The 71,644-nt window shown below is 32.3% G+C and overlaps 9 protein-coding genes across 12 annotated transcripts in view; 5 read left to right on the top strand and 4 right to left on the bottom strand.

Annotated features, from left to right (window-relative positions):
- The window catches only part of LOC146940025 (UDP-galactose transporter 1-like), a 6,887-nt gene extending 3,885 nt beyond the window's left edge, over window positions 1-3,002 (bottom strand). The window contains exons 1-3 of the mRNA XM_085753604.1: window positions 2,785-3,002; window positions 643-892; window positions 351-558 (exon numbers count right to left, since the gene is read on the bottom strand). Of these exons, the coding sequence (XP_085609730.1) occupies window positions 351-558; window positions 643-892; window positions 2,785-2,898 (572 nt within the window). The 5' untranslated portion in view covers window positions 2,899-3,002. The remainder of the gene's footprint in view (window positions 1-350; window positions 559-642; window positions 893-2,784) is intronic.
- Window positions 3,003-24,446: 21,444 nt separating this feature from the next.
- On the bottom strand, window positions 24,447-25,427 carry LOC146940024 (uncharacterized). Its single transcript, XM_085753596.1, has one exon. The coding sequence runs from the start codon at window positions 25,184-25,186 to the stop codon at window positions 24,635-24,637; it is 552 nt and encodes a 183-aa protein (XP_085609722.1). The 5' UTR covers window positions 25,187-25,427; the 3' UTR covers window positions 24,447-24,634.
- An 8,257-nt stretch (window positions 25,428-33,684) lies between these two features.
- LOC146940023 (WEB family protein (DUF827)) lies at window positions 33,685-37,094 on the top strand. The gene is made up of 2 exons (XM_085753595.1): window positions 33,685-33,917; window positions 35,084-37,094. Exons 1-2 carry the CDS (start codon window positions 33,744-33,746, stop codon window positions 36,716-36,718), a joined length of 1,809 nt encoding a protein of 602 aa, XP_085609721.1. The 5' UTR covers window positions 33,685-33,743; the 3' UTR covers window positions 36,719-37,094.
- A 987-nt stretch (window positions 37,095-38,081) lies between these two features.
- LOC146940022 (uncharacterized) lies at window positions 38,082-41,431 on the bottom strand. Its single transcript, XM_085753593.1, has 2 exons — window positions 40,187-41,431; window positions 38,082-39,398 (listed from the first exon to the last, which is right to left on the bottom strand). The coding sequence occupies exons 1-2, from the start codon at window positions 41,343-41,345 to the stop codon at window positions 38,134-38,136; spliced, it is 2,424 nt and encodes an 807-aa protein (XP_085609719.1). The 5' UTR covers window positions 41,346-41,431; the 3' UTR covers window positions 38,082-38,133.
- A 1,585-nt stretch (window positions 41,432-43,016) lies between these two features.
- On the top strand, window positions 43,017-47,256 carry LOC146940021 (Haloacid dehalogenase-like hydrolase (HAD) superfamily protein). Its single transcript, XM_085753594.1, has 11 exons — window positions 43,017-43,240; window positions 43,321-43,440; window positions 43,562-43,630; window positions 43,725-43,829; window positions 44,695-44,749; window positions 44,950-45,023; window positions 45,172-45,255; window positions 45,345-45,485; window positions 45,928-45,993; window positions 46,634-46,743; window positions 46,966-47,256. Exons 1-11 carry the CDS (start codon window positions 43,142-43,144, stop codon window positions 47,132-47,134), a joined length of 1,092 nt encoding a protein of 363 aa, XP_085609720.1. The 5' UTR covers window positions 43,017-43,141; the 3' UTR covers window positions 47,135-47,256.
- Window positions 47,257-49,823: 2,567 nt separating this feature from the next.
- On the top strand, window positions 49,824-54,535 carry HEME2 (Uroporphyrinogen decarboxylase). The gene is made up of 6 exons (XM_085753602.1): window positions 49,824-50,052; window positions 50,233-50,354; window positions 50,919-51,029; window positions 51,159-51,347; window positions 53,198-53,323; window positions 53,942-54,535. Exons 1-6 carry the CDS (start codon window positions 49,947-49,949, stop codon window positions 54,455-54,457), a joined length of 1,170 nt encoding a protein of 389 aa, XP_085609728.1. The 5' UTR covers window positions 49,824-49,946; the 3' UTR covers window positions 54,458-54,535.
- Window positions 54,536-54,986: 451 nt separating this feature from the next.
- LOC146940019 (uncharacterized) lies at window positions 54,987-56,896 on the top strand. Its single transcript, XM_085753603.1, has one exon. The coding sequence runs from the start codon at window positions 55,378-55,380 to the stop codon at window positions 56,533-56,535; it is 1,158 nt and encodes a 385-aa protein (XP_085609729.1). The 5' UTR covers window positions 54,987-55,377; the 3' UTR covers window positions 56,536-56,896.
- Window positions 56,897-58,190: 1,294 nt separating this feature from the next.
- On the top strand, window positions 58,191-61,304 carry LOC146940018 (CBL-interacting protein kinase 2-like). Of its 4 annotated transcripts, none has more exons than XM_085753601.1 (4): window positions 58,191-58,263; window positions 58,753-58,835; window positions 59,153-60,565; window positions 61,091-61,304. In XM_085753601.1, the coding sequence occupies exon 3, from the start codon at window positions 59,201-59,203 to the stop codon at window positions 60,542-60,544; it is 1,344 nt and encodes a 447-aa protein (XP_085609727.1). In that variant the 5' UTR covers window positions 58,191-58,263; window positions 58,753-58,835; window positions 59,153-59,200; the 3' UTR covers window positions 60,545-60,565; window positions 61,091-61,304. The 4 variants fall into 4 exon arrangements, with proteins under 4 accessions (XP_085609727.1, XP_085609725.1, XP_085609726.1 ...); XM_085753599.1 differs by having other exon boundaries at window positions 58,749-58,835; XM_085753600.1 differs by lacking the exon at window positions 61,091-61,304 and having other exon boundaries at window positions 59,153-60,887.
- A 269-nt stretch (window positions 61,305-61,573) lies between these two features.
- LOC146940017 (Major facilitator superfamily protein) lies at window positions 61,574-66,796 on the bottom strand. The gene is made up of 4 exons (XM_085753597.1): window positions 66,595-66,796; window positions 66,249-66,466; window positions 65,052-65,608; window positions 61,574-62,725 (listed from the first exon to the last, which is right to left on the bottom strand). The coding sequence occupies exons 1-4, from the start codon at window positions 66,698-66,700 to the stop codon at window positions 61,837-61,839; spliced, it is 1,770 nt and encodes a 589-aa protein (XP_085609723.1). The 5' UTR covers window positions 66,701-66,796; the 3' UTR covers window positions 61,574-61,836.
- Window positions 66,797-71,644: the final 4,848 nt, after the last annotated feature.

The raw sequence follows: 71,644 nt of genomic DNA, 5'->3' as shown, positions 1-71,644 counted from the left end.
TGTTATGCCTGCAAGGTACTGATTTGCGATAACATTAGCTGGCTTGCTGCAATCAAAATTAGCAGCACCCATAGATGTGATTAGCTCCAATATAGAATACTTCCTAGTCTACATTGGAGGGAAGTTGATATAAAATGGACTAACAACATCAAAGCAGGAGTTAAAAGCCTGTTGTCCATTATAAGGAGTTGGTATTAGTTTTATTACTGAATACTGACACAAAAATAACAGGTATGTGGATAGTCTGTACAGGGGAGAATCCAGAATTCCAGACAAGTTAGAGAAAAGAAAAAAATAAAATCAAAATATGAAGTTACAAACAATAGAAATTGCTAGCATAAAGATGATACCTGTCAAATTTGTATCCATGCAAAAGAGATTCTGCAAGGATAGTCTTTGTAGATGTAGCCAAACAGCCAAGTAAGGCCGCACAAAATCCAAACATATTAAAGCTCATCTCAGTTACAGATGTGAGAAGAATCCCCCCAACAATGGGTATAAGAGAAGCCCAAATACGCCAGTCAAAATATTTCCTCCACACTAGCCATTGCAAAACAACTGTGCAAGTTCACCAAGATCAGATGAAAATATTCTAAAGTTTGAATATAAAGCCGGTGGCAGAAATCGATTATTGAACCTTACCGGTGGTTGCAGGTGTGAATGACTTTATTGTCTGCATAAAAGAAACTGGAATGTATCGTAAACTCACATTCCCCAGCACTATGTTAATGCAGAACACAAATGACATCGGAAAGATTCTTTTCCAGCGATCTTCAGGGTCAACAGTTATCAGTGGTTTAAGCTTCAGCACCTTAATTACTATATATGCTCCAATGGCTGAGCAGATAAAGTGGACACATGATACTGATAGGGGAAACTTGAAATCCAATTTCTGCAAATAGAAAACAAAACAAAATAAAATACTTGCTGTAATCCATAGAAGTCTTTACTATGATCAATGATGATTGGGAGATTAAGGTGACTTGAGGAATTTTAAATACCAATGTGGATTGTGGAAGTTATAAAGGTTGATAAACCTTTTCTTCGCTATAAAATGAACAAAAACATAGAAGATCTAAACAGTCTTGTGGTTATAATCATCTAGGTCCTCATAATTTTTTGTTTATAGACTGCAATACCATCATTAAAGAATCCTTTAAATATAATTCCCTTCTTTTCTCCAAAAATAAAATAAAATAATAACAACCCCCTTCCAGATGTAGATCTGATTTCTGGGAACCAAGGGTACAGCCTAAGAAACCACCAGACCTTTTTTGACCATCAAAACAAAGACCTTTTTAAGATACATTGGGAGAAAGCCAATCTCCATAAGAAAAATGATACATTTCGAGAAGCACTGAAAGGTTGATGCCACACTTGTTCAGAAATTAATAATACATACCACCTATCAAGACCATTTTTAATTCATTTTACAATCAAATTCACACTTGTGATTTACCGCAGTCTAGAACAGTTACCAGTGTTATCAATGGCGAATAGTGGACCATGGTGGAAAACCAAAAATCCGCCATATGGCGACACCGTCTTTCATAAATTGGCCATGGCGGTAGGCAAAAATCTGCCACCGTAATCCGCCATGGACGATATTTGACAACACTGACAGTTACATAAAGTTTTTTTCTTAGCATATTTTGGTTTCATAGTTCTGATTCATATGATGCAACCCAAGATTGATTTAAAATCAATCATCTGGATTTTCAGATCAAATATAGAACTCGCCTAGATTGATTTAAACCCGAACATCCGAGTTTTCAAATCCGAGAAAATCGATACTGGGTTTCACTTTCACATGTACTGAATAACTAAACAACTCAAGACTTCATGGAAATCTACGACAAGTAACATAAGAGTATGCAGATCAGTAACAGAACACAACTTTGGAACCATAACAGCTCCAGTTCATTGAGCAAGCTAGGAGGCTTGGTTATGATTTTGGGAGAAAAAACAACATTACTATTGTTTTTTTATATAATTACTAACTGCTTAAAAAAATAGAATAAATGGAGCCAAAAACAAAAGATTTTGTGCATGTTGGTTCCACTTCGAAGGGACGAGATTGATTCTAGACGTGTAGAATTGATTCAAACTTGTTTGGTTGCTTTTAAGTATAATTAATTTTGCCTCCAATTGATTCTACTTGAAAGCTAGGATTTATAGCTTTTGATTCTAAAATTGATTTTTACACACAAATTTATAATTCAACTCACTTTTACACGAATACATCCAAAGACAAATCACTTTATCTTCAACTAACTTTTAATAAGAATCATTGTACCAAAAAAAAAAAAAACTTTTAATAAGAATCAATTTTACATAACCAATTCACCTGAAATCATTTTTTTGTCACCGCATAACCAAACATACATAGTAGAAAAACTAAAATTCAATGAATTTAAAGGTAACACCAAAAATAGCAATTAACAAATACAAAAGTCCCTCCCCCTCTACCCAACTAGTGACTCAAAGTGGCATGATGTATTTTTTTCCTAAAACAATCGACATCATTAGTTCATTCAAATTCAAATTGCTAGAGTACATCAGATACAAACATAAATTCAACATCGCTCAAAAACAAAAAGCGATGAATCTTCGAACTAACTCATAACATCTAAGTTAATAACATAAACGAAAAAATGCCTAAGAATGCTTAAAGAATCGATAAATTAGAAAACTAATATTGAAAATCACAGAATTTCATAAAATTAAGTGTGCATAACATTTATAAAAGTAAATTTAGTAAAAAAGAATGGAATAAGAAGAAACCTGGAAGATCCACTTGTTAACGATGATAACGGTGACATTGAAAGTCCACCATTGAAGAATACACAAGAGAGATCTGATTACGCTCCATTGGAAAACAACAGAGTTTTCTTCCATTGAAGAAGAAATACGAAGGAATGAAGAAAGAGTAGTTTATAAAAGGGTTTTTCTTCTTCTTCTCATGCAATTTGCATTCTCTTCTACTCTTTCTTCACACTTTTCTCTTTCTTTCTTTCTTTCTAACCCTTTTTATTGTGGATTTTGGTTTTTCAAACGTTTCTATTTGTCACTTTCTCTCACACTTTGGAAAATTATGGCCTGCTTTTATTTTTTTTATTTAATTATTTTATTTCTTTTATTGTGTTAGGGGGTTTGTGTTATTGTGGGTCCATAAAGGATTTGAGTTACAAGGTTTAGGTCAGTTTGCTCCTAAAACGTTACCCTTTCTCCTAAATGTCTTTATGCTATGCTATGGTTGCTTATCAATTTGAATTTGAGATTGAGATGGTAGAAAGGGAATGTTAACTTATGCGGATTATTAGGGCACATAACATAATAAAAAGGGAATGACTAAATAATAGTATATTTATTAGGTGGGACAAGTGTGAAAGACTCAGAAAAGTCATTATAACGTAATGAATGGGCTAGAAAATGAATGATGCTTATTAAAATGACAAAGAAAAAAATGATAAATAAAAAAGTAAGGACTACTTTAATTCAATTGAAGAAGAAAATAGAGATACTATGACTCATTTTTGAGTTTGATAACGTATACAAAACTACTAATAAGTGATTTAAGTGATTTATGTGTTTGTTAACTTGTACTACTTTAGCTCCATGGTTTTGGAGGAAAAAAATTTGAATCCATTCATTAAAAATTGAAAACTTGTGCATTTTTGTCTACAAATATACTTATCAACTTCAGTTGGAGAAATTAAATCAACTCAGATCTAATAAAAGAAAACAATTTTATGCAATCATTTAAGGATACATAAATACTCAATGCTTCTATAATTTATAGAGAATAAAAGTTGTTCAAAAACTATATTAGAGATCTTTATAAACAATGTAAAACAATTCTTTGTGCAATCTTTTAAGATGTAAGAGAAGGACACAAGTAAACTGTGAACAAAAAAAATAGGATGCGTTTGTTTCAAGTTATCTTCGTAGATTCCTGGGAATAAAACGATAGGAATACACATGCCTATGTTTGTTACAAGTTTATTAAATTTTATTCCCAGGTATAAAACGTTCCTGGGAATAAAAAAAATTTCCCAAAGAAAAGGGTGGGAATAAAGTTCCCATGGAGATGGGAATAAATTCACGAGTAATTTCCTATTATAATTCCTATTTTTATGGTTCCCAGGAATATCATAATGTTAAACAAACATCTTTTTTCTAAATACCTTGGAATAATATTCCCATCGTTATGTTCCAAGGAATATTATTCCTAAGAATAAATTTGGTAAACTTGAAACAAACACACCCATAGTATTTACTCACTAATAGACATCCACTCGAAATGATATTCAATAATAATTCATATTACAAATTGTTTTCCAATATCAATAAATATTAATATTTCTATACCAATGAAGTATTTATTATTTTGACAAAAAAGTATTAATATTTATTATATCATCATTTACCAAATTAAATTTAAGGGTTGAATAGATTTTTTTTACCCTAAAAATATTTCAACTTTTTCATTTTATCGGCCCTAAAAACTTTTATGATACTCTTTTTCTAGAATATTTATAGAGATAAAAAACATATTTAAACTTAGAGTCTTGTTTTTTTTTTTTAAGAAAAACTTAGAGTCTTGTTAACGGGTGCCCTCAAAGCACTCTTTAAGCATTCTAATTTAAAAAATTATACACTAAAAAAGCTAATTTTTCAATTTCCAATTCATTAAATACAATAATTATCATAAAAATTTATCATTTAAAAGTCTTGAAGAATGCCCCATAAACATTTGTTAACCTTTTCCTTTAAACTCAAATTGAATACTCTTTCTTGTTTCAATTCTAGTATTAATTTCTCTTTCTATTAATATTAATAATTCTCATTAACAATTGCTCAAAAAAAATAATTCTCATTAACAAGTACTTTAATGTGCGATACGGATGTTTCAACCACAAACTTGCTTACTGATGGTACTCTCCAAAGAATCAAAGAATATTATGAACAAATCATGTAGTAATAAGTGTATTCCTAAGGGGAGGAAAATATTAGTATATACAGATACTATTAAAAAATATTCATATCTTAATTTTTAAGACAAATTTAAAGTGTTTGTTCATCGACATTTTTCTTTGAATGAAATGTTCTATCGACATAAAGAGTTCACTATTTTACCACTTCAATTATTTTTTAACAAATAGTATATCTTAAAATTAACCCTATAAAACTGTAACCAGTAGAATATTATCAACATAAAACTAGTATACACAAAATAATGTTGACCATCTCTGTAAGTGAGAGCGACATTCAGTGACGGATCTAGAAATTTTAATAAATGGGGTCAAGTTATATCATAAAAAATTTATAAACGCGTAAGCGTGCGAAAATTATACAAGTTATATTTATAATTGCCCTAAAATGTTGATTTTTTTAAAATATTTGTCCATTTCTAGCAGGGTATAAAAATATAACCATAATTAATTATTTTTTCACCACCAACGTAGCGTCAGTCACAATCTTTTTCAACAAATATAAGAATAGTTTATATTATAATAATAGTTGTATGGTCTTGCTAACGATATGCTCTGAGATAATTGGTTAAAGATTTCATAAAAGAAAATTTTATCTTAAAAATAAGCATTATTTGTATTGATATAATAATTATAACAACTTTTTATAAAAAAAACAACTTATTCTGATTTATTAACTAGTCATCTTAGAACACTCGTTAGGATCCTTCTTAGTTTTGTAATATTTTATATGTAATAAATAGAGTATATAAAGACAATAATATTATATAAAGAGGGGTCAAACTAGGTATATATTTAAATTTGGGTTAAAAATACAATACACGTGTGGAGGCAAGTGGGGTCGCTTGACCCCATTGCCCCCACACTAGATCTGTGCCTGGCGACATTGTCGTACGCATATTCCGAAATCCATAAGCATATAGGAGTATCATCTTGCAGTTGTGTGATATGATTGCACTTTTGAATGATATGAATTAATTGTGTTTTTGTAAAAAGGAAATAAACCAAACGCCTTTAAGTATGAGATTTGTGACAGATTGATCATTTAACTTATTTTGGTCACACAAAATAACTTAGAAATCAATCCATTGTAAACTTCAAACTTAAAGGACGGAATAAAAACTAGTGTACACCAATCATGCAAGTCCTTAAACCCATATTCTATGATTTTTTTTTTTTTTTTGGTCAAGCCATTCTATGATTTTAACTTGCTGAAATTCAGCTATTATTATCATATGCATGAATACGAGAATGTGCCGTAGCGTACGTAGTTCCACGACGTTTTTGTTGTATTAGTATTAGTAGTATTTTGTTAGGTGGAGTCTACTAAGTGCAACATTAACCGATGCCAACCCTCTTTGCCTTGGTTGCCGCTGGATCCAACTATGCTCCTGAAACGGACGGTTCAAAAAGTCCACGTCAACTACCTCACGTTTCCATCTAGTGTATTTTTTGGTAGAAAACCACTATAATAGTAAGCATGGCGTTTGACATATCCACATAGTATGCTTGTAACTTTTAGTCCTTTGAACCGACTATGATTTAATCCAATGTTTATGTATCATTTCAGATGACTTTAAGTGGTAATATCTTAGACGACTTTAAGTATTGTCGATTCAGCATGTTTTGTCTTAACTCGTACGTTTCTTAGGAAACTTTCCAAAAGGTTGCATATCTTAAAATTGCTTCAAGTCAAGCACGCTTAACGGTATGGTTCTTATGGAATGAGTTACCAAAAAGAAGATGTATCTTATTGATATAAGTAGTACTATCAAACAATTCTTATAAGTTTTCCTTCAACTGTACTACTCCCATACATGCATGATGTCCCTCTCATTCCGATGCCGCCCACTATCATGTCTTGTGCATCAACGACCACTCTTGTACTCATCAACCTCAGACGTTACAGTTTAGATCGCAACTTAAGTTCATTGTTACAAACTCAAAGTTTATTAACGCATATTGTTTTCATTTTGGTGCTTTCTAGGTATCTTAATTTCCACGGCTAGCTAACAAATTGAACCAGAAATGTGGTTGTCGCCGCAAGTTTGGCAAAGTAAAGTACATGCAATTGCTGGAATTGAACGATTAAATGGATGTGTACATTAACAATAGAGACTTCACTTCTTCAACAAAAAAAAAACAATAGAGACTTCATAATGTGAAAGTCTTCAATTTAATGTGATTTGTTTCTTCAACCTACAAGCTACATTGTTTACATTTTTGGGTTTGAAAAATAAGGTTGTGCCTTAATTGTTTCTACCATAATTATACCAACCCTTTTTCTTTTTTATCACTATACGAACCCATATATGATATGTGCCCTATTGTTTGGATATTTGCACTGTATGTACTTTAGAAAATCATTTTTAAAAAATTGAGGAAAGGAGAGATTAATTTTTATTAATTAAAATGATATTAATGATTATTTTGCAACCGTTTTAAGGAGATTCAGTATCTTTGAGATTATAAAATTAAACTCTTGACACTAAATAAAATTATGATATACTTGAATGATTTTTTTTTTTAGGGATATACTTAAATGATTAAAAAACTTACGTTATTAGTGCATGTAAATTAAAGCTTTTTTTTTAGCTTATAATCCAAACCTTGGTATAGTTTTTTTTCTTCAAAAAGTTTTATTTTATAGGTCATTTTGAATTTTGATACGGGTAAAGATCATCTCCATAAACTCAAATCATAAGAAAGATAGACACACAAATGAAATATTAATGTGACCTAATTTTAAAATATTTTAAGAAAAATAGATTGTATCAATATCATATTTGTGTTTATGTCTTTCATAAATTAAACTTTTTTATTTTATTTTTGAGAAATTGAGACGATCTCAGCCATGTTGATACACTAAACTAAATCATGTTAAAGTACAGTCTAATATAAAAAGATATAAGTTTTGTCACTTTTAGTCTCAACAAAGATAGTGATATTCTAGTTACAATGAATTCACTTGCAAGAAATGTACGCCCTCGATGTAACACGACGTATAAATAATTTGAACCATATATAAGAGGTGAGCATAGCCAATCACCTTTTTTTATAAGGGGTCTCTTTCTAAAATTTGCTATCGTATAATAGGTATATATTGGCGTGCTGGTTGCATGTGATTAAACCTTCTTGGGGTGGGCCACGGCCTACCCGGAAAAATTAAAAAATTAACGATTAGAGGTCTATTTTGTGAGATTTTATATAATTTTGTGTCGGTTTTAGGTTTCGGTTGATCCAAATTCCCGCAAAGTGGTACAGTGGTCCACCCGAAAAATTTAAATAATTCAATTATAGGTCTATTTTGTGAGATTTTATACAATTTTATGTCGGTTTTAGGTTTCGGTTGATCCAAATTCCCGCAAAATGGTATAGTGGTCCACCCAAAAAATTTAAATAATTCAATTATAGGTCTATTTTGCGAGACTTTAAACAATTTTTCAACCGTTAATTTTAGTGGCCCACCCCAACTGTTTTTCTGGCTCCGCCACTGGGGGGAATGTATTATCTACTTTATGAACAAGAACAGTATGTTAATATGGGTGTAGTTTCGATTTAAGATATGCAACCTTATTTCAAATAGATATGATTAGATGTCACCATTTGATTCACCAAAAAAACATTTCACTGTTTGATGAAGGCTTGTTCGAGAATAGGCATGACAATGAGCTCAATTTTGTTGGTATTCCACTATTCGTTTGGATCCACTATGAGTAATTTTGATAGGAAAATTCATACTTTAAATGGATTGATTTAGATTTTCTCATTTTCTTAAAGTTAGGAGTTAGAGACACATATACATGAATGTCCAACTATATCTCGAATAGAATTACCTCAAACAAAAAATATCTATGAAAAACAAAAGAAAATCAGAAATTTAAGATATATCTTTTGTTTTTTTAACTATACACTTATTATAATTTAGATGATTTGATTTTTTTATAACTGAGTATATTTATACTCTTGTAAACAATCAAAGACAAATATATGGGTATTTTATAATAAAAATTTAGGATGAAGGGATGATGCTCAAATCCAAGATAAAGAAGACATTACGGATCTAAAAGCATTTACAAAGTGTTGATGAAACAAGATTTTTTCCAAGGTTCGATTCGTGTCCTCAACTGTAATTCTTTCTTCAAGTGATTAAAGCTAAGGGATAAACTTTGTTCCTTAGTTGTGGATTCATTAACTGCTAAAGTAGAGCATTAATACGGTTATCTTTGGGTTTTGAGCTACTAGACTAAAAAAAAATGCATAAAAACGATAAAGAAAGACATTTAAAAAAAGATTTAAATAGTAAAATAAACTGTGTTTAATTGGACGTGTCTTTTTACAATGTATAAACTGAGTATTTATAAGCAAAAGTCATCCTTATTAGGCAAACAAAATGACCTATAGTGACCAACATTTATTCCGACAATTTCCTCCTTCAGAACATGATTCGTTAACACGATCGTTGATGCACAACTCCTCACGATTGTGCTCGTTCGCACATCGCTCATTATGGTTAGTGGCATTATAAACATGGAATGTGGGTTTTGAGCCTCATTGTTTGGTCCTACTAAGCTTTGACTGCGTCTAGGATTCCTCAAACCCACGTTCTTGGTCAGCATACTTGGGAAATAATCGATTCCTCCTTGCTCAGCTGTCCTAGACTTCGCCCAACCTTCCCTTGTCTAGGGGATATCATCTCCTAAATCAGAATCACCTATCAGTCGGTGTTGGTTAAGAAGATAATTATTTTTAGGTGTAAGGGAATGCCCCTTGCGTCTCACCATCGATCTATCCTCGAGTGATAAGACAATATGATGTAAAAAAGAGCATCGTGTGAACAATGTTATCATTGCATCGTAAAAATAGACACACATATCTATTTTATCATATCGACTGTCACATATCGATACATAATTTTGTTTCCTGCATATATATAAGCATATAAAATCCTCTACGACTGCGGTTTAAATATTTAACGGTGTTTTAAATATAATTAAATATAAAATAAAAATTTATTTAATATACACACTACATTAATGTTGAAATTTTGAAAATAGTCATGAGTTTTCAAAAATTTATTATATCGACTTTTCCATATACATATATAAAAATTTGTTTATGGAGATATAAGACATAAAATCTGCAACGAGTGTGGTGCAAACATTGAACAGTCTTTTGCATATAAAATAAAAAGTTATTTAATAGAAACATTGCATTGATTTTGAAAATAGTAATGAGTTTTCAAAATTTTATCATATTAACTTTCTCATATATCTACATAAAAAATTGATTTTGTATATATAAGAGAAAAATGTTTCGACTCTTTTGTGTTGACTTTTTCTCTTTACATAATTACCCTCAACTTTCAATACAGATAGCACATAAAACTGTTCACAAATATTAAAAATAAATACACTGTTATGAAACTATTAGAATAAGAACAAAAATAAAGACTATTAGAATAAGAACAATAATAAAGACTATTAGAATAAGAACAAGAATAAAGAGAAGCAGAGAGAATAGAGAGAGAGAGAGAGAAGAAAGAGGATTATATTATTCTCTTGTGATGTACAATTAGGTTACATATGAGCTCTATTTATAGGAATACAATGACTTGGGGAGCAAGCACCAATGACTTGGGGACCAAGCATAATATAGCCCAATAAACTAATAATATGACCCTATAACCCAATTGTTATATGGACATCCACTTGTAATATTCATAACATACATGATTTTTTTCCTCTTTTTCTTTGTTGATGTTGCTTTTTGCGTTACATTAAGATAGCGTTTTATGAAAATCTAATTAAGTTGATTTCCAAACCCATAAACCCGTGTTGAAGGGTTTTTCTTTTACTTTGATGATTTTTTTCCTTTTCTTTTGATTATTTTTTTATTTTTTTTTTGATGATATTGCTTTTTCTTTAGTGTTTTATAAAAATTTAATTAAATTGATAATCTCATAAAACCCTTGATTGAAGCAATTCTTTCACTTGAGCCTTTGTCTATAATGATAATTATTGAGTTAGACTGTAATCTTTTATGTAAACCTAATTATGTAAACCTTGATTGTAGTGTTAGATTGATTATGGTGGTTCTTAATTTCTTTTTTAAGTCGATTTAACGGTAAATAAATAAACATCTAAAATTTAGTTAAAGTATCTCTACAAAATTTACTATCAATGTTTGAATTTCCTAAAAGTAGTGTTGTTTGTCTCATCTACACAATATTTAGAAACTTATTTTTGAAACTTATTTTTGGAATAAAATATAATTTGATTTCAAAAAACTACAACACCGATAATGATGGACACTTTCAGACGAGTTCTTCCTTCAGCCACCCTTTTAGCATAAAAACTAATTCCTTTAACTGGAAGCATTGAATTGCATTAAGTATTACAATAATAATATTTTCTACTTCATGGAAACAATATTTAAAGTTCATATCATAGAAGAGGGTGGTTGTGATTTAGTTGGATCAAATATAATAAAATAAACCAATAAGAATTGCTAATGGGAAAACTCACAACTTTTGACAAGTTACCAATTGGAAGCACTTTTTTAGCCTTCTGGCGTATGTAGGTGAGTGGTGATTAGTTTGCCTCAGTATTTTTTTGGTATGGTAGTGTTATTTTGTTGTGTTCGCAGGTTTTGTTTCGTAAGTGTCCTATTATGTGTTGTTTGCTAGCAAGTTATGTTTTGTGCTGAGGATGTACATGTTTTTGGGTATTTTGGCATCAACTTTACTTATGCTTTTTTTTTCCGATGGTGTCGTTTTTTAATGCTGTTTTTTTTGTTCTCGTCAATGGTGTGCAATATTTTCTTTTTCTTTGTCACAATGCCTCTGTACTTCATTCTACTAGTGCAACATTCCTGTAACTTTTGAGCCCTATCCGGAAACAACTTGTTGAGAATGTTGAGATTACGTGTGGATAGGGATATTTCTCCTGTCAATGAATTGTGGGAACCAATTAAGCTTTGTAAACTTGTTTTTTTCCACCTCAACTCCACTGTCACGTCCCTTATCCATACATCTATTGTTTCACCTGCATATAACAAACACGACTTGAAATTAGCATCAACCTTGGCTCCAAATTAAATTGCAGTGACCATACATATATAACCACATGACTCTTAATACATAATTTGCAGATCGTCGCCCTTGTTTTATGCTCTAAAAATTCCAGCAATTTAATTATTCAGTGTGCACCGTTCCAATCCTTTACATGAGCTATGTAGTCAACACAGATTCAATTACTTCCATTTTCTTAAACAATATATGGTATCTATGTGTAAGTGTCGTGTTTGGTCTTGGAGTCTGTATCAATGCTTCAAAGTTGAAAGATAGATACTAATTATGCTTTTTGGCTTATTTTTCAATTTAGAATACCTACTAATTGATGAAGATTTGTGAAGACATTTACAAGATAGGGTTTCAGTTTTATTAGAGAATATTATTAGCTTTTGAAAAAAAATTAAATTTCTGTTCTAAGTGTCTATCAACATAACGGGGAATTCAATTCAGTTTTCAAAACTCATAATAAAAAGAAAAATAGAGAATCACATTTTTACCTTTTTTCTCTGTCATATTCCAAGCCTGATTTGTTTGGTATTCTATTAGTAGAAAGGTTGTTTATATTGTTTTCATGTCACATACTGCACAATGAAATATAAGGTCCAATTAGTACACAAATTTTTGAACTTTGTAGCCCTGAATTGTTGCGAATGTCTTTACAAAACTCAAAGTTAATTGTTGCCTCTAGCTCAAACTGTTGTCAAGAGAACAACAATCACTCCTCATATACCATAAACATATCTCAAGATTTGGATTTAAACAATCATCAATAGCAATAACAGTAGTACTGCAACAACTAGCACAACAACAATAAAAAACGAAAATAACATTCTCTTTGTTTCTGTTGAAATAGATTGATAATCCCATAAACCCTTTTGTTGGTGACTTAAACACTTCTTTCTTTATTAAGCAATTGTATGTGATGCTGGTTGCATTATATTTGTAACTTAATATAACCTATTATATTTGTTTTTGTTGCAATTCAATAAAATTGTTGAAACAATAGCTGATGATGAGCTTCAACAAACCCTGGACTCTTGGTGTAGAAATCTTCTTGGAATATTAGAAGTAAGTCAATCTTGGGATATGTTATTTTTGTTTCTTTTTTCATAAAATGGTTTGTTTATGAGTTATATGGTTTCTAAACCAAGTTGAAGCTGAATTTTTTGCTCTTGGCTCTGGTCTCCCAAAAGAAGCCTTCACCTCTCGTATGATATTGGTAATCAATATCTCTCGATTTTTTCTAGTCACACCCCGACAACATCAGGTTATACCCAAATATACTTTAGTCTCTTAAGGGTGTAACCAGCTATTTAAACGGTGTGAGAAGAAATTTTCATATCTTTCCTTCAATGTTCATCAGACTTATCAACCTTCATCTCCTATTTACAATTGTGTGGTGTAATTTTTACTTGTGTTTTCTTCTAGGGCCCGCATTTCTTGGCTCCCACCGGATGTGACCTACAAATCTTCGGTCAGGAGGGAAATGTTCTTAGTAAACATCACTATGACCCGAATTTCCTTACAATTCAGGATCCTAGTAGATTCCACAGTCACCATGTTTGGGTAAAGAATGGAAGATAAATCGAAGCAACAGTTCTTGAAGGTTGTTTTCTTATACAAGCTGGGAAACAGGTAAGAAACCATATATAACGATTCATTAGTAATTTCTGTTTTCAGATTCTTTTTAATATGTATGCATTGACCGCAAAACATTAGATTTATATTGTTTTGTCAAAAAGGCTCTTCTCAATGTCAACTTCATTTTGAATGATGTAGTAGCCTAAAGAACTATTGGTTACATATGAAATTGCTGGTTTTATTGGTTTTAGAAGACTTGCAGAACATAGGATATAGTTTTTTTTTTTTTGCTAAATAATTCTAGCATGTTACTTGGAAAAATGGTTACAACTCCTTTTATCTTACAATAGTTATGACTGATACTAATTTGTGTGACAGTAAATTTGTGATGACTGAAATGAGAGATTTTCATGATTTCTTGACAGTAAATTGTCTGCTTCGTGTTCAATGATTTCTTCAATATTCGAATTCATTTGAGGATCTTTATTTTCTTTTTCTTTTATGCATGCTTCTCCAGATGTGTATATATTGAAAGTTTTTTTTGAATTCATTTTGAATTCTGAGAGATTCTTAATTAGATTTTATTTAGAGTTATGATCAGATTCGATGTAAACCGATTTTACTGTTTTCCTAAGCGTTTTACAAGTGTTCTTTTTCTAAGAAGCTCTACGAATGCTCTGCCCCTATTTCTATATGTATCAATCGTTGTATATCATATCTTTTTTCTTCTTTTGTTTGTCTTTTGAATGTCGTCATTAATCCTGGTCAAGTGAAAACTCTAATGGCCTGCAGGAATATATGAATATAATATTCTTTTTGGGTTTTTGTAATCTCCATGTTTGAAATTCTTGTTCGATAGTTATGTTTTTCAAAGTTTATTTTCAAGCATTATGTCGTTGAGAATGTCTCTGAAAATGCATTCAGTTTTGGTTAAATAATTATGAGATTCACCATTGTATATTAACCACTTCATGCATTTTAAGTTCTTGTATTAATTCTTTTGTAGAAAAGAAAATATCACATTTGTTATAAATGGATTGCTATGAGTTGCAAAGGTTAATGGATTTGTGATTTGTTTTGGCTAAAGTCTTCATGCATTTTTTCTATGATGATATCTGGAAAAGCCAAAAACAGGCACATAGTCATATGTATGTTAGGATGTTGCCTGCTAAGTTTCGTTCATGTGTTGGCTGATTGGTGTTTTGGATAATATGGTTGCTGGCTATCTAACATTCTCGTGATCAATACATTGTTTCAATTTTGATGATATTTTTGTGCCTTGTATCATACTCACTTAAAATCCTAGGCAGTCTGATATGCAATTTCTGATTGCCCTAGCGCGCCACTGGAGGGAAATCTTAACCCTAATTTGCTTTAAAGCACATGCTAATTAAACTGACTTTTGATTTAGAGCACATGTTGATTAAGCTTACATAGAGCAGTGCACCTAATAGAGGGATTAGCATGCCTACCTAGAAAGAGGGATTAGCATGTCTATCTAAAATTATGCACGTGTTAAATTAGTCATCGGCAAGCTATTTCATCATTACACAAAGGCATGCTAACTGCTTCATGTTGCCCTATATTGATTAGTTGTAAACAATTAATATTGCCCTATATTGATTAGTTGTAAACAAACTCATTAGTTGTTGACTATAACTTTGTTATATGTTATGCAATTAATTGTTATCAGAATTTAGTTGCTCAAGGAAATCCTATACATAGGTCGTTTGCTCAATGTAACATACTTGATATAATGAATACAACTATTGACTTTATTTCTTGCAAAACTCTATGATAAGCATGCTGATACTGTGTGTATATGCATTTAATTGTAAGCATATGTTAGGTGCTCAAGGAAATCCAATTGATACGTACGATTACCTCCCCTACACGAAAAAACATTCTTTACTATAAGGTTTTATTCCCTAAAATTTTGTTCGCAATTCAAGCTAGCATTGAGGACACAAAAATTAAATGTTGTGTCAGACTTGAATGTTAGTGTTTAAGGTTTACATATTAGTGTTGTTTCTGCAAAAGTAAAGTTGTATTAGCTTATTACCGTCCATTTATAAATACAAGACCATTGCTTACCTTTAATATCAACATTTTCTGACGGTACATATATCACACTATATTGCATTGAGATCCTGCTGTTCAGACTTGCGAAAATGGCCAGCAAAGGTTAATCTGACAATCATTGTATATTATCATTCAATGACTTTCTTTCCTTCTTTTTTCTCTATTCATCTTTTTTGTTACTCGATATTTTTGGTTTATTTGTCGGAAAATATTCCAAGATAACTCAAATTTCATACATTGTTGGTGGAAAGATTGATTTTCAATTGAAGGTTCGTGTGATTAATATGTGGACTACACTATGATATTAGTTGATGAAAAGGTATGACTATTAGCCATTTAGAAATTTTCCTTGTTATGTTTTGCTGAAAAGGTATGACTGTTGTTAGTATCCTTTCATTTTGTATGATGCTTATTATTTTCTATGATGTTTATTATATTCATCTGTTTTATATGCTAATATACTCTTTTGTTTAGTATCCTTTCAGTTATCATTCATTTTAGTAGTTTTTTCAAATTTTCACATAGAATTTTATTCTTGCTAAATACCATTGTTATTCTTATGTTAAACTAGACAAAATAGTTCATTTGTTTGCCTATGTATACATGTGCATTTGCAGCAGAATTTTGTTTCTTCATTTGCTTTTTCTCTTTGTTTTACTATGAATATGGTGGCATAGTGTTGGTAAACAAAAGAAGATTAAATTTTGATCAAGAAAAAACCATAGCAATTCTCATATGAATTGGACAACAAGCTAAAAAGCTGTTTTGTAAAGAAAAAAATTGGTGGCAAGTATTACTCTTAAGTTTATACCATGCTTCTGTTTTAGCTTGATGTTATTTATATGATACTTTTCTTCTATTTTAGACTTTGCATTTTCAGCACAACCATGTCGCTTAGGGTTGTTTTAGGTTTTTTTTTGGGTTGTTTGTACAACAAGCTAAAGCAACTGTTTTGAAGGAAAAAAAATAAAAAATTGTAACAAGTGACACACTTGAGTATATAATTTAATTTTGTTTTAACATTTAGTTGGTTATAAGGATGTATCAAGCACTTAAATTATTAGTTGATGTCATTTTTACCATTATATGATTAGCTACCTGTGAATATCGAAATCAATTTTGCAACTTTGCTGCTTTTTAACTTTAAATCTCTTTTGGAACTTTGATTATATGTTGGAGTATATATGCTTCAATCAATTTTCTTTCATGGGAAATTATACATTGCTATGCTAGAGTTACTTCGAGGAAAGGAAAGGCTTGAAGATATTGGTTAGTGATGACAATGGCGATGATACATATGTAACATAAAATGTGGTTTATAAAGAAATATTTCAAAATGTATTTCAATTAATTCCTATATCTAGCAAACTTTCCATTAACTTATTGACGTTGGTGATAAATTTATAGTTTAGATAATGATTATTAGAGTATTGTCTTTTTTTTTTGCAAACTATTGTTAATATCTCACTTCATGAATACACAAAATATTTGAAAAAAGAAGGTAACTCACGGCAATGCAGAAGGAGGTTCAAGTTGTTGAGGGTTGACAACATGATTATTTTCTTCCATTGTAGAGGTTCAAGTTTTTGAGGTTCACTAACATTAGTTTATTTTCTGATAGAGTTTAGAGAGAGTAATGTTTTGGCTACTCACCTATTTGCCACTCAAAAGGTGTCATTGAAACTCACCTTTCCCCCTAGGGTGTACTAGGTTGACAATTTTTTATCTTATTATTCTAAAATATTGGTCCAAAGCTTGTTGTCCAAATCTGATTGATCCAATGCAAAAAGAATAAACCCTACCTCATGGGTGTCACTCCATGATTGGTCGAAATTGTTAAGAAAAGGACTACCTTTGGAGTTAGGGGCCCCACATGTTTTACTAGCAACTATTTTACTACCAATTGTTCTTCTACTTAAATACCTATTTCCAAATATTTTTAAAATAGTATTAGTTTAAATATTATTATTTTTTTCTATAAATACATACTCTCAATTCTCAATTGCTCACACACTAAACTTATTCAGTTTTCATTTTCAACATGTCACCACCGCCGCCTATTGCAATACGTTGCACCGTCAAATTTGAGCATATTGCTAAAGAGTTTGACTCTTGGTACTTCCCACCGATCGATACGCTATCGGAACTAACTGGCTATTTCAACGAGTATTTCACAAGATATCAAGAACCTACCCGTAAAGTGAAGAAAATTTCCGTTATAACACCATACTACTCGTTGGAAATTGTCCATAACGACTGGAAATTAAGCTATGAGTTTGAGAGTCTTGAAAGCGACTCTAATGTTCAAGACATGTTTCGATGGAGGACAAACACAGGAGACCTGTTGTACTTATTTGTTACAAGTCAAATATCCGACCAATAGCTTCTATTGATCCTTGTTATCTATCTTAATGTTTCGTATTTTTAATTAATGTTAGCATTTGTAATTTTAACTTCATGTAATCGTTCGATTAATGTTATATTATGCTATTTTCAATTTATCGTGTTTTGAAAAATTATGTGGTGTGTTCTGAACTATATTTAAATACATTGTGGTCATGAATTCAAATAAATATATTATGGTCGAATATTTATATTGACAAGAAATTCTTTTCTGTAAATTCCATTTAAATAATTTGTTGTCTATTTTTTAAAAATTTGTATAAAAGCAATAATCAGGCCATAACTTAATATTTAAACAAATGTGGTGCTAATATTTTCCAAAATGACATAAATAAATCATGACATTATAACATAAAAAAAAAATTATAAAAACGGTTTCATACCTATTTTTTCCACTATGGTAATGAGAATTTGACTTCTTGTATCCTCCCACCACTTATAAGAGTTCCATAGCCATCTTCGAATCCATTCTCTTCATGTACACTCCAACATTTGTAACCATTGTAAGATGATAGCTGGATTATAATGTGACATAAATTTTCTCTACAAAATTCCATCGAAAGCATGATTATAATGACATAAATTTCTTCTCTATACAAAACAATTTATCAAATAAATAGAAATCTACTCACTCAAATAAATATACTGATATAGTTTGTTGCACTTTTTAAATGATAAAGGAAACACACACACACACACACACACACACATATATATATATATATATATATATATATATATATATATATATATTCAAGTTTTTTCCCTTTATCATTTAAAAAGTGTAACAAACTAGAGGAATATGTTTATACTTACTTTGTCATTATCCCAATTATACCCTTAAACAATTTTTTATATAATCAAGATTGTTGTTGATGTCATTAAAAAAAAGAGTTTAGATTATATTTTTTCTTTGTTATATTGTTGGTGTCGTTGAAATAGATAATCATGGTTAGTTTGATTTGTTATAACTTGAAAGCAACAAACATTTATATATTTAGTGGGTGTCGTTTTCGTGAAGGAGTCTGTTTTAGGCGGTGACGTATATTTGGTGGGTGTTGTCCTCAAGGTGTTCTTAGGGTGTTTATTTTCAGGCGTTCCGCCTATATACGATGTCTTTTATTTGTATTCTCAGTTTCACCGGTCTCTGTTCGTGTTGAGCAGGGATCTGGTTGTTTTAATAAAATTTGCTGTTAAAAAAAAATCAAAATCAAAATTTCATAAAAAATACACCGCTCATAATTTTCAAACGTTAGTGAAATAAAAAAAAAAACGCAAGAACGGACACGTGAGTGCCCGTCTTTTCGCTAGTACGTGCCCGTTTTTCCGCTAGTATAGATAATTTATAGATATGCATACATGTACATGTATAATTTTTTTTTTTAAAACCAATTACTTTTTTTTTTGATAGAAAAAAAATCCAATGATCTTAATAACTACTACTACTACTAGATAGATAAGACAAATCTATTTTCATAAGATCGCTCCATAGATAAAATGTTCTGCATAGCAAACAAAATACCATTAGTGCCAATAGTGCATCAATTTTTTTTTTTTTTATATAATTGAATAGTGCATCAATTAACAACACAAATTTACTTGCTCCTTTGATATCTTCTTCTTCTTATATATAAAAGTTAACCCGGGTGAATATTTTAGCCCTAATTTTAACCTAAACCTATTGCATAGATTTACCGTTTTAACCCTAATGCTTATTTTCTTGTTTAACCTTATCTGCTTCCTACTCTTTCTCTTATTATTATTATTATTATTATTATTATTATTATTATTATTATTATTATTATTATTATTATTATTATTATTATTATTATTATCTTCTTATCTCTTATTTATTAAAGTTAACCCGGACGCTAACTGTTGCTCTAATTTTAACCAAAATTTTATGCTTACTTTTACTGTATTACCCCTGTTTAATTAAACCTATTTAATTTAGTTAATTTAATCAAATTCTTATTTTCAAACGGAGAGATCTCTTATATCTTATCTCTTATTTATTAAAGTTAACCTGGACGCTAACTATTGCCCTAATTTTAACCTAAATTCTACGCTTACTTTTACTGTATTACCCCTGTTTAATTAAACATATTTAATTTAATTAATTTAATCAATTTAATCATAATCTTATTTTCAAACGGAGAGATCTCTTATCTCTTATCTCTTATTTATTAAAGTTAACCCGGACGCTAAATGTTTCATCCTATAATCGTTGCTCCTATTTTCAACTCATCGTTGCTACTTTGTTTTTACTAAACGGAGTCCATCCTATAACAGTTTCCTCCTATTTTGTTTCCCTGCTCCTACTTTGTTTGCAAGATAAACAATAACAAATATATATACTACTAAATCTTGAGGTGTGGCGGTACTTGAAATTTTTAGAAATTGCAACTTTAGAATATAATTGTTCTTGAATGTATAATTTAGGGTGTCTCTATCACCCCTAATTTCCCAAATGTTGTTGGCTTCTACTTGGAAATAGGAATAAAACTTAATAGACTGATCAATTCAATATGCTATATTTATTATTATAAAATAATATGAGTGGATGGTAAGAAAAAAGAGAACATGAGTGGACCTTTAATTAAAAAAATAAAATTTAGTATAAGTGAACCAAGTGGATATGAAAGCATGGGTGGCGAACGGCTAATATGCACATGAGTCCTATAGGGGTCCTATATACTTCATGGGTGGCGGCTGCCCCTTTTCATTAGTACCTAGCTTCATCCCTGTACTTAACATATGATGTTACGTTACGGTATCAAGGACGATGTCATGGAAAATTATGTTATGGTACAGTACCAACGTCTATGATTCTTAATATTATGAAATACTATATGACAATCATGACATTCATATAAACTATTTTGTTACCTATTACGGTCAAATATTACCTTCCATATGACCCGTGCGTTAGCACGGGTCGATGGTCTAGTACTTCAAAATTCATAGCGCAAAAATAATGCTAACATGCACGACAACAATTGTCGTGCATATCACACGAATGGGTGCTAACCGATTGCTTTTCTCTTTTAAAGGTGCTGCTATATCTCGCGAAGAAAATCCTCGCGAATATATCATGATCCACAATTTCACATACATTTATGTGCTAAAAGCTATTAAAATTAGTTACACAACTACACAAGTAACCGCTTGCTACACCACTCTACATTTATGCACGTGCTTCTTTTTATTGGAACATATAATTGCCTGCACTAACCGACTATAGCACTTCTATCAAACAAACTTCTCTCCACATACTCATTTCATTTTTAAAACTAAATATAATTGCCTGTTTATTACATATGTGTATATAATGATATAGGTTTAACTAGTACATGATTATTTAAGATCAACATAAAAGGAAAAGTAACAACACCATAAGTTTAAGCTAGATGTTGTCGTGGACAAGATGTCTAACTTTGTTAATTGGAATGAGTCCCACTGTGATGGTTAGTGCGTGGAGAAATTTTGTTGTGCCAGATTGAACGGTGAAGTAGAGCAATAAAACAAGATTTTCCATATTCTTGGCTTTTTCGTGAAATTATCGTCGTTATATTAAGCATTATCCTTTCCAAAAATAATAGTTGGTATGGTCTTTCAAAAAATTCTATAAAATAGTAAGTGTGAATATCTTTTTAACATGTATTCAAACTTTGATTTTATTATCATATTGGGATAGTTTAGTTTCTTCTACTAAATTCAATCTCATGATAGCATGTTTTGATTTACGGTGACTTTGTCGGAACCACGTTAAGATACAATGTAAAAGATACATTTTAAAGTTTTAATTTCTACAAAATAATTAGGTCACCATGATTTTATCAAACCCACCGTTAATTCAGACATGCATTAAAAGAAATTCTAAAGATTAAATTCAAATAGAGTTTAATTTCTTAGACCGAAAAAATAGAATATACTTTGTCAGAAAATAGTATAACCCCTACACTTGTTTTAGCTTACTTTTTATTCTAATTATTAAAATAGTTAAAAAAAAAAAAACACAGCAACAAGGGAATTTTTGCGCCTTCATTGGATTCACGCGAAAATGTAATCGTGCCTTACAACACTGTCGAAATTCTTATTTTTTTAATGACACAAACAACAATATTTATTATAAAAAAAGTGTTTAAATGTATAATTGAGATAATGAAAAAGTAAGTATATATATTCTCGTTTAGTTTGTTACACTTTTTAAAGGATAAATGAAAAAAATAGACATATATATATATATATATATATACTTATATCGTGTTTATTACATTTTTATTTTAATATTTGAATTTTCTCTTATGGTTAAAAAAGTTCCACCAAAATCCTGTATGGAGTCCATATAATTTCGTATGACTCAATTCTAAGAAAGTGTGTTATAAGCTCTCCAAAATAAGTGTGTAATAAAAATGTATTAAAGAGTATATGTTACAAACATTTTTTGTATATAACTATGATAAACATTTCGTTTCTCCACCATTTCTACTAGCTTGATCTCAAGTAACGATTTCTTTCTGCCCACATTTTTATTGTTTTTCAACCAATTAAAATACCTCATTTTTTTCCCATTTTAATTGTGTATTTTCCTTTTCAATTCTATTCAGTCATAGACACCTTAAAATTGTAACAAAAACACCTTAAAATGAATTATTCTCTTCATCATACTAACTTAATCTGCCCAATCATAAATAAAAAAGAAACAAAAAATTAAGACAAACAGTAGGCAGCCAGCGTGCATGTATCTACATGCATGTAGCAAGGAAAACCACATTTTTATATATTATGTTTTTGTAGTACTCCCTCCGTCCCGGAATAACTGACCCATTTTCTAAAAAAAAATGTTCCAAAATAACTGACCCATTTCAATTTTCAATACAACTTTCATCATTCCCAATACAATATAACACTAAATAATACTACTTTTATCATTCCCAATACAATATATTCCACTTTCCCCTTTATTTATACACTTTTCTTAATCTGTGTGAAAAACCAAAGTAGGTCAATTATACCGGGACGGAGGTAGTATTTATTATCAAATGAAAACCACATCACAGATCTGATCCAAAGTTTCATAATTGCTCAGAATCACATTAATTTTTTTTATAACATTAGGGACTCAATTATTAGTTCCCGTAATTGATCTTTTTTGCTATGCTTACACCATCCAAAATAGTGTAACTCTTAATTGGATGCTTATTAGTGGACCTTACAAGTTACATGTATATTGCTCTTTCTTACTACTATTTTTATGCATTTTTTTTACTGGTTTTAAATGTTAGTACCTAATATTTATTCAAAATCTACCATACCAAAAATTACTAAAGGAATTCTACAAATAACTCCACATAATTACATTTGGTATGCGACATTACTTCAATTTCTGACATGTCAATTTTATCAGATAGTTGGGTGAATTCATTAACAGATTTCAACTTTATGTGATGGTACTTTATTTGAGTGAAATTCTAATCCTATACTTATTTTAGTTGCAGTACTTCATTTTTTGTCAATACAACGCATTAATCATGATCGAGGCAGGTCCAACTTTTGCAGTTTAGACAGTACTGGATTTCAAGCGAAAAATGCAGGGTGTATATATCTATCTATGAAGCAGCTACAAATAAATCTAACATCGATAATAATTTTAAAAAATTGAATGATTGCATATTAGACACTAATATAGAGACACAACATGTTGGTGTTATCTCTCTATTAAACATGACATATCTCAGACATTATACACGCTTTCAATATGAAGTGTCTGTGTGTTGTAGAGACTAAAAACAAAATAATCCAAAAATTAGTCAATACATGAAAGTTAGGTTATAGCAACAACAAATGATAAAAATTGACAATAGCTATTTAGAAAAGTAGGACAAAATGTGTTTCAAGAAGTCAATTTTATCCATAATTGATTGTTTACAAAATAGATTAATAATGTTTTTTCCAATGTAAATAAATCGGTTATTTGCAAGAAACTCGTTGCCCATTTAATATGTTTATGTCTTGATAAGTTTTATTGTTGAAAAAGTTTTCTCTATAGTTGTTATTAAGATTGGAAGTTCCAAACTAATACAAATGAATCTATCAATCATGTAGTAATTTTATAACTTTCTTATCTATGCTAATTTTCGACAACTGAACTTATTGATAGCTCAATGTTTATCATTTTCGGTAATTACTGAATATAAATACATAGCTACCAAATCAAGAATAACATTGTTTTTGGGTAGCCAAGGCTAGCTACCCCTTCCACATGAAGGGCTGCGCCCCTGGCTGTAGAGGTATCTATTGATCATAAATAAGTTTGAAACATAGACATATAATTTATCTTTATCATGAGAAATGACATCAATACTAGGCCTGCTTTGCACATCTAATTCCCAAACAAACATCATTCTTAACACATTAACAATTAAAATTTCAAATATTTTTTTTCTACAAGATGTAAACTATCTAAATAACAACCAAGGAATTCATTGAGATTAATTTAAAGTGCACCATGGCTTACAGTTGAATTCTTCATGCTCCCAAAAGGATAGCACCCTCTAAATCCATTTGAAAACTTATTTTTCAAAGAAGTTGAAGAGTGAGGAGATCTTGAGAGGCTTCCATCTCTCGTCGAAAACGATGACGACGATGATGACGACGACGACCAAGACGATGAAGAAGAAGAAGGTGACACATTATGAGATTTCCTTGAACCTACAAGCCTAGGCAAAATGGTAAAAAATATGTTGTTGACTTTAGAATTTCTTCTCTTACCATTGGACTTGTAATTAGTACTAGAATATGAAGGTGGAGGTGTGAGAGGAGGCAGAGAAGTTTCTGACAAAGGATGTTTAGGTGTTCCTGGTTGTGCCTCCCACATGAAAGGAACAGCAACAGATGTTTCACCATAATAGAACACTCTCCTTGAAGATGAATTGGCATTTGAGGTTTCCTTGGACATTAGCCTAGAAAAAAACCTACCATCTTGTGTTATTCTGAAGGACATTTCAGATGGATGATGATGATGATTGACACCATCATTCAAAACCATTTTAGATTGGAAACTATTTTTGAGTACTCTCTAGCTATCTTAAAAACTTAGATCTAAAAAAATGCCTCTAGATTAGAGTCAAAAAACATCTACATGTGTAGACTCTAGGGACATTATTATCTTATGGTTCTGACTCTTAGGCAATATAAATAGAAAGTTCACGTTCTTCAACATAAATAAAGAATGGAAAATGCTACTAATAGGGGAATAGAGTAATTTTGGAAGGTGGTTATTTTTTGACATTAAGGCATAGTTGTGAATCAAGAAAGTGGGGACTATGTTCAATTTTATAAATGGGTATTTTTCTTTTGGAACGGGACCAATTTAATTCTTATGAATTTAATGCCAGAAATTACTTCTTGCCCACTTAATTGATTGGGTCGCTGCACCATTATTTTTGGAAGCTTATGAGCCATTGATTTGGAGATTGATGCATACTTGTGGTGGAGCATGGAACACTTATTAATCAGTAAAGTCTAGTACATCATATCTACGGTTAATCATCAGTAACAATTGTATGAGTGAATGCATGGTACGCGTGTTACGTGCCTGGGCCCATTGTAGGATAGAGACTCTAATGTGAGGGTGCGTGCAAGTTATATTGCTCCCCAGCAATCAATTACCACATGATGAAAAATAGAGGGCCATGTGCCGATCACAGCGCAAATCCCTCGACGACAACGGACATTTTGCACTAGGAGAAAAGTACACATTTCATTTTGTTACATTCATCTTAATAAAAAATTGACTTGAACATCGGAATGCTTGTAGATACAATATTCCATCAAGCTGCAACACTAATGTCCTCCTCTGTGCTTCATCAACTCGGTTGTCATTTTTGGTTTATCTCGGATGAGTACTCAAATTCAAAAAGATATATTTAAGAGTCTCATTTTGGCTGATAGATATTTTGCTTATAGTACAAATTTTTCATTAATTAAACCATAACCACATATTTAATTGACTCAATTATTTGCCAACACTTACATGATAGATCATGTAAGTGTAACTATTGTTAGATGGGCGGTGGCACCCCCCAGCTAGCCTGGGCACTAGCCCGGGCTCAGCTGCTACTTTCTTTGTACCAAGCCCAGCCCAATAGCCCTTTTCTTACTTAATTTTTTTTTATTTTGGGCAAAATCTGAAAATTCTCACACGCAAAGAGATCTCGAAAAGAGAATTTATTTATCTCCTAATTTTATTTAGCACACTATTGGCAGATTCATCTATCTTATTTTGAATGGTTAATTGTTCAAATTGACCATGTAAAATAAAAAGGGAAATGCTAAAGAGTGTCCTTAGGGCATTGGTTAAGAAGATAAAAATAGAAACATTGTCTTGGGAAATGGTGAAAAGTGAAGAATTTAACTTTTTAAAAGTCAAAAAAAAGTCAAAACATTGTTGAATTCAATGTAAATATACTACTTTTGGTTTCCTTAACCATTGCCCTGAGGGTACTGGTTAGCAAGACCCAAATAAAAAACATATATTCTAGCATTGTAATTCGAGTTTTTTCTTATTTTTTTTATCCTATAATATACGTGTAGTATAAAAATGTGACATAGATGTTGAATTTTTTCATGATTTTTTCCATACATGTTTCACGTTAAAATATAGCTTTACACAAAAAATTAAATTAATTTGTATCTAGTTTAAAAACTACAAAATTTCATTGTGTAGGTTCTTATCATCTTCTAGTCATGCCTGCAAAATTAGGGAACTAAATTTGACCTGTGAGTATACGCATGCTCGGAACAAAATTTCAATTTTGCACGTTTTTGTTGAAAAATCAAAATAAATTGAAACGACTTCGAAATGTTATGTAACTTTACAGATCCTTTTTATGTATTTTTATAGATGTCTCTGCAAATAATGAACTCAAAATTTGATTTATAGGTCGAAATTTCCGTTGTTTTATTTTTTGAGTTTTTGACACTTTAAAAATTCATAATTAATTTGTCGTTTGTCGAAAATTTATAATATTTTGTGTAAAGCCATATTTTAACGTTCTTAACACGCCATATTTTACGATAAATTTTTTGCACAGGCTCTATAATTTTTCTGGCTCCGCCACTTAGATCTATCAAAAACAAAACCATTATTTGAATGTTAAACATGTATATATAGATGTCCACTCGCTCCACCTAATAAAAAATAACTGGTCACAAAAATATTGTTGAGTATAGAGATGGAGAATTTGTTGTTGTTAATTATGTTACGGATGAACACTAATAAATGAAAACATGTCATGGTCCCATGATCCCATGAATGAAAAACTTTGTTGGCAATTGGGCAGTGAAGGTTAGTAGTACACGTAAATGTACAGAGAGAAACAAAATCAATGTCTTGTCGAGTCCTAAGCAGAACTCGTACGTACCCTTCAAATGTCATCTGCCCCTCCCAATTTTCAAACCATTCACATATATTTTTTCATCGATCTGAAAAAGATATTTTCTATATTCAAATAAATTTAATGAAATTCCAACAAGAGTAAAAATAAACGAAAAAAGGCTGCACTGAAATTAAATCCATTAATTAATAAGATAACGAACTTTGATGCCAACAATTCCCCCTCATTACATTATTGAGGCAAGAAACAGATAGCATAATACCTTCTATTTAACCATTGAGGAGAAGGGTAATAGCAATTTAATGTCATAGTAATGAGATGAGCTGTATGATCAGCTAGTTCTGTGATTTTCTAATTAAGTGCTATTGTTATGCATGGTTTTGAGCTCTTGTATTTGATTATTTGAACCCACCCTACAACATCACACTTTAATGTGATAGTACCCGATTTTGGTGGATTTTCGCACATGTCCAATACATTTCTTGTACACTGATTGGATCTGTATAAACGTATAAACTAAGTGGACTCAAGTCGTCTATGCATATTATACACTTTAGCTTAGGCTGTAAATGTTTTTGTAAAAAAAAAAAAAAAAAAACTTAGGGTGTAAATGAGATCCCCTATTTCGTGAACTATTCGACTTGACTCGTTAAATATTTTGTCAAACTCATTTGTTTGAGTAAATAAACAAACTCAAGTTTTGTATTGTTCTCGAATAATTAAACAAGTCGTGTTTAAACTTTACATGATCGACGTTAACAACTCCTGAATATAGCTTGTGTATATGTCCAAAGTTGGACCGGACGACTCTAAGAATCGAACTCAATTATTATTATTTTTAAGGAGGGATGTATTTATTTATTCTTAATTTCTGTGAAAAAATTATAAACGACACTTATTATTATATGACCGAAGGAGTAACAAATAAATAATGATTTAGCATCAAGTCTTTTTTTTTTTTTGACAAAAACAAAGGATATTCATTCATTCATATTGATAGAATACATCAGAGCCAATAACATGATCAATATCGCTAAAAACGTAAAGGGTGAATCTGCGAACAAACTCACAGCACCCAAGTTAATAGCATTCAACGGCAAAATGCCTACAAATAATATGATAAAATCTAAATCACCAGAATACCCATGCTTCTGGATCTGCAACGTTGACGCCCAAATCATTGATTGAATTTGTGATTGTCTGAAGCTGATCTTTCAATACGAAGCAAACGAACACCGCACAACAAAAGATGCGAAATCAAACAACGCCGCACAAGACGACGAACAACACAACGGCGCACTAAGACGACGAAATCACGAAAAAAACATAAAAGAAAAATTTGATGTATGTGGAGATCACTTATTTAGATTGAAAGAAAGGGGAAAAGAGATGCAGAGGGGTGATTCTAGGTCAAAAATTGACCTAAAATCACCCCTCCTCGATGTGTGAAAGAGGAAGAAAACTTAGAGATAACACAGAGTTTCTCTCACTAAAATTGAGTATTTGATTTAGCATCAAGTCATCAACCACCTTATTGATTAATTTGATTCCGTCCAAAAAACAAATTTAATTTGATATGTTTGTTGTTTTTCCGTTGCATGTGAAAATTGTACAGGATGTGGCCCATTGAGATGTACTGGTAATATGTATAGGATTAGTGTGTGTATTATTAATATCATATCATTCTATTCACTCTTCAGAGATCAAACCGGCATCAACATTCAGAGCCAATGCATTATGAAGCTGTCCTACTCTGAAACACGAATTTAAGGCAGGCATTTTGTTCTTCTTTCTTCTCCGAGTAACACATAGAGTGTGAATTATAATATATATTAAATGATGTTAGAAATTGTGCTAACTTGTGAATTGTGCTTACTTTTTACTTGTTACAATGGTCAAAACTTCCATCCATTAAAAAAAAATTGGAAATATAAATATTAGGGAAAATTACACTCTCTAATTATCCTGACACCCCCTTCTAATTTTATAACTTATGTCAACCTCCCTTAAGCTCTTATCAAATAGTAAAACACATCATCTTATCACTTCACCTTCATATGCTGTTCTTCTTCAATTCCTCAATCTTTTGAGCGATTGCATACTACTACTATTGTTTTTCTTTGTATACTTCTATATATCAATGATTGTGTTGCTTTTGATATCATTACTTTCTTTTGGTTTGCAACAGGTTCCTCTTGATCTTCAATCATGCCCCGACGGACGAGCATAGTCCCTTGAGCCAATCCTCTTTGTTGAATGTTTTGTCCAAGAGAAATGATATTTTGACAACCACTTTTTGACAACTTTTGGACAACTTTCTCTCTCATACTCACATGATGTTGTTATTATCTCTCTTCCTTTTTCTCTCTCCATTGTTTTTGACCAATAAGAAGTGAGAAAAACAAGGTTGTCAACAAAGTTGTCATCAAATGGATGTCAAAATATCATTACTCTTTGTCCAATTACTCATTATTTTTTGGATTTGGTTGATGATATTAGTGAATTGACTATAAACGGTGGATTCAACAATGACGATTTGTCTTTTACAATTTCTTTTTGGTCATTTTATTAATAACTAGACCAATGACCCGTGCTACCGCACGGGTCCTACCACGTAGAAGTTAATCGATTCAATAAAAATAATGCAACCATACATTGACGATAGAAGTTTTATATCATACATAACAAAATGAAATGGTAACACACATAACAATAAGGTTTGAACATTAACCATCAAGATACGTTACGAATGACATCGTGATAAACAATATTTGAGGTCGTATTAGTGTTCTCTCCATCTCCATCAACGATTAGTATCTTCAAATATTGATTGGCGATAAATCAGTGCATACTGCATAAAAGCAATTAAAAGTAATTCTTATTCGAAGAAAGTTTTTCTACTAAAAGTAATTCTTATTAAAAATGCAATTATTGCAAATTGATATGTAATACCGTCGTATCTAAAATTTCGAGTAGCAATAATTAGCAATGAATTTCTATTATTACAATGCTAGAATAATGCATAATGATTGACACAGGTATGTCTCTATGAGGTAACTCTTATTCGAAGAAAGTTTTTCTATTAAAAGTAACTCTTATTAAAAGCAATTACTACCTATTTATTGCAGCCATAAAAGCAATTAGTGCAAATTAAATGTATTTTTAAAAGCAATTCTTATTCGAAGAAAGTTTTTCAACTAAAAGTAATTCTTATTAAAAGCAATTACTACATATGCAAAGAAAGACAATAACATAAACCGCATTACGTACTTTTTTTTGTCTTTTTTTACATATGCAAAGAAAAACTTAAACTATTACTAATAAAAAACAATAACTAAATTATTCCTTCTTTCAAAGAAAAACTTAAACTATTACTAATAAAAAACTCCAGTCATGTGTTTATCAACTCTTGGATACGATAACATATTTTTTGTCCATGACACACTTGCACTTGAAAAACAACACGTCTCCGGCCTCAATACCATTGGCAACACAAAAACTCGTCCAACCTTTTCCGAACATCACATTTGGTATGGGGTCGTCTGTATATTTGAGTCTCACAGGAATGATACTGTCATAAGTTCCGCACAACATTACGTAATCGTGATGTTTCCCTCTAAAGAATTTGCCAAAAGTATGAGGTAGTCCCTAAAAAAAAGAAAAAAACTGTTAATGACAGACAAAAATCCTTTATTATAGCATATATCTAATTGAATAGCAACAAAAAAACAATAAACAACCTTAGGTGATTTCGTCGATCGATATCCAACGATAGGAACCTCAAAGGTACAATAAAACGATGTTGCCGCACTCATTGAATGATAGGGTGGATAATCAGCTAGAGTAATGTTATGAGCAAAAACAAAGATTCGAAATCTACTTCCACCATGGTACTGGAAAGCGACAATCTTACTTCCACTAAACTCGTAGAACAATCGCAATGCACTCCAACCATCTGTCAACGACGTTATGAGTATTCCCATCACCATCTAGCAAGTGTCATTGCTCCGGTAGCTCGTAGAAATATTCAGCAACGAAGAATGGTTGCAGTTCTCCGACATCCTAGAAGTTAGGCAGAAAAAGTTTACGGAATCCGTTCATCTTATTTATATAGAAAAAGATTAAATCATCAAATGAAACAAACCTGATTTTGTACGTGCACTGTGAAGAACGAACATTTAACTTTAGTGGTAAAATTAGGGGGGAAACTTCACCTTAAAACGCATATCTTCCTATCACTCTATTTCGGATAGCATAAGAGTTAGGAGACGATAATGGTGGGAGATGATAATAGTAGGAGATGGTAATCATTAGGAGTTATGGTGATTTGATTAGCATTAACTACGTTGTCAATGGCCATTATGAGAGGAAATGAGTAGCTTAAACATATCGGATATCATTAAGAGTTAGGAGACGATAATGGTGGGAGATGATAATAGTATGAGACGGTAATCATTAGGAGTTATGGTGATTTGATTAGCATTAACTACATTTTCAATGGCCATTATGAGAGGAAATGAGTAGCTTAAACATAGCCTTTGACCCTACGGCTGAGATTAGAATAACAATGAATTTAAACCAACGACTGAGATTAGATAAAGGATTGGGAGGGACAAAAGGTAGTGATTAGGGCAAACATGCTAGCTAATCAACTCTAGCTTTTTTTTTTTTTGTTACAAAAAGTTTAGGTGGGTTCGGCTCCAGTCACCACCAGGGTCAGGGCACGCATCCGGGCCCAAAGGGCACTTATAGAGGTACTTACAGATCACCCACTAACACTGTCCTCACATCGGCAGAGGGAATCGAACACACAACCTTCTGCAAGGAAGTGGCCCGTTCCTTACCAACTGAGCCAACGTGTGTTGGTTAATCAACTCTAGCTTTTATAATAAATGATTCTAAAATTCCTATTAACAAATAATTCTCTAACAAAAAATTAACAGAATATTAAGAGAGGTTAGTGTAAATTTTAAAGTTACAGGGGTGTCGGCGTCATTAACAGACCTTGGAGGAGATGAGTGCAATTTTTCCTAAATATAATAAGTGACTTCTAAGCTAAGTCATTAAGTAAGTCTCTCACTATGAACCACGTAAAAAACGTGGATTCAAGAGTTTACTAGGGATTTTTATTTTTTGGTTGGTTTCATGAGTTTCCTTCTAGCTCATACACAGGATGTTGATGCATGTGTAGAATGTATAAAAAATGACGTGGAAATTGTCTCATTTTGAAGGACTGTAATGAAGATGAATGAGATGACAAAACATGATAAATTTATCAAATTCATATAACTTCATAACCACAATAATTAGAAAACGATGAAAAAAATGCACCGTACAAATCCTTCGTACTAGAAAATTGATTATCCTTTCTCCACTAAACGATCTCCCATACACTATCATGGCAATCTTCCTTTATTTGTGTGATTTTAAAATTTTATCATCTATTTTTTCTCTTTCAATCAAATCCCTTGTTGACATCTCACAATCGAGGAAAACATTAGCCCACTTAGAATATTTTACTCACTCATACAGTTACACCCATGTTACGGGATAGATGATCTTTTTTGAACAAAAAATTGAAAGCAAAAAACAATAACTTTTGGTACTTTTCAAAAGATAAATAACGTAAATGAAAAAAAAAATGATAAATGATTAAAGTATTGCATTTTAAATGTTATTAATTGTACAATCATCATCTTCACAAAACAATCCCTTGAAACACAAATCTAAATAAATTTTAAAAATAAAAATAAAAGAAGAGCAAGGATGAGATACCACAACAACAACGATCCTACTAGAAACAAATAGCAATTTGCTGATGCTTGATATCCAAGAAGGCAGGCATAAGTGGATTTGTGGGGGTGCACAAAACGCCGTCGTTTCCCCAAAAACTTTCCCCCGCCAAAAAACTCAATCATACCAATAGCAACGCAAATCACGCTCAAAATAAAACACTCTCTTTCCTACATGTCAATCCATAATTGGCCAACACTCAACAATCGTAACCACCAGAAAAGCACACACTCATACACCAAATGAAAGCTTTTCCCTTTTCTTTTTCTTTTCTTCACTGAGTTTTTTAACTCGGTCCCGCGACATCATCATCACGCTTGCATAAATTCCACCAATGGATCTTCCTCGAGACTCCAATCTTCATCACTCTTTTCGATGCTTCTCTGAAACACGCGTTTGCGTTCTCTTCTTTCCATGGAAATGGCCGAAACTCGCGATGCCGGCGCCGAGACGGGGAGCGGAATTAGGAAGGTGAATTTGCGAGCTGAGATTGATACATCGCCGCCGTTCGAATCGGTTAAGGAAGCTGTCACTCGTTTCGGTGGAAGTGGACCTTGGATTCCTCTTTACAGACTTGGAGAAGCTTTTGTAAGTTTTCTTTTTATCTTAATGTTTCAATTTTTTAAGCTTTGAATTTGATTTTTGAGTTCATTTTTTAAGATAACGATAACTTAATGTGAATTAGTGTTACTATTTTGATTCCAGACTATTGATAATTTTCACTATGGGTAGTAATAGAGTACTGAAATGGCTATAATCTAATGAGTATTGGGAAAGTTGTGAAATACTAAGCTTAAGTTGTTGGGTGAAAGCACATGAATGATTTTTATGTGATGATCTAGTTGGATTAGTTTCTAGCTTATGGAAGCCTCTCAACTCAACTGCCATAAGTATTTGGTTTTTAACTTGAGGAAAAGCCCTTGTAAGGTTATATCATATATGTATTTATAGAGAAGTTAGAAAAGGGGCCTTTAAAATGTTGAGGCATAGTGGTTTATCTGCATTTATATGAGAGGCCATAATTTAGAAGACTCGAAGTCATTGCAGATATGTAGGACCTTTTCAATTTTTCTTTTCATGGAAGTACTTGTTTAAAAGCTTATCTGAACTTTTTTTTTTGTGGACGTTTATCCTAACTAGAGTTCAGTATGACAGACTCACTTATGCAAGAGCCTTTTGAGCTTGTGGACAATACACATCACATGTCCATTTATTTTTGTGCTGAGATTTAACTTATTATTAGAGAAATGGGGACAGCAAAAATCGATCTCTAGTCCACCAAGGCGGATCTGATACCATATAACTTGACCATCTCTAAAAATCATTAATTGTTTGGTGAAGACACACAAGTGTCTTCTATCATATACCTCTAACATAAAGAAGGTAATTTCTTTTGATTGTGTGCAATATCTGCAATGATTTGGGATCTATGACTAGTAGAGAACATATAGAATTTTATATATAATTTCTTGCCATTATCGTATCTATCAGAGGAAATGTTCTTAACAACTTCTTTAAGATGCTAACGGCTATTTAGAGGGATTGGCAACATAATTCTCGTTGATATCCTTTCAGAATCAGAGGGATTGCACTCCATTCGCATTTGTCCTGGAAATCATTTATTCTCTTTCTATTTTCCACTTGTACTTCCCTGTATGATTGATCTATTTAAATATAGCATAGTTTTTTTATATTCTTGATGCCTTCCCTTTGTTAGTTTACTTGCTGATGTAGAAGAATATTGTCGTTAGCAGAACAACTTTGAAGATTTTGATATAAAAAAAGTGGAGGAACAAGCAGCTGAGTTGGAGAAGGATTTGATTGTCAAAGAACTTGAAACACTTGACGTGCTCGAAGAACTAGGTGCAACCAAAAGGATTGTGGAGGACTTAAAGCAGCAGCTACAAAAAGAAGCATTGAAATTATCCGCAACTCCAGATTTAAATTCTAATGAACAGGTTGGAACTCCTGTTATTAAGGAGATGAATAAAGAAACTAATGGGAATAATGTCAACAACAATCAAGAACAGACATTGCATATTCCAAGTTCATGCTCTATGTCATCACCTGATATGATTTTAATGGACTTGAAACAAGCCAAAGTGAATCTTGGTATTACTATGAATGAACTTGAGGCGATACAATCGTCTGTTGAATCTTTAAATGAAAAGATGAAGAAGGAGAAAGTTTTTCTGGAGCAGACACGTGAAAAGCTAGCATCAAAGTTTGCAGCTGTGTCTGCTCAAGAGAAGGAACAAGATCAAGCAAGATTGAATTCACCATCATCTAATGTGGAATTCACTTTTGATAATCATGCAAATATGAGGAATTTCAATTGTGATTCTGAGCAGCACAGTAGAATGGTTGAGACAAGATCTGAAGTTTCAAAGCCTTTATCTGTGTATCAAGAGCAAGCAAGGTTGAGTCCACCATCATCTCATGTTGAATTCACTTTTGATAATCCTGCAAATACGAGGAATTTCAATTGGGATTATGAGAAGCACAATAGAATAGTTGAGACAAGAAGATCTGAAGATTCAAATCCCTTATCTGTGTATGACGAGCACAGTTTTAGTGTTAAGACCGCCGAGATGAGGTGGCTTGCAGCCAAAAAGATGGAAGAAGCTGCAAAGGCAGCAGAAGCTATTGCTCTTGCTGAAATCAAGGCTCTATCTGGCGCTGAGAGATCATTTGAATTCGCTCGGCCTGAACCTCGGAAAGTCACTTTTGCTTTAGCAGAAAACTCTCCTCTAAACCCCAAGGCTATGATGATGCCTGAGGATTCAACCATGAAGAAGGTAATAGATTCGAAGTTTCAAATTGATGAAACAAATATTTCTAAGCTGACTATTTTGAAAAAGCTGGAGGAGGCATCCGAAGAAATTTTACAAAGCAAACAAGTCTTAACTGATGCTTTAAACAGAATTGAATCTGCAAATAGAAAACAACATGCTGCCAGGGAAGCTCTGCGGATATGGATACCGGAGGTTGATCTAAGGGAGAAAGCAGTGTATAACTCTTTTAACTTTGACAAGTTTAATCAAGCTAGAATTCGTCGAGATTCTTCTTTACCAGATGTAACCAGTTCAACAACAGGAAAAAATAATCAAAAGCCTGTTTCGAGGCCAACAACTTCAATGAGAGATGTACTTAGCAGAAAGCAAGTTCCTGAAGGATATGCTGCAAGAAAGGAGATGGAAGAGCATACTGAAAGGCGAAAGGTAGCATTGAGCCAAATGCTTCGAGCACTGAGGGAAGATCTAACCCTATCACCAAAAGCCGAGAAAGATCATGCGAGCGATCAAAAGCAGCCTGTGGCACCGAGGAAGAAGTTTGGGTTCATCCATATATCACTCCCTATGACTAGGCCAAGTAAGAAAAGGACATGAAATTTTCATTCTAAATTATCGCCACTGCGTTATTCATGATTCATTATTGGTTCATGTGTTTGATTTCCTGTTATTTATGTAGAATAAAGTATGTGTGGTGTGACTGGTGTCTGATTTTGTTAAATAAGTTGTGTTGAGACTTTGAGTGAAGATGTATATTCTGAAACTGGCTTTTTGGGGAGCTAGTAGATTATGTTGTTCTCATTGGGTGCATTAGAGTGGTGCTGTGTTTATTCTCTACAGGGTATGGAGGTCTTACCATTGGTTAGTCTGATTGTAAAATTGTTGGAAATATCATGAAAACTTGTATAAATACCATTGGTTACCATTTGTACCTATATAAATAAATTTATATTTATTTTGGAGGGAAAATAAATTTGTATTTGTCGATCTATATTATTGGAAACTTCAAATCTTCAAGATTCATTTCAATCCATAAAAACAACATCTATTTCAACTTTTAAACCTTTATCCCCCCCTCCCCCAAAGCCCCATCATATATACTTTATTCTCACTTTCATTGATTAATAGTGCATATGACAAATATTTGTCAATGATAAATTAGTTAAAACATGTCCTTGAATGTCTTTTATAATATAAGTGTGACAAAAGTTATACTCCCTCCGTTTCAAAATGAGTGTCGTTTTAGGTGTTTACACACATATATTAAGAAATGCAATGATTAAAAGAAAGAGAATGGTTATTTTACCAAATTATCCTTATTAACTATTGGTTAGTTTTAAAGTAATACTTTGGAAGTAGTGTGCAGAATATTAATTGGAGGGTGCAATTGAAAAGAAAAAGTTATTATTGCATTAGAAACTGAAAGTGACATTCATTTTGAAACAATTTTTTTTTTTTGCTAAAGCGACACTCATTTTGAAACGGAAGGAGTAATAAACTAATTATAACTTAATGCACAATAACCAAAGCGCCATAACCGAGATTTTATATATATTTTTTATTATAAAGTGGGTCTAAGTACAAGAGATACCTAACTAGTAAGACCATGTCCAATGGCAAAAATTATTCAATAACCTTCAACACCCACTTTTTCAATTCCCAACACTCCACATCATTTTCTCTCTCTTAATTCAACACCCATTCAATTTTTACCACTCCAATAGTTTTCATTCAACACCCTACCCCACCACTTTTTATTTCTTATTCTTATTTAATTTTTGTTTTTATAATTGCATAAAATTATAATTATCGATTATAATTAAATTAAAATAATACAAATAATTTTTTTAAAAAAACAATATTTTTTTAAATAATTTATTTTTATTTTCTTAACTTAAAATGCAATACAACAAACTAAGCGCGCGACACACGATTAGCTTAAAATGCAAGACAACAAACAAGCACACAACACACACGTAATTTATTTAGTACGATACAAATGATCTTCAAACTCAAAACATTCCAAACTTTGTCCATATGTGCTTCACTAGATCTGCCTGCAATGCGTGGTGAACATTTGGATCACGCAACTCGGATCTAGCACGCACATGATTTGCAAAAGTGGGTAACACCTCGGTCGAGTATGGTTGCGGTGTACTAGATCCACTTCCCTCAGATTGCTCAAAATCGCTCCAACGTTGAGCATATGTATCTCGTTCATCCTCAACAATCATATTGTGTAATATGATGCATGACCTCATGATGATACCCAAATCGGCTATGTCCCACAAGCGAGCTGGTTCACGGATGATTTTAAATCGAGCTTGAAGCACTCCAAAAGCACGTTCGATGTCCTTCCTACAGCTCTCCTGTTGTTTTGCAAATAACTTATCGGGTTCACTTTGAGGAAGTCTAATTGATTTGACGAAAGTTGGATAAGAAGGGTAGATACCATCAGCTAGATAGTATGTCATATTATAGGGACGTTGATTCACGAAGAAATTCACCCTTGGAGTCTTTCCCTGTTCCACATCATCAAACACTGGTGACCGGTCTAGAACGTTTATATCGTTCAACGTTCCCGGACATCCAAAAAAGGCATGCCAGATCCATAGATCATGAGATGCAACTGCTTCAAGAATAACTGTGGTGGTTCCCTTATCCCCCCTGGTAAATTGACCTTCCCATGCTTTAGGACAATTTTTCCACTCCCAGTGCATACAGTCAATACTCCCGATCATCCCTGGGAACCCCCGCATTTCACTAACATGTAGTATTTTTTGCAGGTCATCTTCGGTTGGTGCTCTCAAGTACACTTGCTCATACAGTCGTATGATTCCTTTGCAGAATCTAAGTAAGCACTCTAATGCTGTACTACTTCCAATTTTGATGTATTCATCGACCGCATCTGCTGCCACACCATATGCTAACATTCGCATTGCTGTGGTACATTTTGCTAATGGTGATATACCTTCTTTGTTGGTGGCATCAACTCGCTGGGTGAAGTAGTTATCACTACTTGAAAGGTCTCCAACGATTCGAAGGAAAACGTGTTTTTGCATCCGGAACCGACGACGAAACATTGCATCGTCATATGTAGGCTCATTGGCAAAGTAGTCGTCAATGAGTCTTTGGTTAGCTGCTGCATGATCTCTATTTAAATATTTTTTTTTACGAGATCCACTACCTGATCCACTACCTTCCTCTAGTTTTTTTCGACGCTGAATAAATCGGTTGACCATATACGTGTCTTCAGCATCACGTTTTTCGAAGTAGGCTTTCATATCAAAACCAAAAGGATCCATTGATAGTGTTTGGAAGTAGATATTGGAAGTAGATATTGGAATGCAATTTGAGAAAGGAAATAGTTTAAACAATATTCAAGTTGGAAGTAGATATGAATGTTATTCAAGTCCCTATATATATAAGCAAATAGGTGAAGCACGGGGAGTGAAGCAATACCATGGGTTTGTAGCAATACCATGGGCTAGTAAAGTAAAGCAATACCATGGGTTTGTAGCAATACCATCACGATATATATTGGAATGCATAATTAAAGCAATACCATGTGATGTAACACTGACAAAATAGTGAAAAAAGTTTGTGAAATTAAAGCAATACCATGGGCTAGTGAGGAATACCATGGGCTGTGAAATTAAAGTTTGTGAAAAAAGTCACGGGACAAATATTATGCATAATTATTTAAAGCAACATTGAGGACTAGACAACACTGACAATTATTTAAAGCAACATTGAGGACTAGACAACACTGACAATTATTTAAAGCAACATTGAGGACTACACAACACTGACAATTATTTAAAGCAACATTGAGGACTACACAACACTGACAATTATTTAAAGTAAACATTGGGGACTAGACAACACTGACAATTATTTAAAGTAAACATTGGGGACTAGACAACACTGACAATTATTTAAAGTAAACATTGGGGACTAGACAACACTGACAATTATTTAAAGTAAACATTGGGGACTAGACAACACTGACAATTTTGACCGAATACAAACAAATATTAGTGAATTAATTTCCAAACAGCTCACGCTCCAAGTTTTCCACCATTTTTTTTTTCCTGTCATCGAGATGCTCTTGGGAAGTTAACTTTATGTACATGTCCATTTTCTTCAATTTGTTTTTCTCTTGTTGCACTGCGGTGTACTTTTCCATTTTTTCGGTGTACTCTTTAAAGTGTTCCATCTCTTGCACCTTCATTTCTTTGAATTGAACCCACTCCTGTTCCACCTCCTCGAAGCCAGCGTCCTTGCTTTTCTTTTTTCCTTTTCCTTTTTTTTTAGCTGCCTCCCTACCCATTGGACGAGCACTAGATCCTACAGAGTCATCGTGAGATCTCTTAGATCCACTACTTCCTGAGCCAACACTTCCTCCCACTTGACTGCCATAACGAGGTTGATCACGGAGAGCACGCCATTCTTCCTTTAAAGTAAATTGAACATTCTTCCCACCTGCATATATTTCTTGGGCTTTTGCCAAAACATCATCTTCCGACCAACCGCTTGCTTGCTGACGCTTAGCGGTATCATAAGCACCAACCCATTTATTTATTAATTTGCTCATATAATTAAAACGGTTTCGGCATGCAATGACATCGCGTGGAGAATCGAATGAGCAATGGTCATTACAATACTCAGCAATTTTACCCCAATATGATTCACTTGTCTGGTTTCTCCCGACAACACTGCATGTTCCATATTTTATCCACCCACTAATTAACACCAAATTTTGTTCGGTGTTCCATGATGGTTGCTGGTTTCTCTTGCTCTTAGGAGTTGTATCCTCTGGAGTGACTTCATTAGATCTTGTCATTCCACCACGATTTATTTGTGATGAAAATTCGGGATATTCACCAAGACTCTGAGAATTTTCATTCATCATCGGCATATAACCATTATATGGGGGTGTTTGAGATGGATATCCCATCATAGATCTATAATATGGATGAAAGTTGTTTGGAACAGAGGATGGGTGATTGAAATTTGAGGCAAAACCAAAATTAGGCATGTTTTGAGGAGTTTGGTTGAGAAATTGATTTGGGTTTTGAGGATGTTGGTTTGGAAATTGATTTGGGTTTTGAGGATGTTGGTTGGGAAATTGATTTGGGTGTTGATAATTGTTGGGATTTTGGTAGTTAAGTGGGTAATCAGAAGAATTTTGGGTGTTGAATTGATTGTTATTGGGATCCATTTCACTAATCAAAGACTAAAACTTCAAAAGAAATGCTAATAATAAGATTAAGAGAGTGAAAAACTTGATTTTTTTTCTGTGTCCAAATCAAATGATCCAAGTCTCTATTTATAGAGAAAAAAAAATCATGAATTTTGGTAAAAAAAAAAAAAAAAAAAAAAAATTATTTCCATCGAAATAATTGAGGACAAAAAATGAAGATAATTAAAATCCAGCCAGCCAATACAAACGCGCCACCTGTCCCTTATCCAACCAAAAGTCTTTCTCTCTCCCACCTCCCTGCAGCTGACGCGCCCTGTCGGCGCGTGTACTGCACGCGCCAATTTTCTCACAATTGCAGCGCGCCGCGTGGCTCCCTTGTGCAGAATTCAACTTGTTGAATGAATTAATCACCCAACTCCTCCATGTCACTCTCAACAAGCAATTCTCCAATGGTTCAATAGCTTTCAATAGGCATTCAATAACCCCATTGGGGATGGTCTAAATAAACGAATTAAAACGAGAAGAGTATGAAGACGAGAGTTTGTTTCAAGGACTAAAAAATTATTTTTAGAAATAACATACTCAGGAATAAAAAGACGGGACCAAGATATTTAAAAAAAAAACTATTTGGCACATTCTTGAATATTCTTAGGAAAATTGGAAGTTATTTCTTTTTAAAAAAAAAATACAAAATTTCATGGGAACCCACTTTCCCATCATTTAACTTGGGAATAATTTCGTAGGAATGTTGGAAGTTATGAAAAATTATTTCATTGTCAGGAACCTTGTTATCCATGCCTAATGATTTCTCAAACTTGAAACAAACACTTCATAAACTATCAATTTAATCTCTAAATAAACTATCAGTCACACTATTTTAGTCTATAAATTATACTAAAAATATGATAAGTTATCCTTAAAGTACATGAAACTCATCAATTTAATCTTTAAAGTATATGAAAATTCTTCAATTTTGTCTTAACATTTTTTTTGGGTCTCTAACATCTTAATAGTAAGGACTAAATAGATTGATTTTTTTTTTTTTTATATATATTTAGAGACTACTTGTATATTTATATAATTTAGGAATTAAATTGAAGATCTTTAAAAAAAAAAGGAATTAAATTGAAGAGATAAGATTCGAGAACGATTCTTGATGGAAATGATTTTTGACTAACATTTACTTACCTCACAACCAAACTTTAAATTACTAGACCCTTTTCTTATATTGAATCGAAGATTTAACAAAAAAAAGATTTAAATTGATGGTTGATTATAAAAATATAAACCCATTTAGTTATTTTTCCTATTTTGAATACATTTTTAATCAATTTAATATATTCCCAGTCAAAACAATTTTTAATCAATTTGATATATTCTCTTATAAAACAAAATCATTTTAACATATTTTAATCAACAAAAGTGATTATAAATATGTTTTAGCAAAAAATATGTTCCCTTTATAAGAAAAAGCTCGTGATTAATCACGTGAGTAGGGAAATACCCACTACACTACCACCACCACCACCCACCAGGATGCACCACAATCACAAGTATTTTTCATTTTTTTTTTTGACTAAATCTTGTTTTTGACCAAATAATTATCCACAATCACTTTTGTCAAAAAAATAAAATAAAATTATCCACAGTCACGATATTTAAATTAAACCTCAAAATAAATAAAGAACTAATAAATGAAATTTATGAAAACACGAACATAGAGTGAAACCAAAACTGCAGCAAAAAACATCATCATCTTCTACTTCTCTCTTGTTCGGGTTCCGTAACACAACGTTGTTGCGTGTCGAACAACAATGAACTCCACTACTTTCTCCAATTGCAGAGCTACTTCTCATTCAATTCCTCTCTCTCACCCTTCTCGTCTTCAATCTTCTCCTTCTCCCAATTCAATGGTACAATTTTTGTATTTTTTTTTAAATTTTTCTTTTGTTCATTTATGCTGTATTTTTATTTATTTTTTACTTGTTTTCAGAAATTTAAGCGGTTGGGGTTGGTTAAGAATCGGTTAATTACCCGTTGCACTTCTGGGTCTGATGAATTTGGTTCTCTTAATGGAATTCAGTTAACACCCAATAAACTTTTCGTGCAAGAGGTAACTCTACTACTCATTTTTTTCATTTTAAACTTTGTTGAAGTGTTCAAATTCATGTTATTCATGTTAAAGAGTGTTTTTTTATTGGTCCATGTGTTTGATGTTGTTTCTTCAATTTCAGGCTATTGGTGCTGAATATGGGGAAGGATTTGAAACTTTTAGGGCAGATGGACCGTTGAAAGTTGATGTGGTAAGGAATGAATTTTTGTTATCATAAATGAATTTTTTGGAAGTAAGTAGAGTGTAATTGATGATTGAAGTATGGTAATTTTTGTTGAAAATAGGACTATTTGAATGATAAGTTACAAGATGGTATTCTTCAGCGTATACGCTATGCTATGAAGCCAGATGAGGCTTATGGTCTTATCTTCTCTTGGGATAATGTGGTGGTAAGTTATTTTAATTCATGGTAACTTAAGTTTTCAGTTTTTTTTTTTTGGAGTGAAACGCGTCACATGCTCACATCACATGGTTGTCTTTACTGTAGTATTTTTCAGTGTTTAATTTAAGGCATGATAAGTTATGCAAATTGAGTTTCTGGCATTTATTGATATATATATATATATATATATATATATATATATATATATATATATATATATATATATATATATAACATGTAATATGTGAATTGATCTGGTTGTTAATTATTGCAATGAAACACAAGCATGGACACGGGACACGATACGACACTGACACATAGATTTTGGTAATAATTTAAGAAATGGAAGTGATCAAAATAACATTAGTGTTGGTATTGTGCCGGTGTCCGACACTAGCATGTGCTGGACACGTCTTCGGTCTGAAGTGTCGGTGCTACCTAGATTACACGTGGCTCTGAGACAAAAAACACAGATACTACTGGTGCACCACAATCTTAAGTCAAAACTCAAAAGAGAGAATCAATACTTTATAAGTCAACATGAGTTATCATTAAGTTATCATAAAATGTTGTATATTTTATTTTTGCAGTATTTCTGTGTCTGTATTGGTGTAAAAGTTCAGAAAAAAGGGAAACTACACAGTACAACTAAAAAGTGTCTGTGAAGTGTTTGACTGATAGAGTATACAAGAAGACAAGGCTACTCTTTTTAAAGTGTCAGTGCTTCCTTGCTTGTGGAAGTGAGACAAACTTTTACAACTGTTGGTTTTTGAGAAAAGAGAACTTGATTGCACTGCACAGAATATTGTGAATTCACTCAGTTTAAATGAGTTATTGCTTATTATCTGGTAACTGAATGGAATTTGTTTCAGGCTGATACTCGAGCTCTGAAGAGGAAGGCATGGAACCAACTTGCCTCTGAAGAGGGTATGTTAATCGTTTTGATTGAGTTTGTACTGTGTAGGACTTAGATGGATTGATTTTTAGCATGCCCTTTTGGATGGATGGAACAACAATTAAAGGATACAATTACTACTACATGAGAAAGTATTAAAGGATACAATTACTATTATTATAGCTTCATTTGTTCAACTCAATTATTGTAGTTGTATAACATTTCTATGCAGGAAAGGATATTCCTGAAGATGCTGATATTGAAAGGTTAATGCTTAATACAGGTGCTGATAATGTATTGAATAAGGTTAGTTGGTTTTTCTTTTGACAATTTGTTTTATGTTGTCATTGAATTATGAAGAAATACTTATTAGAAGATAGTTCCATTGTTAGAAATCTCAAACTTGGTATTTATTAAGCAAATCTTATTTTTGCTGATTAGCCTTAATTTGCAGCATTTTCTCTCTAATAAGGAAGAAAGTGAGCTGGATAGACTGAAGTTGAGGTTTTCGCAAATATATTACGACAATCTTCTGAAAGTGAGTTGTTTCCTTGATTTGTTGCGATGGCTATTATTTAGTGTCTTGATGGAATAATCCTGATGTATATAGCATATAACTTTGTCTAGCTTGAAAGACCAATGGAGGGCTTGAGAGACTGGTTGGAAGCGGTTTATACAGCTCGCATCCCCTGTGCTGTTGTTTCAAGTCTTGACAGGAAAAATATGGTAGAAGCTTTGCAACGAATGGGGCTCGATAAGTACTTTCAGGTTGGTAACATTTTGGGAGAGTTAAAAAATATGAATTATTGTTGCTTCCCATATCACGTCAGTTAAAAGCATGTTGGTATTAGCGAAAAACTTTACTTGATCTTAAGTTATTATATTCAAAGAGCAGAAGATCCTGGCCAATTATAATATAATTAATTTATGTAGTTTGTTGAGTGCTGGTTATGATATCTACTATAGTTTGAGTTATGGTCAGTATATTTTGGAAGAATGCTGTTAGCATACTCGCATAAAGAAAAATGTTTTAATTTGATTTATGACAAGATTTATTATAGGGATTTTTCTTTTTAGAAATTTATTTTTCACGAGTAAATCCAGCTTGGCCTCTTTATGGCTAGAACTAAATTTTAAGTTTTAACTTGTATAAATAGACCTAACACAATCATGAATTTGCCATTTTTCGATTGCCTTATTGGTTTTTTAGGCAATTGTTACAGAGGAGGATGGGATGGAGTCAATAGCTCATAGATTTCTTTCTGCTGCTGTCAAGGTACAATTCCACTTGTATATTGTATGTTGATGAAATCTAACTGTCTTCGAATGATTATTATTTTATTATCACTATTTATTACAGTATTTTCACGCTTGCTTCGTAAATATAGGATAATTACATTTGGGCAACAATACAGTTCTGCTAAATTAGTAAATAGCAATACTGAGGTGTTCTGTAAGTAAAAATATTAGTCTCCTATGTAGTAATGATGAAACATAAAGTCGTATTCGATTCTTGTAGTTTGAAGTCGAAGGGTATTATGAGGGCTATTTTTTCATTGAGTTGTTCAGTGCAAACTAAGATGGGAGAATTAAATATTTTCCTTTTCAAAGATGTGGGCTGACTGATGTAGTTTTAAAGGTCAAGTTAATGGTTCGTTTAAGATTAAAATCCTGATAGCTAGAGTTTCCTAGTACAACTTGGAATTATTTTGGCTGCCATAATATTATCCCCAAATAATTGTTGCTGCTAATGGCCGAAAGCGACATTATTGAGGTGATTATTGAGATGTTGCATTTGGTGTCTTTTGTGGGATGTTTCCACAGCTAATTTTCGGGCAAATCTTCCATAAATTCTTTCTCATTCTTCCAATAATTTGCTGCTAATTTTTGACTTGTTTGCCTAAAATGCCTTGTAGCTTGATCGGAAACCTTCCAAGTGTGTGGTTTTTGAAGATGATCCTCGAGCAGTAACTGCTGCGCACAATTGCACAATGATGGCTGTAGCATTGATTGGAGCATATCGCGCGTGAGTAATTCTCGTTAATGCATAAATAAATAGCACATGATGTTAATATTTGAAAATTAAATTCCATGAAACATACTCAAGTACATAAAATTCCGTTGAGTTAATAACATCAAATTAGTTGTATCCCCTTATATTGAAATGAACATTTTAATATTTGAATTTTTCGTATGTAACTATTATTCTTTTGGCATTTAGAAACTGATGGATAATGAAAACCTGCAGGTATGATTTGGGGCAAGCTGATCTTGCTGTTGCCAACTTCAGTGAACTTTCTGTAATCAACTTGAGGAGACTGTTTGCTAACAAGGGCTCTACATTTATGGACTTGGAGAAGCAGATCATAGATAAGAATCCTCCCAAAAGGAGACTTGGAATAGACACCATTTTCTAATTTAGTTACCTCTCCATTCTTTTTGCCCCCCTCCTCTCTGCCAATTTTCCTTGTAATTAAATCATTATGCAGCCTGATTTTAAACTGTCAATAAATATTGCAATCAGTTCGATCTGATGTAATCCTTCTGTTCTACATAATTTTTTTTGTTCTCCCGGTTCTCCAAACGTCTATGTGGACGCAATGCCCTCCCCTTCCCTTAGGACAGCAGATTGCTTCGTTTTTTGGTGCTATAAATTGTCCAAATTCCTATTTCCTCTAGTCACCCGACAGACATTCTCATGTCGGGAGCCAACAAAAGTTGCTTCTTTTCATTGTAGTCGAGTATGGCAAATCTGTGGAATCTCAAAACCATTATTTGTCATGTTCGCTTGATGTGGCGGATATTGCATGACAGACTCTCAGAGAAATCATATCTATTTAAAATGAAAGAGGAGTGGATTGCACTCCATTGTGTACTTTTTGTGATCAACATAATGAAACTATTGATTATCTTTTTATGGAGCGTGAACGGCCAAAATGGTCTAGTTTGCATATCCTCTCATTGTTACATTTCATCAATTGAGTCCTACTCCTTGCTCCTTCAATGCATGGAGAAGACTAGATTATGACCATGACGATTTCATTAAAATATAATATCACTTTATTATTTAATTCTTAAATAATCTTTTTATGCGTCTTATAAGATTATTACCAAATGCTGGTTAATCAGATTGTTGTTATCTTGCCTTGGTCGAAGCTTTATTCCTAGACTCGTGTTCTGCGAAGCAAACCAAGTGGGGATGTCTTAATATGGTCTTCAAATGGTTGGTCCTAATAGGAACTCATTTTACATCGTTCATCTTATTGGTCGATGAGAGTACCATTACCTTTCATAAAGACTTTTAGTTTCTTTTTCTTGTCGTTAGTGAAAGGGAATTAACCACCACCACCCCCCAACCCCCCTTTATGTAAACTAAATATCCTTCACACGCAATTGCGAGACTGAAATGAATGAAAAACTGTCATAAAAGATTTTAACGTTATTGTATGCCTTAGTTCAAATAAATGATCGACATAATAAGTATTTTGACAACTTATTTAATGAAGGATATAAGATCTTACCGGACTATAACAAGCTAGACATTAGAGAAGAGGACCGAGACTATAATTACTATCCTCGCATTCAAGAACACGTGGTAAAAGAAGCGTTGAAAATGATGTGTAATGGCAAGAAAATTGGGCCAGCCAACATAGCTATTGAAGTGTGAAAAAGTCTAGGAGATAGAGGCATTGGGTAGCTCACAAATTTTTTCAATGAAATTATGAGGTCAAAACAAAAGTCAGATGAGTGGAGAAGCACTTTAGTTCATATGTATAAGAACAAAAGGAAATACAAAATTGTGGAAATTATAGGGGGATTATACTTATGAGTCATACCATAAAGTTATGAGAAAGAATTATTGTTTTGAGACAAAGAAAATAAACACCAATTACTAATGGAGCGGTATTAGATGGATACAATCATACAAATGCTTTGTATTAGTCTTCATTGATTTGAAGAAAGCCTGTGATTGGGGTGATTAAAAAGATTTTGTGGAAAGCCCTGGAGAAGAAATGAGTTAGGGTTGTATATATTCCTGCTATCAAAGATATGTTTGAGGGGGGTCTTAACTAGTGTGAGGACACAAGGTGGAGATATTAATGATTTTCCCATAACAATAAGATTGCACCAAAGTTCAATACCAAACCTCATCTTTTTACTTTAGTTTTGGATGTACTTACGAAACACATCCAAGAGCTAGTATCAAGATTTTTTTTTTTTTTTTTTGTAGATGATATAGTTCTACTTAGGGAGTCAAAAGAGAAATTAAATGGAAGGTTAGAGACTTAAAGACGAGCCTTAGAAACATATGGTTTTCGCCTACACAGAAGCAATACAGAGTATATGGAATGTAGGTTTAGCAAAAGGTGAAGTGTTTCTAACTTAGAGATGAATGTTGAAGATCATATCATACCACAAGTTACATAATTTAAATATCTTGGGTCCATAGGACAAAACGACAAAGAAATGGAAGGAGATGAAAATCATCACATTCAAGCTGGATGGTTAGAAAGGAGAAGAACATCAAGGTTTTATGCGATACGAAAGTACCACTCAAATTGAAGGAAAAATTCACTAAAAACCTATATGACTAACAATGCTGTACAAGACAGAGTGTTGAACGGTAAAGAACCAACATGAAAATTAAGCGCAACAGAGATAAAAATGTTGCGTTGAATGTGTAGTAAGGCTAGACATGATAAAATTAGAAATGACAAAATTAGAGAGAGAGAGAGAGAGAGAGAGAGAGAGAGAGAGAGAGAGAGAGAGAGAGAGAGAGAGAGAATAGAAACTATCAATAAGAATTTAGAGATTAATGATTTGGATAAAAATATAGTATTTGATAGAACGCATTGACATTAGTTAAATTTATGTAGTCGATTCCACTTATTGTGATAAAAATTGATTGTTGTAGTAGTAAATATTTGTGTAAAATTAACTTACATTACCTATCACATCTTACTTTAAAAAAATAGGTTTTCAATATACTAGTTGTGATCGTGTGTAACATAGTCCCAAGAATTCCACACTATTATGATGACATGGCAGAAGTGAGTACCCACAAAGTATGGACTACTAGATCATGATTGGGTGTTAGATTCCCTTATCCTTCCCATACTTCGCCCGTACCGTAACATAGCTGAAACTCAACTCAATCAAACTCAAACATTGCGAATCCAAAGCCCAAAATCTGCGTTTGTCTGAAACAAACTTCAATTGAATTCAACCATGTTTTGCGGTGTAGTTAGCACTTCTTTCACTTCCATTTTACCCAGAAAACAACACCACACCACACCCTTTTACCCATTCAAATCCATTCAATGTTCTCTTCCAGGTATTACTTCCATTTATTAGGGTTTTCCATCTTCTATCATTAACATTTATTGTTCAATTTCACTAAAAACGATTTTTTTAAAAAAATTTAATCTGGCCCATTATTGTGTAAACCTTATTTAATGATGGGTTTGTGTTGTTTTGGTTGTTATGCATCTGAATTTTGGGAATTTATGTGCAGGAGCTGTTGCTGAACCTAAAACAACTAATGCCACAGAACCTCTTTTGCTCAATGCAGTTCGTGGATTAGATGTCGAAAGACCTCCTGTTTGGCTTATGAGACAAGCTGGGAGGTACATGAAGGTAGATTTATGCACCTAATTTTTGTTATACTTTCCTTGATAATCTTATGTATTCGTATTAGAATTTGGGTTCGGGTTGACTAAGCCTCCGGCTCGTAAGGTGGGGACGGTCTCCAGTTATAAATACACTGTTAGGTCATATGTCATCATGGACTTGTAACGATCTTGTAAATAAATGATTGAACATTTTTTAATAGTTACTGTTCTGAATTTGCTTACACTTTTAACCAAAATGAAGTACTTTAATAGACTCTATTTAACATGTGCAATGGGAATGTGTTGCTTTATTAAATAGAAATTGCGATCGGTATTAGCAGATGTATGAAACTAAGAATGGCTGGAGAAATGTTTAACATTTTCTGAAACTTATCTCCATTTTAGAACATTTTAACAGTTTTTCATAATGAATTCAGCTCAAATATTTGTTTGGATTGTCACATTCTTTGTATGGTTTGGTTTCCTATACTTATCCTGTTCTAAATGCCTCTAAACGTCAAATTGGTTTTATACTTCTTGAATAAGCTTTGAAAGGAGATCTGATTTTTCAAACTTCATTGTTAACCAGAGTTACCAAATCATCTGCGAAAAATACCCGTCATTCCGGGAAAGATCTGAAAACGTTGATCTTGTGGTTGAAATTTCATTGCAACCGTGGAAGGTTTTCCAGCCTGATGGGGTAATATAACTCTCTTGCGCATATTATACACTTTTATGCTTTGTGCAGTATTTTCTTTACCCTACTTCTTGTGTTATGGTTCTGATTATGTTGGCAATAATAATTTGCTCGATACTGATTCTGTAACAGGTGATATTATTCTCAGATATTCTTACACCACTTTCTGGAATGAATATTCCATTTGACATTGTAAAAGGCAAGGGTCCCGTCATATTTGACCCAGTTCACTCCGCAGGCCAAGTTGATCAAGTGAGGGAGTTTATTCCCGAGGAATCAGTTCCATACGTTGGTGAAGCACTATCAATTTTGCGCAAAGAGGTTTGAGGATCCTACACTACCTTTGTATCCCTGTTTTATCATCTCAGCCGCACTTCTTTTTATTTTATAGCTAAATAAAAGTAAAACCTGTCTGTTTAGTCAAATTCCATAAGACTGTATGTTTTTTAGATTTATTTGATTTAAAAGACACTGCATTTTGTGCATGTTCATTGATTGCGAATCATAGATAGAGGGGTGTAATGACATTAAGCGAGGATATAATCTTGAAAACTCACAACACTGTCTGTCCTGCCAGTGGCTATCAAGATAATATGAATCATTGAATAGATTTATGAATCATCAATTTGGTTTGTATGTTCTGATTGTATTGAAATGTTTTTTGACGTCTTAAATAGTAGTTACCTGGAGACTAGGACTGTTCAACCGAACTGCAGAACCGAACTGAACTAAACCATATAGAACCGAACCGTTGATTAGAATTTACAAATCAAACTGATGTTTTGTAGACAGTTAACCGGGCTGAAATTTTGAAGAGTTCAGTTCGTGAAATGAAGTGAACTGAATGATTGTTTAATAGAGGAAAGCTGCTGGTGATTTTAAATTTTGATATAACATAGAGAGCTTCGTTTCATTTTAGGTCAGTGGGAGGACGAAAGAAGGATTAAAATGTCCAACTGAACTGGTTATATTTTTTATTTTGTATTTTCTCAATGAAACCACTTTAAATAAAAAGTACAGAGTTATTTAATTTTTAATGTGTACTTGCAAAAAGTACAATAAGAGAATGTAGGGTTAAGTATCGTATTCTAGGGTTTAGACTGATTATTGGATGCCTTGAGAATGCTCTCAAGAGTAGTATTTATAGCCTGCTATGGGCTTGGGTTTCGGTTGCTTGGTTCCCAAGCAACAGGGGTATTGGTGTATTTTAGGCGGTTTCTAGAGGTTTCTAGAAGCTTAGATGGGCGATGCCTTAAGGCGAGCGCGCCGGAGTCTCAGGAGCCCTTCTGGAGGGCGCCTGAGCCCTTCTGGAGGTCTTAGAGCCTTTCTGGAGGGCTTCTAAGCCTTTAGGAATATTATGGCGGTTCATAATGTTATATATGTATAAATAGAAGTGATACGACCTTGCAGGATTGGCTATGAAACTTTTATTTGTTCTTATCTTTTGGTAGTCGTGAAAATGTATAAGTAAAACAAATATTAAAAAAAAAAAAAAATAATGACTCTTTTTAGTCTTTAATATCAATTTTAATATGAATATTTATTGAATTTGAAACCATTTCAAGAAAGAGAAGGAAAGATCTTGTCAAATAATAAAAAAAGCAGGAAACGTGAAGTGGTCTAAAGCATGAGGATGAACTATATTTTTGTTTTTTTGTTCTATTTATTTTTTTGGATTCGTTTTACTCCTTCTCTCTTTATTGCACATACCTTTTTGTTTGTTTTATAATTCCATTAAATTTGTGTTTCTGCCAAGTAACTTAGTGGATATGTTGTGCCTTAGTGACTCAAACAATGCCTTCCCTTACTAAAACTTTATCTAAGAACGAAGAAAACAGACATATTTGATGTCGGTGCACAGTTATGTGGAAATTCAACACAGTTTGGGTTTGATCCAGTAGAGCATGGTGCACCAAACCAGTAGAGTAGTTCAGTTTTGAGATCAGTCATCTCCAGTTCGATTCAGTTTTGTGAATCATGTCGGCAGTTCAGTTTAGTTCGGTGTGGTTTTCTATACGAACCGAAGTTTAAACTGCCCACCAGAGACTCTAATTATCTAATCTAAATTTCATATTGTTGTTGCTTTATTGTTATTGTCTGTATTTTCTATTGTTGTATAATGCCCCTATGCTTTGCTTTTTTCTTTATTAAATTGAAAGTATTGGTCGCAGGTAGATAATAAATCTGCAGTCCTTGGTTTTGTGGGTGCTCCGTTTACCCTGGCGTCGTATGTGGTTGAAGGCGGTTCATCAAAACATTTCTCTAAAATAAAGAGATTGGCATTCTCTGAACCAAAGGTAATCTTTAACCACCTTCGTCTATCTCGTAAGTAGGCGCAATAAGCTTGTCTCCATGTGAACTTAGGATGTGCTTATGTTTGATTTATTCAGCAGTTCAAAACCTGGCATGTTTTACCTTTCTACACAATAACCAATGAGTTCTTAAACTGGTCATTTAGAGCGGACTTGTTTAAGTTATTTTCCCCTTGAAATAATCAATTTTATTTTGAAATTTAAAGTTTGTAACTTGTTTGTTTATGCTTATGAAAAATATCAGAAGCTGAAAAAGAAAATAAGATTTTTATGATTATTTTGAGAAGCTAGTTTGGGTAGCATCTGAATAAAAGCTATAAATGTTAAATTTCTTCTTCTTTATAATTTTGCGTATCACAATGGAGCTGTTACATTTGGAAAAGCTTACAATGGAAAAGCTTGGATTATTGATCCTATGATTAAAAAGCTGTCCATATGATTCATGCTTACCAATTTGTTTGCTTCTTTATTATCATTTAGTCTCTATCTAGTACTAAGCTTATACTATTATGCTTTCAACTTTCAGAGTGGCTGCAAGTTCTGCATTATTATTTCTTAAACTTATCACACTGATTTACTTATTGAACTATGATTTGTCCACAGATCCTTCACTCGTTACTGCAAAAGTTTACAACATCAATGGCAAGATACATACAATACCAAGCTGACAATGGAGCGCAAGCTGTACAGATATTCGATTCATGGGCAACAGAGCTTAGTCCAGTGGATTTTGAACGATTCAGTTTGCCATACTTGAAGCAAATAATTGACACTGTAAAGAAAAGCCATCCAGAACTCCCTCTTATCCTCTATGCAAGTGGATCAGGAGGCTTACTTGAGAGAATAGCATTGACCGGTGTGGATGTTGTAAGCTTGGATTGGACGGTTGATATGGCTGACGGTAGAAGGAGATTGGGACCAAATGTAGCTATCCAAGGTAATGTTGATCCTGGTGTTCTGTTTGGATCGAAAGAGCTGATTACCGATAGGATACACGATACCGTGAGAAAGGCTGGTAGAGGGAAACATATCCTGAACCTTGGTCACGGCATCGTAGTAGGTACTCCTGAGGATAATGTAGCACATTTTTTCGAGGTTGCCAAAGGAATCAAATACTAAGTTTCATTAAGATTTTTATTGATTTACTAACATTTTTATTCATTTCATTGCAGTTAATATAAGATTTTGGTTTGTCAATATTTTATTTCTGCGGCAATAAGTTAGTTACATGACTAACAGTTTATACATGTTGATGACACTTTGTTAACATTTTTATCTCTTTGAGCCTCTAAATATAGAACGACATTTTATTGAATTAACTTCATCAACAAGTCCATTATGATGTTTTACATAGTAAATTTTCATCTCATATATGAAAATAGTTTGTCAAATTACTACTTTCGGTCAGTAATTGAGCATCTGACAAGAGGGCTCGTTTTTTTTTAATAACAAAATAAAGGTATTGATTGCTGTAAAAAAAAACTATTGGATAGCTAAAATGATATACATTATATACTAATTGCAAAAAAAAAAATTTAAAACAAAATAATTACTATATTTTTTTGATGCATAAAATTTAGAGTGAGGGGATTGTGCCACACTCTAAGGCAAAAAAATTCTACAAATACCATTGTGAAGAAAAATGTTAGACTAGCAGTTATTTTAGGACAGTTAGGTTCTGTCTTATTTGTGTTGTGTCAGTTATGTTTTATTAATTAATTATTAATTGAGTCAGTTATGTTTTAAGGATAAATAAGAGAAGGGTCAGACATAAGAGCATTATCGGGAAGTTATTGAGTGGTTATTGGGAGAGACCCAACTCTCGAACATTTGGGAAGGGGAGAGGCCAAGCTCTCGAATCTTGGTGTGTCTGTGTTATGTTATTTTGTATTTTTATTGTATTGTGTATCTGTAATATTCTGGTAGCGAATCATTTACCAGAGTTTCTATCAATAAATTGTTAGTATTGTGTAATTCTGTTTCTGTTCAGACCAATATCTATCACTGGTATCAGAGCAGTTACCTTCCGGGACTGCTTCATGGTATCTACGCGGGGAGAAATGGAGGCACGTTTAGAATTTTTGGAAAGAGCATACCATGATTACATGAAAACTCGTGATGAAGTTCAAGATTTGCGTCTTCAGTTAGAAACAGAGAAAATTGAAGCCCAGCGACGCATCAATGAATTGCAAGAAACCGTTCGCGGCCTATCCCTGACGCATTCTTCACCAAGCCAGGAACATCATCAGGCTGATTCCAACAATGGGTATCACACAGAACAGCGGGCACCAGAAGAACGTTGGCGAAAACTGTCAATTCCAATTTTCGACGGTGACGATGCGTTTGGTTGGATAAATCGGGTGGAACGTTATTTCAATTTAAAAGGTGTATTGGATGAAGAAAAACTGCAACCAGCCATGGTAGCAATGGAAGGCAAGGCCCTTACTTGGTATCAATGGTGGGAATTTTGTTCCCCAAACCAAACATGGAGTGCATTTAAGGAAGCTTTATTAAAACGGTTCCAACCTTCAATGCTTCAAAGCCCATATGAACTTCTGATGAGTCTCAAACAAATTGGTTCTGTCGAATTATACCGTGAACAATTTGAATTATATGCAGGCCCACTACGAAGTGCCGAACTAGAATATCTGAAAGGTATTTTCCTTAGTGGATTGCAGGATGTGATTAAGGCTGAATTGAAACTTTATCCTGTCGGGTCGTTACCCGAATTGATGGATTATGCCCAACGCATTGACGAGAAAAATATGTTATTAACAAAAGGGAGTAATGAAACGGGTTCAATTGGAAGAACAATGAGAACTTCCAATAAGTCCAAAACTGCAATTTGGGAGTCAGAAAACAAAAGTCAGGTTCAAACAAACCAATCCGGGGTCGTAAGTTCCATGGGAGAGGGAGTCGGAAATTCCATAGGAGAGAGCGATAATTCAAAAACTTCTGAGGCGATTAAAGGACAAATGTTTAAGAAACTAACTGATGCAGAGATTCAAGATAAAAGGGTAAAAGGATTATGTTTCCGGTGTGATGAGAAATTTAGTCCAGGTCATAGATGTCCCAACAAACAGTTACAGATCATGATAATGGCTGAAGAAGATTATAAAGAAGAAAAGGCCGAAGAAGGGATGACAGAATTCAAGTTCTGGGATCCTGGGGGACACTTGTGTAATTCTTCACCTTGAGGACAAGGTGAATCTTTTGGGGGGGAGTATTGTTAGACTAGCAGTTATTTTAGGACAGTTAGGTTCTGTCTTATTTGTGTTGTGTCAGTTATGTTTTATTAATTAATTATTAATTGAGTCAGTTATGTTTTAAGGATAAATAAGAGAAGGGTCAGACATAAGAGCATTATCGGGAAGTTATTGAGTGGTTATTGGGAGAGACCCAACTCTCGAACATTTGGGAAGGGGAGAGGCCAAACTCTCGAATCTTGGTGTGTCTGTGTTATGTTATTTTGTATTTTTATTGTATTGTGTATCTGTAATATTCTGGTAGCGAATCATTTACCAGAGTTTCTATCAATAAATTGTTAGTATTGTGTAATTCTGTTTCTGTTCAGACCAATATCTATCAAAAAACTACCACACCAACTTTCACAACTACCATTGTGGTGTAAAATATACCAATATCTGTATTTTTTTTCTTCTGGAAAGTCCAATATCTGTATTATTTGTAATGTATAATTTAATGATAATTATATTATTCTGGATATATTTTTTAAAGGACATATTATTCCTTTTCTTTGACAAAAGTATATTATTCCGGATATTCATATCTTGTTCTTAGAGATTTATGTTTAATATGAAATAAATTTATAATTTGTTAAAGTTTTTTTTATAAGTAGCTATGTGTATCTTATTTAGACTTATCATATATTTTAATTTAGGTATTTCAATTATTTTTTTTAATTTATGATTTTATTATCAATATTGATTTGTAAATATTTTTAATGTTTTATATATGCAATTAAAAATTCTTAGTAAATAATATTATACAATAAAAAAATAGTCAAAAGTTGACTCATTCCACAACGATTGTGGATTCAACTTTTGCAAGTAGAAATTTATTAGTGGATTTAATCTATAAACGCGTTACCTAAAGCCTTGAGTCCCAACACCCAACTACCTGAACTTTCTTTTTGACCAACGCCAAAATTCTATTAAAAATTAAAAACTAACTTTTATTTTTTTTAGTCAAAGAAAACTAAAAACTAATATTATAGAGCTTTTTCTTTTTTCAGTTTCTAAAGTATGAGTTTGACCGAGTATTTTTTAACGTATGTTCAAAAACTTCTTTTTTTTAAGAAATATTCAAAAACTTCTTAAAAGAGCTATTTTTCTAATAAGTGAGTCTACCTTTACTATTTTTTTTGAAGTCTTAGATAAAATAATAATACTTTTTTCTAATAAAATAAATATTTTTAATCTTTAAGAAATTTTTTGTAAACATATATAAGTTTTTATATGATACATTTATTATTCAAAGTCATACTCATGATTCACGTTTATGATTATAACGCTAATACAACGACTCTCTAATATACTTTTCAATCTAACTCATGATATTATTTTATTTCTAAAAGTCACAAGTCAAATGCATAATAAGTGTAATACCCACAGGAAAATGAACATGGTAATGGTATTATACATAATTAGTTATAGTAATTATTTGTATTCTACATGCTTTTTGGTGTGATGCCACAACTTTGACCAACCTTGTAAGCGTGTATGTTACCTTATGTGGTAGAAAATGTTTTTGTTTGAATGTTTGATGTTACTACATAATACCATTTATACCCCTATACTCTTATAAATACCAGCCAAATTTTGTTCTTGCTACACCATTTTTACATAATACACATGGCTCTCTAACTTTTCAATCACTTCATGGCTTTCTCTTCTCTTTAGAAGGTAATGATTTCTTTCTCTCTATCTCTATTCTTCATTAGTTTTATGCCATTTTCTTACTTTGACTTGTTAATGTTACCATTCATGTATATTGTCCTAAACTTGGCTTAATCAATTTAGTTTTTTTTTTCCACACTAATTCTATGATGCACAAGAAAAATAGTGATGTACTATTTCCAATGGTGAAGAAAAACTTATTATGGTACAACACTTCAAATGTGCACCAGAAAACTAGCATATTTTTTCATATTTGAATGTTTGATCTAGAGAAATTGTGCACCCTTTTGATTTTGCTATGCTTTGTTTTGTTTGATTCTTTGTTTCTTATGATAATCTAATTATGTTATAACCTTGGAATGTTCAAGTTTCAATTTTTTTTAACACCCTTAATGCTTTCACTGGATCACTTATTTCCATGAATTTCTTTTGATTGAAATTCAATTTTCTTGATTATGGTCGATATTTAGTATTTACTTATAAGTTGGCAGGTAGATCTAGAGGAGCAAACATGTATAACACAAGGAGTACATTGTAAATCCTAATCTTTGGTTGATAATATAAAGCATCTCTACCAGGTAACACTGTTTGTGCTTTCTTTTTGCTATTATTTTGAATCATGTTTGTTGTTATAAAAAACTTCATATATGTTATGTCATTGGACCTTTTTGGATTGGCTCATTTGACATTATCCATTGATATAAACATTTGTGAGATCGTTTGAGAAAATTTATGAAACTAACTCATGACATGTTCATAAGTTATTTTCAACTAATTTTCATAAGTTATTCAAAATAGCTTACGAAAATAACTTATAGCTTTTTCAAAATCCGTTCATTGATTTAATATTATTTACTAAAAAATGTAATTTTTTTGGTGTTTTTTCTTCTATTAGGGAAATCATTTGAACTACTTGGTTTGTGCTTGTGGTTTTAATCTTGAAATGGATCCAGAGGGGAAATTATTGATGAATAGATATGAGTTTAAAAAACCATTAGGCCAAGGAAACTTTGCAAAAGTTTACAAAGCAAGGAACTTGAGAACTGGTGACAGAGTTGCTGTAAAGGTTATTGACAAAGAAAAAATCCTAAGAGCTGGAATGATGGTTCAAACAAAGCGGGAGATTGCAACAATGAGACGGGTTAAACACCCAAACGTTTTGCGGCTTTACGAGGTTTTGGCCACCAAAACTAAGATATACCTTATCTTAGAATATGCAAAAGGCGGTGAGCTTTTCCCCAAAATACTAAAAAAAGGTGCAATAAATTATAATCAAGCAAGACAATACTTCCAGCAATTGGTAAGTGCTCTAGATTTTTGCCACAAAAAGGGTGTGTATCATCGGGATTTGAAGCCCGAAAACTTGCTTTTAGATGAGAACGGTGTTCTTAAAATAGCTGATTTCGGGCTTAGCACGTTCATAGAATCTCATCGCAGCAACAACATGTTGCAAACAATGTGTGGAACTCCGATGTATGTAGCTCCAGATGTTCTCCGTGGAAAAGGTTATTGTGGAGAAAAAGCTGATGTTTGGTCTTGCGGAGTAATCTTATTTGTTCTTTTGGCCCGTCACTATCCATTTTATGATCAGAATTTAATGGAAATGTATCGGAAAATCCACAAGGGAGAATACAAATGTCCCGACTGGTTTTCAGTCGAGATACGCAGATTACTATCACAGATTCTCAATCCCATCCCTGATAGTAGAATATCTACTGCTAAAATAATGGAAAGTCGTTGGTTCAGAAAAGGATTACATTCGGAAAGTGTTCAAGTAGAAAGAGAGATTACAAATGTGGCTGCAAATGTTGAGTCTGATAAAGCTATTGTTGAAAATGAAATTACTGTTGTTGAGCCAAATCAAGAATTGGTTCAACCAAAATATCTTAATGCTTTTCACATACTTTCTCTATCTGCAGGGCTTGATTTGTCTGTCTTTTTTGAAAGTAATAATGATGATGAAATTGAAGACATCAAATTTACCTCCAAGAGCTCGGCCTCCTCTATCATATCAACAATGGAGGAAATTGCGCACATGTTGGATATGAAGACAGTAAAGAATAATGGAGAGATGCTAAGGTTGGAGAGACAGCAAGATCTTCGAAAAAGACCACTCAGTATTTCTACTGAAATATTTGAGTTTGCTCCATCTTTCTATTTGGTTGAGATAAAGAAGTATCATGGAGATGCACCGGAATACCAAAAGATATTGAAGGAGCATATAATACCAGCTCTCAAATATATTGTCTGGACTTGGCAAAGTGAGAAAAAACACAACATTAGCTAGTCGGTGTCCAGTCCCGAAGAGGTTCATTGAATCGGAATTTTGAATTACTTGCTTCAGTAATAAATTTTAGTTTGATGATTGATATTTTGATGTTTAGATCGAAAATTTCAATAAGTCTTGTGTCCTTGTAATATACTTTTTCTTTGGTATTAGTCCTTGAAAATTTCTTACCAGTTTTAGTTTTAAAACATACAAATGATTGTTTTAGTCCTTAGCAAAACTTATTTGATTGTTCTGTGATCAATGTTGTTCATTGTTATCATATACAACAAGTATTGATATATTCTTCAAGTTTTTGCTTGGATGACCTTGCTATTGTTATCAATGAATTCATCTTTAACTAGTTTACCAATAAGCCAATGCATTTAAAATCATTGCTTTAATACATATCGATCGTTATTCTTCTGAATTCTTTACATTTATATTTTTTAGATTTTGGATTCTCTATATAGTATAAGTTAAATTCTATAAAGCACACTGTGGAATGATAATATTAATGAATAAGTTTTCACACAGTCATAACTCATAAGTGTTTGTATTTTGCAGAAGATGTCTGCTATTGGAACACTCCATTTTCGACATTGTAGCATACCGGTTTTAGTCCTGAAACACACATGTAGAAACTTTAGCCGAAACGTATCTGATTGTTCAGTGATCAATGTTGTTCATTGCTGTTACATATACAACATGTATAACTTACTGTGAAATGTGACATTGCCGTTGTTATTAATGAATGATACTTTAACTAATTTACTATTAAGCCAACGTGTGCAAAACGATTGCTTAAATAGATACCGATTGTCAATTCAACTTCTGTGTTTTTTTAATAAATGAACTCAATCTTGGTCGTCCATATTTATGTTATAGATTTTGGATTCACTATAGTATATGGTGCATTCTGTATAGTACATTGTTGAATGAGGCTATTAATGAATACATATTCACATAATCATAAGTGCTTGTATTTTGCGAAAATCTCAACTCTTGTACATAAATAAAGAGATTGAAACATTGAATTTTCACAAAAAATTGGCAAAAACAATAAAGATAAACCATTGATTACACACATAATTTACAAACTATTACACAGGGTGTAATGAGAATATTGTATACTTAATATGCCCTATCTACTTAATTAACTTGTTTTCATACTTGTTATTTTTGTGGTCCAAATCTTTTTTTTTTTTTTTTATTTGGATTTGGATTCCATACTTGAAATTTTCTCTAGATAGATCTAACGGTCCCCATGGCACTGCGCCGTGCAACGATTGTAGGGGATCATTTTGAACCTCTCATACTTGTAAGCCAAGAGATGCATCCAAAGTTGAATTACCTTCCATTTGAACACAAAGTGCTTCTTTGATTCTTGTTGACTCCTTCTTGTAAATGTATCTACTTGAAACCCACAAAAACACCAACAAATTAACACTTGACAAGATCAAAAGAAACCCATAATAGTAATCTAAGTGAGAATCATTCAAGTTATCAGCAATCCAACTCTTTCTAGTCCCTCTTCCTGTTATCTTATCAGTCATTGTTACCAAAAAACTGTTCAAGAAATTCCCAACACCAATTCCACTTGTGAAGAAAGTTGTTCCAAGACTTTGCATGTCTTCAGGAGATTGATCATAGAAGAATTCCAATAATCCAATGGCATTGAAAACATCTGCTATACCAATAAGAACATATTGTGGTAACAACCAAAATATACTCATAGGGACAATATCTTTAGGACCAAAAATGTGATTCTCTTTTATCACATGCATTCTTCTAACTTCTACTGCATAAGCAATTGCAATGGCTATGATCTGGATTGAAAATCCTATTCCAAGTCTTTGAAGTAATGTGATTCCTCTCGGGTGGCCGGTTTTCTGGCGCATGAACGGTACGAAAAACCGGTCATACATTGGCACTGAGAGCAGCATGGATAGGGTTACAAAGCTGCCTAGAGATGCTGCTGGGATTTTAAAATCAGGACCAAGGTTTCTGTCTAAGGTAGTGCCTTGTTTCACAAAAAGAGTGTTGATTTGTGCCCAAATGGTGCTTGGAATCAGTGTTACTAACCATATTAGGAGCATACCAAGGATTAGCTTTGCTCCTTCTACTTGATTTACTGTCATTGGTGCTCTTCTTGAGGAACCAGTTGTAGGATCTTCTTTAATAGCAGCTTTGTCCAAAAACCTGAATTGCATTGCATGGTTATCAAATTAAGATTCAAATAGTAAATCTTATTATGAATCCTAAGAAATATTGATGATAAAAATATGTCAATTTTAAGGTAAATACATGACATAACAAAATTATAAGTTGATATATTATATATGAATCTCAAAAATAATTCATGAAACTAAATACGTAATGATTTATTATAGTGACTTAGAATTCGAGAGATTCATGATGTCCAAATAGATACGCACTTGATTTTAATATGACTTGAGTTTAGTTTAGTATCGGATCGAGATATAACTCGGATATTGATAATTACATCTACAACAAAACAACCAAGCCTTAAATGGGATATGCTTGATAATTATTTTTTCAATCACTTTCTAGCTAACAAAATTGAATTGATTGATTTAATAAAAGAATAGTTATAGGGTAATAGTGAACACAACAGTACTCTTAAAGTTTATTTAAGTATTAATTTATTTAAAAATAAAATAAAATTTTGAATGAGTTTTTGACCTATAAAATACCAATACTCAACTAAAATTCAGAATAGTTAAGAGTTTGGTCTAGTGGAATGTGCATGTGTAATCCTATCCTATGCGTGTAACTATACACTTGGAATGCATATGTGGATAGTGAACAATCTTGTCTTTGGCATGCAAAATGGTGGACACAACTGTGACACATTTTCCATATATGGAAAAACAACTAGGCTCATAAGATAGTGACCAATCATTCAAGTCGGCCTCATATGGAGGAAACAACTTGCATCGTTCTTTTTTTGGTAGATAGACGAAATGGTAAAATTATTAAAAATTCATAAAGAAAAGTGAATGAGTTGAGGTTCGAATCCCGATTATTACATTTGATTTAACAATTTTGACATTTTTATTACTTGAGTTAAGATTTGTGGACAACTTACATATTCTCTAATTTAAAAAAAAAAAGGGAAATTAGTCACTTTAGTCCCTGAATGGGGAACGATTCGTCAATTTAGTCCCTGAATGCAGATAATATGCAAAACAGTCCCTGCATGGTCAATTTCAGGGACTAAAGTGACTAACGAAGTCTACATTCAGGGACTAAATTGACTAACGGAGTCTGCATTCAGAGACTAAATTGACTAACAAAGTCTCCATTCAGGGACTATTTTGCAATTTATCTGCATTCAGGGACTAAATTGACGAATCATTCCCCATTCAGGGACTAAAGTGACTAATTCCCAAAAAAAAAACGTGTGTATTCTCTACTTCAGTGGCTACACATTTTTTTAGAGGTACTGCGGCTACACATGTGTAGTGATTGTGAGCAAAATGATGTTTGAGCAGTAAAATGGAATATGAAATCCAATAATCCTTAGTTTTTGTGGGGCATTTTTAAACTTTGTCCTGTATAAAATTGTACACTTATGTTACATACAGTTCCCCAAATTTAATATTCAGATAACATATTTGTGGTTGCAAAGCCTTTAGATCGAAAAATTAAATGAAATTAAATAACTTGACACTTCTTCTAAATTCAACCACCCTTGATACCCCACCCTTGTTAATTAAGCAAATAAAGTTAAACTCTACTTAAGTTAAGTTGACTGCCTGTGGTGGGCCAAGACATTAAAAATGGGGGACACGTAATCTTAGGACACGGACCACTTTCTATATTCACATTCATCGATGCATGAATCAAATTTAGATGAAAAATTCCTTTTCTCCATCCAATTTTATGGTCCCAAAATTTACCATTATTTATCACCCCCACAAAGCCACTACCACTAGAATGAGTGCCTGTTTAAATTCACGGAAAAAACATTGTGAAACATAGTGATTTGGTGCATGTTTAGTGTTGTTTTGTACACCCTCCAGTCATTATTATAAGCAAAAATCCACATTCTACATTCATTCAATTAATGATGCATATAGTCTTTATTATAGATCACATACATCATTTAATGAATGAATCTAAAATGAAGATTTTTGCTTATAATAGTGACCGGAGGGTGTATTGTCAATCAGTAAGACACTCTATGCGATTTTAAATATTACAAAATGATTTTCAACTCTATTAAACTGTCAAGTTGGTCTTAACGTAATCATTTACTAATTTAAGAACTTGCTATTAATTTGGTCTCTATATTTAACCATCTTCTATCAATTTAGTCCCTACCATATTTTGAGAAGGACTGATATGAGTAAAAGTTACCAGACCTTTTTGAAATATTCATAATTTCATAGACCGGTTTGAGAATGTCTTACAAAGTCAGAGACTAATTTGATAGTTTCCTCAGTGAAAAAAAAAAGACTTTGGGAACAAAAATTGAAGCTTATAATTAACACTTGCTTACCTCAAAGTTGGAGTGTGATAGACTTGCCTTTTTCCCCTAATAACACAATGTTCCATTTGAAACTCATGTAGATCTGAAGGGTTACTAGGAAGTTGAAGTTTTCTATTCTTGAAGGCAACAATAAAGACACGAATTATATCCTTAGCAGGACTTTTAGATGTCCTAACTTTGTGTCGATAAATTGGTGTCCCAATATAGAAAATAACCAAAGACAATAATAAACCAGCAGTAGGAATACCATATCCAAGTCCCCATCCTAAATTCTCTTGAATATATACAAGCCCTAAAGTTGCAATTAAGGCACCTAAAAATGAGGTAAACATCCACCAATTAAAGAAAGAAGCCTTTAACTCTTTCTCATGAGGATTAAAATCATCAAATTGGTCAGCACCAAAAGTTGAGATATTTGGTTTTGTTCCACCTGCACCAATTGCCATTGTGTAAAGTGCTGTGTAGAAAAATGTAATTTGTGATGTTGAAGCCTTGTTGCAAATTCCATTTGTGCATGTTGGTTTCAAGCTCTTGAGTGATACAGCTATAGTAAGAAGTGTCATTCCCTGTGACGTGTAGAGGAATTAACTAATGCATGAGCTAGCTAGTTTAATTCATAAAAAATAATAATATTATATTTAATGCATATATACTATAACATCACTGTGCCACAAAAATGAGGTAACCAAAGTGATCATTCATAAAAGTCATTCATTTTTTTCCATCAATTCAAGGTGGGACAAAACTTCATTGTTGAGCTACATGTCATAAATAAGTTGGTTTCGACTATTTATTTAATGTTGACAAATGACATATGAAGAAGCATTGTATCCCACGAGTGCAATTTGTGGACAAATTAGCTCCAATTGGTAAGCATAGCAATTTAAAACAAGGACTATATATGTTGTTTTTTAATAATCATTTTAATATATTTAAATTTTTCATTTACTATATTTACACACTTTTTTTTTAGACTAAAAAATTAATCTTTCAAGACGAGTAAAACCATAATGGAACGCAAACTCTACTTCAAGAGTTTTAACGCTGCTATGTTCTTAAGGCTCGATTCGAAAAATATTGTGTTCATACTGAATTAATAATTCATGTTAACATGGCCTTTAATTGTCTTATGGTCCAAACAAGTGGTTATGAAGTTATAACTTTATAATCGGTTAATTAGATTTGAGTTAATATTAGGTAAATTACCAAGACATAAATGAGAGATGAGAGGGTGAAAGTCCAGAAGCGACCCAGGTAAGAATCTGCAATGTAAGCACCAAGAATTGGTGTTATCCAAACAGACCCTGACCATGTATTAACATTCCTAACTGATGAAACAGTATCTTCATGAAGTTGTGTTGTAAGGTAATTCACCAAGTTTGATGCAACTCCATAGAAGGCCATCCTTTCAAATGCTTCATACCCTGAATTAATATATATAAGTAAAAACCTGTAGGATCATGCTATACATAACTCCCCATAATATAAACAATTAATTAAGCTCAGTTTCAATCAAACCAAAATTTAACAAAACATGCATGCTTAGTCTTACCAACAAGAAAAGCACAAGCCTTCCATTTCCCAGTTTTGGATGGAACAGCAGGTTTGCCGTGGAAATCAACAGTTCCATCATGGGTATAGTCTTCTTTGGCTTCCATTAAAGATATTAAATATACACGAAAAGACAAAAATAAAGTATAAGGAAAATAAGAGCTAGCTAGCTAGTGATATATCAAAGAAAGGAATTAATTGATATTTGAGACAATGTTAGTAGTAGCTATATATAAAGCGTAAAGGTTCACTCACAGGTTAAAGTCTAAGTTTATAAAAAAGAGAGTAAAACTATAAGTAAAATTTATCATTAGGGTTGAAAACAAGTAGAATCGAGTTGAACTTGTGTTCAACTTAACATGAATCGATAAGAATTAGTTTAATTTAAAACTCAATTTGAGTTTATATGAAAAAAAATTAGTTTATACTCTATTCAATTTAAGTTCACGAACAACTTACTTTAATATGTTAAGATTGAATCACATAATTTAAAAATAAGAATTTAGAATTAGAACCTTTTAAATTAATAATTCAACGATCAATACACAAAAATATCATCAACTTTACATATTAATTCTTAGCAAAATACAACTAATTCAAAAAATCATCATAAAGATCTAGCTATCAGAAACATATTCAACCAACAATTAAATACATTGAACTAGTGAACACCAACTATTATAATATTTAACCAGCAATATAATATTAGTAAGGAAAGTCGCAACACAGCAGCAAACATGGCCAAACATAATTTTTCTAGAAAAAAACAACCATAGTAATATCAGTTAATTAGAGTAGAAAAAACAAAAAATAAAAGGCAAATAAATTAAATATAAGCGAGTAAATTGGGGGAGTTTGCATGTGCAAAGTAAATTGAGTTTGATTGTAGAAAATTAAATGGTTTTGATTGCAAAATTTAGCGGTGGTTAAGATTCTTCGAATCCCCACTATTTCCTTGTTGGATAAAAAATAAGTAACTACCAGTTATGAGATAAGGGTTCTATTTAAGTAACGAGTTTGTAGGATTTTTACGTTCATCCACCTGTCAAGTTGCACCCACTTATCACAATGAAGATATACACACTCAAACATATGTATGGTCATCAATCCTATACAGTTTGTATACCTATGTAAGCTTGTTAAACTGGGGCCCTACTCTCTCAGAGGTAATTGAAACATAAAAGAATTGAGATTCCTAAATTGTCATCTAAAGGCTCCAAATTCGTCTATGAATCCTAGAATTACATCGCATATCATTTCTTGTCTTAGTAGTTTTACAAACGGATAACCCTGTGTCGTCTATCTTAGCAAGGGGAATGAATAAAGTTTATAATGAAACGTTTGAAAAAGTTGACCAGAGATATCGACTCATGATTATCTTCTGCAACCCTCTACTTTTATGTTCAGTTAAGATTGACTAGGTATGTCACACTCCCTAGGACTCCTAAAAGTGTCAAGACCTTTGCATATAAAAATTAAATAAATCTCAAAGCATAAATGAATAAAAGACTTGAATTAAATTGATCCAACAAACAAATAGAAGTTCATCTTAGAATCCTACTCAATTAAGGTTTAGTTATTCTTGATAAGACAAATTACAAAAGAAATAAAAATACTCTAGAGACAAAGGTTAAGGGGAGACTCCTCCTTTGATGCTCCTAACGCTTGCCTTCCTCTTAAACCGTTTCGTTCTGAATGAGAATTTATGAATGATATGATTTGTATATATAGGCTGATTACCAAGTGAGTTTGGGCTGAAAAGCTTGGATTTCTCCTCAAACCCACAAGGGAAAACAACAAAATATTGTTATTTCCCGGAAGCGCACATAATGCTTTGTTCTAGCACGCTTTTACCTTTTTCTACATTTTTTAAATGTTTTCTTCCTTCAATTTTGTGTTGGGACTTGAGACAAAATTTCTTCAACTTGTAATGTCTTCAGAGGCTTCTTGAATCTTCATTCATTGTCTTCTCAATTCTTCATGAGGTGTCTTGCTTTGTTTAGGAAAAACTAGAATTACATGACTCGATATGAAAACATCACAAAATGTCCCTTACATCATAGACATTTGTTCTAAAACTCCTATTATTTAGGTCAAATCATAACAAAAATGACTAAAAATATGTTGAAAATAATGTAAGATGAACTGTCATCAATAATATTATTGTATTCGATTACATCTAGACTCTAAATTTTACTTTATAAGAATCAAAACTTCCAACATATATATATGATTGTTGTTCAAATTATCAAAGTACTCCATCCGTCCCAAAATGTAAGCAAAAAAGGGGTCAACATAAGTTCGTGTATTTGGCACTAATTTTTAACCAAATACATTAACTTTTATTGACCAATTTTTGCTTATATTTAAGGATGAAAGAAGTATATATTTATCTAGAAATTATCAAAGTACATATATATAATCTAGTTAGCTCATGTGTCGAACTTTTAATAGTTTAAATTAAACTTATTTAATTAACGAACTTGATTTTCAACTCAAATTTATCTTATTTGGTTTATAAACAAAATTCAATGAATCGAGTCTCAAACTATGTTCGAGTTGACTTAGTTTTGTGTCAGTCTTATGACGCATTCACGTAATTAAACTGTTAACCAATCTCAAATTGAATAACTCAAATTTTGATATTGTATCCTCTCTATTTCACAAAAAAAAATGAAAAACTCCATTTAAAAATAGATAGACACGAAAGATTGATAGTGAGGTTAGGATCATCTCAATTTTTAAAAAATAGAGAATTCCTTTTGGAAAGAGAGAAAGCAAGAAGTTTGAAAAAAATTGAAAAATTTAATGATGATGGGACATACTATACACTTTTTATTTATCTTATTCAAATTAAGTTCTCTATTTGACAACAAAGTATAAGTACAACTTAGTCGGTAAGATTTGCTCAAAAAAAAAAAACTTAGTCGGTAAGATAGTTCACATTCATTCAAAATGGTTGTGGGTTCAAATCATGAAGGGGAGAAGTAGAGAACAATATTGATCCCCATTTTTAAAAGGAAAAAAAAAAAAGTTGAGTTCTCTATTTTGTTTAAAAACATCCCCATTTTTAAAAGGAAAAAAAATTGAGTTCACCGTTTTTTTTTTGAAAAACGAAAAGGATTTCAACTATTGGTGGTGGATCCCATCATCAAATAGATTCCATTGCCGTAAAATTTTGACAAAATACACTTCCTAGTCGTTTAGAATTTTCTTTTTAGCCTACACTTCCTAGTCGTTCAGAATTTTCTTTTTAGCCAATTTAGTATATGACAAAAAAGAATATTTTTTTTAGAAGTCAAAGTAGCCCATCAAAATTGACAAGAGATAATGAACTTGAAAGCTTAAGAGAAGCACACTATAGGATCAAATCAACACAAGTGAGATAAAAAAATATTATTAATTTAGTCCATCATATTTTTAGATGGAGGATATATTAGTTCTTTTATTAGTTAAATTGAATAACTAATTTATCCTTTATATGAAAATATGAGGGACTCATTTGATATTATCTTTTATTTAGTGATTGAATCGAGTATTTTCAAATAAATAATTGAACATGTGCTAAAAAAATTAAATAGGTTTCTAACGGGGGACCATGACAAATGTACCAAACTGCAATAGTAAATTAAGTGATTTTCTAATCATCATCATCATCATCATCATCATCATCATCATCATCATCATCATCATCATTATTATTATTATTATTATTATTATTATTATTATTATTTGTTTTAACCATTTCGTTTCTAGAAGAAATGGATTCTAGTATAATAGAATTTGATCGGAAAGTAACCCACTTGGGTTGACCTGGTGGTATTGGCTTGGGTCTTGGGAGTGTGCTCCTTCACAAGGTCCCAGGCTCAGGTTCGATTCTCTCCGATGCCAATTTGGGTGGGCTATTTAGCTTCTTCAATTCTTCAAAAGAATTTGATCGGAAAGTAAGTAAAAGTAAAATCTGACAAGAAATTATTTTCTAACAAGAAATTATTTTTAGCAGAAATTGAACTTGAATTATCTTGAACAATTCATCTTACATATAGAACGCATTGACCAACAATATAACAAATATTATATAAATTCTTATATTTTTGAATGAAACAACAATGTAGCATTCTTATAGATGACAATTTTATTTAAGTTAATTTGTTAATCATCTATATAAGAGCCTCACTTGCATTCTTTTTACCATCTTTTATTAAAATGTTTTTGTACGAATCTTATTCTTAATCAAGCCTTTGTGACTCTTTTAACTCTAATTCTTCGAAATCTCAAAATCTTCACATATTGATATATCATAGTAAGAAATATCGTAATCATGGGCCAATGTACTTTTTTTCCACCTTTTCAACATAAATCAAACATCTAATAAGTTCACACATGAGCATTTAATGGTCTACGAGCCATAGGTTTAAGGTTAGAATAAGTTCATTTGTATTGAGTGAGTACCCAATGTGATCAATAATTGTAGTATTAAGGATTAAATTTTCCTATGATCCCACATCCTATCTATCTAATCTAACTTATTTCTAATACTAATAACAATGTTAAGAAAAATTGCCAACCCTAATTCTACTACTCTTTGGCGCCAAAAAATGCTTTGTTGTTATTGGTCCACATGATTTTGTAACTCATCTATTTACTAAATATTTCCATTTACATATATTAATTCTTATATTTATTATGTAACTCACCATTTGAGCTTTGTAACTTTCCAATATCTATTCTTACATCTTTCAACTACATCTGGCTGTTTTTTTTGTACGATTTATTCATCTACAAATAGTGCTAACTCATTCATTTAAAAAAATAAAAAAAATAAATAAACGGTCGGTTACATTCCTATTCATATGTAAATAACAATTAATTATTGTTTGTACCAAAAAAAAAACAATTAATTATTGTAACTCCTTTTATTTTTATACCATCACTATAGGATGTGTCCCTTTACATTCCTCCACGTAAAACCTAAGAAAATGTTAGGCTTTAAATCATCTTAATTCCCTTATTTCCCTTTCACGTATATAACCAACACTAATCTCTCATAT

The sequence above is a fragment of the Medicago sativa genome, chromosome 3 (assembly GCF_051527215.1).
Source record: "Medicago sativa cultivar Bolivia chromosome 3, Bolivia_mono, whole genome shotgun sequence".
Lineage (NCBI taxonomy): Eukaryota > Viridiplantae > Streptophyta > Magnoliopsida > Fabales > Fabaceae > Medicago > Medicago sativa.
This window is presented reverse-complemented; position numbering and strand designations above follow the sequence as displayed.

Bases quoted from the DNA above. Each gene is read 5' to 3' on its own strand.
- LOC146940024 (XM_085753596.1), bottom strand. From the start codon at position 25,186: ATGGTTTTGAATGATGGTGTCAATCATCATCATCATCCATCTGAAATG.
- LOC146940023 (XM_085753595.1), top strand. From the start codon at position 33,744: ATGGAAATGGCCGAAACTCGCGATGCCGGCGCCGAGACGGGGAGCGGA. The intron at 33,918-35,083 runs GTAAGTTTTCTT...TGTCGTTAGCAG, and splicing joins ACAGACTTGGAGAAGCTTTT to AACAACTTTGAAGATTTTGA.
- LOC146940022 (XM_085753593.1), bottom strand. From the start codon at position 41,345: ATGGATCCCAATAACAATCAATTCAACACCCAAAATTCTTCTGATTAC. The intron at 39,399-40,186 runs GTGAGCTGTTTG...TTGATATGAAAG, and splicing joins AATGGTGGAAAACTTGGAGC to CCTACTTCGAAAAACGTGAT.
- LOC146940021 (XM_085753594.1), top strand. From the start codon at position 43,142: ATGAACTCCACTACTTTCTCCAATTGCAGAGCTACTTCTCATTCAATT. The intron at 43,241-43,320 runs GTACAATTTTTG...ACTTGTTTTCAG, and splicing joins CTCCTTCTCCCAATTCAATG to AAATTTAAGCGGTTGGGGTT. The intron at 46,744-46,965 runs GTGAGTAATTCT...GAAAACCTGCAG, and splicing joins TTGATTGGAGCATATCGCGC to GTATGATTTGGGGCAAGCTG.
- HEME2 (XM_085753602.1), top strand. From the start codon at position 49,947: ATGTTTTGCGGTGTAGTTAGCACTTCTTTCACTTCCATTTTACCCAGA. The intron at 51,348-53,197 runs GTTTGAGGATCC...TATTGGTCGCAG, and splicing joins TATCAATTTTGCGCAAAGAG to GTAGATAATAAATCTGCAGT. The intron at 53,324-53,941 runs GTAATCTTTAAC...ATTTGTCCACAG, and splicing joins TGGCATTCTCTGAACCAAAG to ATCCTTCACTCGTTACTGCA.
- LOC146940019 (XM_085753603.1), top strand. From the start codon at position 55,378: ATGGTATCTACGCGGGGAGAAATGGAGGCACGTTTAGAATTTTTGGAA.
- LOC146940018 (XM_085753601.1), top strand. From the start codon at position 59,201: ATGGATCCAGAGGGGAAATTATTGATGAATAGATATGAGTTTAAAAAA.
- LOC146940017 (XM_085753597.1), bottom strand. From the start codon at position 66,700: ATGGAAGCCAAAGAAGACTATACCCATGATGGAACTGTTGATTTCCAC. The intron at 66,467-66,594 runs GTAAGACTAAGC...ATATTAATTCAG, and splicing joins GGCTTGTGCTTTTCTTGTTG to GGTATGAAGCATTTGAAAGG. The intron at 65,609-66,248 runs GTAATTTACCTA...TACACGTCACAG, and splicing joins CATCTCTCATTTATGTCTTG to GGAATGACACTTCTTACTAT.